Here is a 71,916-nt window from a genome sequence, read left to right on the forward strand (position 1 = left end):
TACAAAAAATCTTGAGAATTTAACAATCTAAATACATCTTAATAGGATCAGATTTAGTGCAAGTTAATCTCCTTCCACTTCTTCAACCATCTCTTTTTGTTATGTGGAAAGGCTAAATGATTTTCTGTAGCTAGCTTTTTTTAAACCTGCAGTAATTTGACAGTAGGAATAACCTCCAAGCCCTCTTGCTCTACAGAGACCGAGTTCTTACAATCCATTATCTGTCAAACAATTTCTAAGTGCTGCCAAGCAGCTACTGTCTCCTTTTGTGTAGCCAACAGTCAAAAGCAGACACCATGTGCATCTGTTCCAAGTACTGCATATGAGACAGCATCAGCTTTGCTTAACTGTTGCTATTAGGAGGTGAACCGTGTCATGTCCCAGCATTTATTCAAGCCATCACATAAAATAAAAAAAATTAAATCATAGTTCTGTCTCGATAAATCAAATCTGTTAAGTTGAAAATCCAGGAAGCAAATCAGTGGCATTGAAACTTTATGGTCCCCAAACGAAATGCTTCATTTTTCAATGCCTTTAATGGGCAAAGTAATTTCTTATTTCACGGGCTATAGTAGATGTTCCAGCTAAATTAAAAGCACACGTTGCTGGACTATGAATGACAATAAAACTACTGGCACTGAAAAACAAAGGAAAAATATATTGCCTTCTAGACAGCATCTGAACTCTTGCTCTAAACAACTTAATTGATATTCTGGATTGATTGTTCATATACAATCAATCTACGTAGGAGCATAGGTCTTGTGTGAACTTAAGAAAAAAAGTTTTGCTTTTAGAAAAATACTTTAAAGGATATCAATTTCCAAACCATTTGTCTGTGGTGATCAATAATAAGCTAATCATTCACATCCTTACCAGTGCTAGAGAAAGCCCATGCAAGCCATTAGAGCAAGCACTTACCACATGTCCAGGGTTACCTACAGGTGCACCTACAGACTGCTTAGTCAAGTTCATTCCAAAACCAAAACGAAAGACCATTACCCTATGCTCAAAATTAACAGCATAAATCAATGCTTGACTCCCAGGAATTTTGAAAGTGACACAGTGCAGGTCAGCAGGGATCCATTCTGTCCTGGAACTTTCTTGTCTTGGTGGTACAGGTTGAATTCCTATTGTTCAAATCACTTTCACGTTCTCAAAAGTGCTGCTTCATGCTCACTCATGAGGGGATTAACCTATGTTTTATGACTTCTTAGATGACTCTTCCTTCACAGATTTGGCATGATTTTAAGTGATCTGGTTTCTTTCCCTGACAACTGGCATAACAACATGCCTGCTCAGTTTTAAAAGATACATTATATTGATTAAAGAAAAAGAACTAAAACCAGGATTAAAGCCATCCACAAAATCAGTACTTGTATCAAAATATAAAGGTGATAGAATTAGAAATGCCATTGTTTTGCACACATATGCATCTATAAAAAGATTCTAAACGAAAACAATTCCATCTTAATTTTATCAATACATACATTACCAGGCCTTGAAAGTTTACATTGATAATACCTCAATATTTAGGATTACATTGCTTAATAAATTAGGTGTTTCACTCTCCCTTTGTATGACACATTTTTCAGTCTTGAATTGCAAATAATTAGAGGGATGTGAACGATCTCATTTTCCAAACTGAAGTTGAGATACAAGTGCAGCTCTGTCTTGAAGCTGTGTTCTGTAGCTCCAGCATCTTTTACAAGGAAAGGTTGAGGGAGCTGGGCCTGCAGTCTGGAAAAGACAGAGAGGACCTCATCAATATGCACAAGTATCTGAAAAGAGGATGTCAGAGGACGGATCCAGGCTCTTCCCAAGGCTGCCAAGCAATAGGAAAGAGGCAATGGACAGAAACTGATGCACTGGAAATTCCACCTGAGTACAAGGAAGAACTTTACGGTGCCAGTGACCACACACTGGAACAGACTGCCCAGAGAGGCTGTGGAGTTTCCCTGGAGATATTCGGGAACTGTCTGGACACAATCTTGTGCCCTGTGCCCAGGGATGACCCTGCTGGAGCAGGGGGTTGGACCCGATGACTGCTGTGGCCCCTCCCAGCCTGACTCTAATGGGGACAGCACAAATTGGAATCTCTCATTCTGCTGACATAAAAAAGTATATGTTCCCCAACTGTGCATTGGTCAGAATTCAGCAGCTTAGTTTTCTAACAAACCATTAAAAACAAATAGATTTTTGTTGCTATACCTCACATTTTTTTAATGCTGATGCTATCAGAAGAAAGCTATGTAAACAAATTTAAGATGGCAAGGGAAAAAGATAAGTCATCCCCTTCTCACTTCATCTGGTAATGGAATTCTTGAGTTGTTACAGTTTTTCTAGAAGTCTAGAGAACTAAAAAAAAAAAGCTAGCCTGCAATACTGTGAATAAGAAAAGCCTCAGGTGTCACATAATACTTGTGACAGAGGAAGCATGTGTGATATTCAAAATACTAGTGAGACAGTACCATTTTTAGGATTTCACTCAAGTAGCATATGGGAGACTTTAAATTTCTATTTATATTGAATGTATTCAGCCAATATAGGCAGGGAGGGAAATCCAGAGAAATAACCTTGGGAGTATGATTTGGGCCCCATTTATTACAGACCTGGTGAATTGAGTTTTTCTCTCTCCAGAAAGACTGAGTGGGTACTGGAGAAGGTACTGTAGAGGCAGGAAAAATGGATCTCTAAATCACTGTTTGTCTGGCTGCTGTTAAAACTAAAGAAGCATGTATCAATTTCATGAGGAATTTTATGATCATAATCCCTAAATAAGATGTTTGTAGGCATTTATACTACACAACCTCACATGCAAATTCCATAGGAATTTAATCAGGACCTGGAAGCTTAACTACTCATGACAGCCACAGTTTAATGCAATTTTAGGCCTAAAATGAAGAGGACCAACAAATTTAGCATTATACAGCTCCTGAGGATCATTTGATTGATAGAAAATTAATGCTTCTGTAGTGCTCTGTAATATGTTTTTGCTCCATGCCTGGATCTTCATTAGCATAAGATGAATATTGAACTAGAGGTTGATTTAGTGCAGTACATCAGCTCATGTTGTAAGATCACAAATGAATTTCATTAGGGACTAGGAGTAAAGTTGCTGGCATACACTGCCATTGCTTGGTTCTTATTTAAGCTTCTGAAAACAAAAATTTGTATTAAAAATGATGAAAAGTGAAAATTGCTAAGCCCCTAGGCACCAGAAATATCCACAGAGTAGGACTCAAGGCAGGTCAATCTTGCTGGTTTATCCCAGATTACCTTGGTATCTGCAGTGATACATCATGCTTTGGATTCTTCCCACACACAATGTTGTTGACTTTAGCAGCCAAGTATTTATGCTTTTACACAGCAATGTTGCACTCAGAATGGATTTCCCCCCAGCCAGACCTGGGGCTGGCACTGAATCACCATCAGAGGGTGGCCATTCCTGAGGATATCTCTCCGTTCAATGCATCAGTATGACTGACCCTGTATCTGGAGGTGATAACACACCAGTGCTGAATCTTCAACTGACCTCAGAAGCTTTCAATTTACTTTGTTTTATTTCTTTCTTTCAGAATACAGGGCGTTTTCCTGGTAGAAAAGTAGCAAAAATAGTGCTAAATAAAGATTTCTGGCTTCTACTTCTATTTTGATGTTATCCAGTTGCTTGTTTAATAGCTTTGGCTTATAACAAAGAGATTGGTAAATTGTCTCATCCTCTGTCATGATCACTGGATCTCACTGGACTTACAAACCAAAACTAAATCATAGAATGGTTTGGGTTAGAAGAGACCTTAGAGGTCTCATTCCAGCCCCCCTGACATGGACATGGACACCTTCCACTAGACCAGGCTGCTCAGGGACCCATGCAACCTGCCCCCAGGGATGGGGCATCCACAAATTCTCTTCCTGTTCCAGTGTCTCACCTGTTCCACCTTCTAATCTGTTCCAGTGTCTCACCACACTCATAGTAAAGATTTTCTTCCTAATATCTAATCTAAACCTACTCTCTTTCATTTTAAAACCCTTACCCCTTGTTGTATCACTACACACCCTTGTCAAAGGTCCCTGTCCACTGGCATCTCAACAGTCTTCAAGTAGCTCCCTGCCTCTGGCAGCTTGAGAAGTCTGTGCAGCACCTTGCAGCATCATGATGGAGAGACACGGCCAAATTAATAATCTGTAAATCTTCAAGTTGCCTCTGGTAGCTTGAGAAGTCTATGCTGCACCTTGCAGCATCATGATGGAGAGACCAAATTAATAATCTGTAAATAATCTGCCACTGGCCAAATACGGCCTCATCATCCAGCATGGGAGTGGATATGCAGGCGCTGCCATGAAGCAGACTGTCCTGATGACAGCTTGTACTGCCCCCTCATTCTGAATTCTGGAGCTCCTGCCCAAAGCATTGCAGACTGGCAGTTCTGGCCCAGATTTTTCTGTTCACATGAGATTAAGCAAGCTGTATGGCCATATATTCAAACCATATGGAGTTCTCACTCCAAGACATAAGTTTGCATAAAGCCATAATATTATTCATGACACTTGATTAAAAACTCTTGCCAGTGTTCCTAAAACAAGAGTTCTGAGTCTTGAGGATTACTCTCTAATCACAGCACTGTCCTGAGCACATGGGAGAAATTAAATATTTACACAGTAAAATCAAAGTGATGAAGACAGCAAAGGTGAGTTTTCCTAATGCTCAAGAGACCGAACAGACTGCAGAACACACCAGAATGGAAAACAAGCTCTGGCTGGAGAGACATGAGTCAGAGGCTGCCTGCCTCTGAGCAAGGCACACAGACGACTGCTCTGCCTTGCTTATAATGTGGAAACACATGGTCTGCACCCAGGGCAGCTGCTGGCACACACTTCATTGCTGAAAAATATGTAAGAAGAACATAAAGGCCCCAGATCAAAACAATTCTCACATAATGAACACAGGTCATTCCACTGTCTAAGGCACCCTCTGTGACACACTGCCAGCTGTTTAGTACACTACTCTTACTTTAAGTATTGGATTTTTGGATTGCTTTTAAACAGAAAGGACTCCACTTGAAGTGCAAGTTGAAGTATATACATCAGAAGGAACAAAAGTTTCATCCAGTGCAGCTTGCATTCATCCATCATTTCTAGGGCACAGAAGAGTTAATTCTTCAACTTGTTTATTTAGATATGCAAGCTGAGAGAAAGGGACTGGTAGATTTGTAGAAAAAATTGGCACATATTGCCTGCCATTTTTTTTTTTCAGTAGTCGGTAGTCTACCAATTTTATATTTTAGAACAAATTACTGACCAGCTCTCCAATATGTACAGGTAATTCACATTTTAAGTATGATTCATTTCTATTGATATAATAGAAATACTATCATTTGTTTTTTTTCTAGATATAACTTAAAATCAGTTCAACGCAGTTTTGTTAGTGAAGGACTTAACTAAATGGCAAAGGCCTCCGTCGGAAATCTCAGCTCTATGCCCTTCAGAACAACACAGTGCTCTTTGCTATATCTGTGTAGAAATAAAACATGTTCCATCTTCTCAGCACTCAGTCATGATCATCTTCATCTTCACTGTTAGTGAAGTGGAAAGACCTGGAAATGAGTTCTGCTTCCTTTTTTGATAGTGTGAAAGAGTGATTTCATCTTATCTGAATTTCACCCATTGCTTTCCCTAGCTTTGTAGCTATCCTGAGTCATTTCCTTCTATTCTGTGCTTTAACCAAAATTAGAAAAATTGAATGCTTTGAAGGATCAAACTTAAACACACTTGCACTGACACTTGCTGTTTCAAAGCTTGGGAAAACAACTTTTCTATCTATTTGGCACCCACAGAAAATTCTTTGTGTCAGGAAGTGGCACTAAATCTTCTTTCCCTTCCTTCCCCCCCTCCAGTTTTTTGTCTTTCTAATGTACACATCTTCAACAGATGGAGAGGAAGAAAAAACATTGTCGTTTTCATCACAAGGTCAAAAGCCCTATATTTCTCCTATTCTGTATAAGAGATTTGCAAGTAATTTTGTGACTGCAACTTTCTGTATTTTAATCATAACTCTCTTGCAGAAATGTTGCAAGAACCAGAATGGCTCTCACAGGAGACACGAGAGAGACGGGGAAAAGGACCTGAGTGCTGAGGCTGAACACACTGCAGATATCTCCCTCTGAGATATCCCATGCACTTTTCATTTCACACACAACTCCTTCTTAGGTGTTAAACTAAACCCCACATCCAAAGCTTGTATGTTCTACTTTCTTTTACTGTGACTTTTGAGCAGTTTCTGTCTCTATCCTGTCTTTGTTAGATGGGTTTCAGACCCACTCAGAAAACTATACCTAATGATTATTTAACAGAAAAGGTGGAACATTATTAATATTCTGAACAGGCAGTTAGCCAGAAAAATGGAAAAAGCAAGCTGTTCTCTTGTCTTACACAGAAGCAAGGAGAAAAAAGATCTATCAAGACTGAAAGACTGTGGGCTGTAATGTCTAGGGATGGGAGAACGGAGAGGAAACATCAGAGTGGTCTTCAAAAAGAAGAAAGGCATCTGCAATGACAAAAGGAATCCTTGATGCCATGACCTCTGCATAAGAAGAAAATGTAATTGTATCAAATTACACAAGCTGGAAATTTAGGTTAGACATCAGAACAGACATTACAATAGCAAGGATAATTGAGCACTGGAGGAGACTATGAAATAACCACCAGAGAAGGTTTTAAAAAACAGTTTAGACAAGAAACAGCCTGGAAAGATATGACTACAATTAAAGCTCACTAATGGACTTAATGCTGTCTTAAAGACAAGTGCTTTTTAATGACTTTCTAATTCCCTATAGACCTATGGCCTATTCATGCCATGAACTATTCCCTGGAAATAAAACTAAACACAAAGAATTGATTTATCTGTATTTTATAATATAAAAAACCCCCAGATATTGGAATTTTTCCTCCTGATCCAAAATGTGGGAAACCTTGATCCATGTTTTGCCTCTGGAGGTATCAGCAAGCACTTTTCCTCTTGCTGCTCACCTGTAGCACCTGCAGTGTTTTACATACTGCTGTGCTCTTCTGGCACAAAGACCTACCACCATGTTTTCCAGAATGTCTCATTTAGCCCAAACTGGTCCAAATTTGCTCCTAGAATGGAAATGAGGAAATTGGCAGAGACAGCAGCAGAACTGCCAACAATTTAGTCATTTTATTGGTGACTATACAAGTGTTTAATCTCATATATTATGCAACTGTACTTATGACTGCTTAACTTCAATGACATCAGAAGAGAAAGGACAGCCCAATACAATGGCAAAAGAAGAAACACAAGCTCTTCCTTTAAACATGATCAAAAGATCTTGATTTCATGCTTGGGTTGCTGTTGTCTGTGAAGGGATCCTTATCATCCTGCAAGTTATGTAAGCTAGCACTGGCAGAAGAAAACAGTGAACTAAAAAAAAAATTCTGAAAGAGAAATGTGCAGCTTTCATACACTGAGATTGTACAAAAATTTGTAGGCAGAAAAAGCATTTTAGGAGAACCAAACCCTCTATATTCACAAGAACAACATGCAAATTGCTGGAATTCTGGCCTTGTTACTCTGAAAGAGAAATGTGCAGCTTTCATGCACTGAGATTGTACAAAAATTTGTAGCCAGAAAAAGCATTTTAGGAGAACCAAACCCTCTATATTCACAAGAACAACATGCAAATGCTGGAATTCTTGCCTTGTTCTCAGGCACAGCTTTCTAACGTCTTGGTGTGCATTTTCAGGCTGGAACCAGAAAAACAGCATTCAGAGGCACATCTCCTAAGTGCCCAGTTTGCTGTGCACACATCTGTCTGCATTTTGCATTGCTGAGGGACTCTTGACCAGCATTAACACACAGCAAAGCCCACCTGGCTACTTTTGAGATCAACAACAAAGGGATTATAGCACCTCTGATAAAGGCGCTATAATTTTACCCAGCTGTAGATACGAGCATAGGATATTGTTGAGAGATTATCCCAGACCATGTGTATTACTGGGAGACAGAGAAATGTGGGCACAGCAGGTCAAGTCTTGGTGGAAATCCTGAACTGCCTTGCACAGATCACTGGATTTGATGACAACTACCCACAGCAGCCTCTGTAATTTCCTTCTTGACATTTTCTAATGAAAAAAACTTACTTTATCAATTAAAGATCTTATCTTAGAATTATTGCTGCATCTTCAACAGCCAAAAACAACAACATGAACTTGCCCATACCTTAAAGGAATCTGAGTAGGTTCCCATGAGAAATAACCCTCCAGCAACTGAGTGTCTGGAATGCTTTTGCCTTCCTACCTGCAGAGCAGCAGTGGTGCATGATTACGTGACTGTTTTCACTGGGCTGTGGCCTTCCCAGCCAGAACCACAGGTAAACACAGAAAAAAGGCCAAGGCTTGTATCAATTATCTTACATGTGATGGTCTCAAATGACTGTGACATGTTGTGTATGATATGTAACTGGGTCAAGAAGAAAGTTTTTTTCCTCATTGTCCAATATTTGGCTCCCACAGAAATTCTCAAGTTCTGGCTGTTTTCCTCTCCAACAGATGTGACAAAAAACCAACCAACCAACCAACCAACCAACCAACCAACCAACCAAAACCAAAAATAAACACTCTTTTTTATTGCCATACTTTTTTATTTTCAGAAATATCCTCCCAGGATGATGTGTACATTCTACTTTTACTGTGATAATACATAGATACTGTTGTCACTGTGATAAAAAAACCCACTCTTTTTTATTGCTATACTTTTTTATTTTCAGAAATATCCTCCCAGGATGATGTGTACATTCTACTTTTACTGTGATAATACATAGATACTGTGTCACTGTGATATAACTGTGGCAGTGTCTCTGCCATAGTAATATCACGGTGACATAGCATTTATTGAAAATGACAGTCTGACAGATGGTAGGGCAAACCCTTTAATCCTAGTTCTTGACAGTGTAGTGCATTGTACATCTGATGCCAAGGAGTGTTTTCCTCCTGTATGCAAATACATGTGCTCCCTGAAGCCTTCAAACTCCTGAAGAAATGATGGAGGTGTTTCAGTTCAGCATAAAACACCACGCACCCTCAGATGGTCAATCAATTGTCTTTGGTTTGATAGGTATTACATATTGCACCTTACTAGCTGAAGAGTTAGATAAGAAGAGGGAAACAAAGACATATTTTGAGGAGAAGTTTTCAAAAAGTTCCTTCTGTGCAAGTGTCAGGACACAGCAGCTGACTGCTGTAAGAGGCTACAGGAGATCACAGGGCACATTCAGGACAACCAGTGGATCAGGTCCAGCCAGCATGAATTCATGAAGGGCAGGTTCTGCTTGACCAACCTTATCTCCTTCTACGACAAGGTGACATGCTGAGTGGATGAGGAAAGGCTGTAGATGCTGTCTACCCAGACTTTAGTAAACCCTCTGACACCATTTCCCACAGCATTCTCCTGGAGAAACTGCTGGTGGCTTCGATGGGTGCACTGTTGTCCAGGTCAAAATTGTCTAGATGGCTGGGCCAGAGCTGGTGGTGAATGGAGTTACATCCAGCTGGAGGCCAGTCAGAGAAATGTTCCCCAGGGCTCAGCGCTGGGGGCCAGTCCTGTTCAATATATTTATTGATGATCTGGATGGGGGTCTCAAGGGCATCCTCAGTCGGTTTGCAGATGACACCAAATTGGGTGGGAGTGTTGATCTTCTGGAAAGTAGGAAAGGTCTACAGAGGTCTGGACAGGCTGGACTGATGGGCTGAAGCCAACTGTATGAGGCTCAACAAGGTGAAGTACCAGGCCCTGCATTTGGGTCACTGCAGCACTACTGACTTGGGGAACAGCGGCTGTTAGGCTGCTCAGCTTAAGCTGGAGATGCTGGTCAACAGCTGGCTTAACATGAATTTGCTGGGCTCAAGTGACCAAGAAGGCCAGTGGCACCTGGCCTGTATCAGAAATAGAGTGGCCAGCAGGATGAGGGCAGCGGTGGCCCCCTAAATCTGGTGGGGTCACATCTCAAAGCCTGTGTCCATTTCCGGGCCCCCCTCTATGAGAAGGACATTGAGGTGCTGAAGCATGTCCAGAGAAGGGCAGTGGAGCTGGGGAACATCCTGGAACATCAGTCTTACAAGGAGCAGCTGAGGGAGTGGGGGTTGCTGAGCCTGGAGAAAAGGAGGCTCAGAGGGGACCTTATCACTTTCTACAACTGTCTGAAAGGAGGTTACTCCCAGGTAAAAATGGATGAGAATACAGGCTCAAGTTTTGCCAGGGCAGGTTCAGATTAGATATCAGGAAAATTTCTTTCATTGAAAGGGTTCCCAAGCATTGAAACAGGCTTCCCAGGAAAGTGGGGAAATATCCACCCCTAAAAGTATTCAAAAAACAGATAGATGTGGTGCTTAGAGACATGGTTTGTGGTGGACTTGACAGTGTCAAGTTAATGGTTGGACTTTATGATCTTAGAGGTCTTTTCTACCATTAATGACCCTTTGTTTCTATGAGTAAAATGGTATTTCATGGAACATATTTCAGGTTATCAAGTGCCAGAATTAAGAAATTACAAAAATATGATGCACAAGCAATTTTTGTTTTCACTGAAAAAAAAAACAAAAACAAAAACAAAAACAAAACCAACCAACCAAACAAAAAAACCAAACCAAACCACCAGCAACATTTCCTTGTTTGGGGCTTTTTTTCTGTTTATTTCCATATAAACAATACAGATAAACTCAAAATGTAGGGTAGGCAATATAAATTACAAATGATTTAATGATTTGACAATCTTTCCTCTGAATCACAGTTTTACTTCACAATTACTGTCCATAGACTTACATGCTTAAATAGCACAGCATAACATATCTTTGTGATCCTATGCACAGGAGGATCATCAGAGGAATTTCCAAGCCAGAAGTTTGGTGTCTCCCAACCTAGGAAATATGCAGGAAAGGCAGTGCCTTTCAGAACAACCTCAGAACTACACAGTGAAACATGTAGCTGTTTAGGTGTTTCCTGCCCTAAATCCATTGCTTTACCAGGGTGTCAGCAGTTGGGACTCAAGTGAGGAGTTTCAGATTTGGAGTGTTTCTTGCCCCAACCCATTGCCCTTGCTGAAGTATACACCCACTGCCCTAAAAACCATGCAGAACACCTGCCCTGTGGATTGGGAGAGAGGTGGAGATACAAGGCATTTAAGCTGGGAATAGGGGAAGGAAAGGAAATCACTACCTTTTGGGCTTTGATGGGGAAACAGAAGGGTGAACTGGAAAAAGAGGAGGTTTTTCAGGTAAATTAATTTAAATGAGATGGGCTAGTTCAAGAAGCACAGTTAAACTTGTACAGTCAAAAGGCTTTGCAAATTAAACGCATGTGCATGTCTGAAAACCTGCAAAGACTAACTTAAACACTGACACAAAATTGTTTTGGACCTCTGTGCACAGAAATGAAACCCAACTCATGCAGAATGGGTTCTGTGTTTTGGAGGCAGTAAAACCATACTTTTCCTCTGTATCACCTTCTCTGTATCTCTCTAGTGGTTCTCTCCCACAAGCCCATCTTCACTTTTCTCTTAGGTTCTCTCAGATTTTCTTTGTATTTCCAGCTTCCAGTGCTTTTCCACAGCATTAACCAACAGTATGTTCTTCTCAGCTGGCTTCTTCTGTGTCAGGAATGTTCCTCATCTGCAGATAAACTCTAAGACAACCAAATTTTAATTTCCTAACTAAATTTTAACTGTATATAATCATATTAATTCTATATAATAAAATATATTATTTATTTAGATGGTATTTATAAATAAATTTTAACTTTATAATTAAATGTTTCATAAGAATACAAAAGAACATCTAGAATGGATCAAAGCAAAGATCCATCTAGCCCAGTAAATTCTACGATGGGAAGAGGAATTTAGCATAGTTTTTTAATTAGAAGCAGCTAAAAGGATGGAGGCAACTGTCCCTTAGTCAAAGAGCATTTGACATATCTCCAGATTGAACAGAGAAATTGTTCTTTAAGCAAGTGGCCATCTGTATGCAAAACCCATCCATATGATTTGTTCTCAGTACACCCCTACCACACATCAGCAAATCAGTTATGAGCTGACTCCTTCCAACTGTTTGTGGCTTCTTGTTTGTGGATTCATGCCTTGCCTAAATTGAAATCAGCAGGAGCACCTACTCCTAGACATAATCTGGCTGTGTCAGTTGCCAGCAGCAATTACAGGAACTCATGGGGAACATTGGCTGCAGGTTACTGAAACAGATGTCAGCTGTAACAACACAGGCATGAGACTGAATTTCAGAGTGCAAGCAGCCCAAGGTGCCATGTGCAAGTTCCAACAGGTCCAGCCACAAATCAGACCACCACCTAAAAATCATAATTTGCAACCATCATTCATATTCAGAGCAAGCCTTACTTTCATCTGCCTCATGGAATACAAACATATTGCAGCATTAAAATGCTTTTTTATTTCCTACTGAGTCTTTTTAACCTTACCAGAGGTATGAAAAATAGAGAGGTGGAGATGTGACAACAAGCAATTAGAAACAAAAGTTATTGCTATTGCAGGAGGACAGTCATTCCAGGAATAAGGCCAACAAAATTTAGAGATTATTTGTACTGGAAGACTTCTTTTTAATTTATTGAATTTTAAAGCAAATGAAGCCAAGAAATGTTTCTGAAAGTTTTTGCTACTATCACTTACAAATGTGCTCCCTTTGTAATTCACATCTCTGCTCTGCATAGGTGAAAAGAGGGAAACATCTTGAAAAGGCCAAATATGCTTATGCAAATAATCAATACAAGTGGCCTGTCTGCCACATGTTAAGACTTGTCCTGAGCCTGCCCCACCTTGTTTTGTAATCAATCTTATGGCCACAAGCAGAGCCCTCTGTCCTTCCAAGGTAAAAAACCCCTAAGGTGAGAGCAGGACCAACACAGCAGAGTGAGTTTTACCACTTATATTGCATCACAAGTCAGGCCCGGGTCTACAAATTCTTCAAATATTTCACAAACCCACTGGTCATCCCAGCTCCCAGAGTATATCCTGTACTCTTTCAGAGTACCCTTCTCCCTTAGGGAAAACCACAGCAGGAATTATATAGCCTGTTTTCTGCATTATCTAAATATCCTGGGGGAGTGCTAGGGCAGCCTGAAGAAAACAGCTCCCCATGTACTGGCTGTTGTCCCAGTACAGGCAGCCACCAATCTGGAACTTCTGAAAGGAGCTCAGCACAAAGTACATGTTTTCCACTAACAGAATAAACATTCATATCACTGATAACACACAAATTAACTGAAATAGGCCATTGTTATAAAGATTGCCTATAAAAAGACTAGTTTTATATGTAGCTAGGCAAATTACTCACTGAAAATTGTCATTAGCTTCTGTCTACATCGTTCAAACCAACACTAGGAGAGGCCCCATCCTTCCTGTCAGAGAAGGACATCAAGCACTGTGAAGCCTCAGCAGGGACAGACGATGAGAGGAAGGTGGAAAGAGTGTGATGTTTAAGGATGGCACACTGAGCATGGAGAGGCAAACTCATAAAGCCTTGTGTGCAAACCCTCAACCAAAGAGCAGTGACACCCCAAGTCCCTGCTGGGGTGAGTCAGATCGCCTGTGCCACCCTTACATCCCGGCCCACAGGGAGAGAGGTTACTCCTTTTGTCAAATTTTTTGTACGTGCAACTCTGAGTGTCAGGAAAGCTCAGCAAACAGTAGCCACCCTAAATATTTTCCTGTCTTTTCCAGCTTTTTCTACCTTGTGGCTATTTGATTTGTCCCCCTGTGCCCCTGGAAGATGCAGGAGATGCTGGAGTGGTGGATACTTTCTGCCTGCTCTGCCTGCCTAAGTCAGATCCTGGCACTTTTTCAAGATTGCCTAAGTGTTTGCTATAAACAATAGTTAAAACAAAAGGTAATGCTAACCAAAAATGTATTTCCTTCCACAAACTGCATTTACCTTGAGGAGAATTAAGACATGTACATTTTTAAAATTCTGTGCCGGTATTATCCCACCTGTAGAGTATGAATAGATTTTATAGGTTTTGAAGTAAATGGGTTGCATTTTGTATATTTTTAGATCTTAAAAAATGAATATGTATTTGGAAAGCCTGACTCTACACAGACCTTGTTAAAGAAATACAGCATACAATGTTAGAGAGCCAGAGACAAACCTGGCCTCAGGTCTTTCAGCTCCTCTGCTGCTGATCACCATCCTCTTGGCTTGAGATGTGGCAACAGAGATCTGACAAGTCAAATAAAATAACAAACTGTTTTACACTCACACACACACGCATATATACATATATATATATATACACATATATGTATATATATATGCCAAACCATTAGTTTGGTACAACAAAATATACCTTCTGGAGGCTTTGTCACATCCAAATAGTCTCTCATCCCACGTTTTATAACTGCTGAAGCTAAGGTAGTTTTAAGACATATAAATACATTTCTAAAGGGACTATTTAACTTTGTTACAATTTATTTCTCTCAAAGTTCAAAATTACACAAAAAAGTTTATGAGAATGATGAGTGCTCTTTCCAGTGCCAGAATCTGAGGGAAGTTTTCACTGGTTCCATGATAGGGGTAGAATGAGTGGGAACAGCAACACATCTGCATTGCTATAGGAGATCTCTAAATCCTCATATAAGCACAAAAATCACACCAAAAACCAGTCAGTTATTCACTAAGAGAGAAAAAGGGTCCATAATGGAAGTCACCAGATCAGCTGTTTTGTCTCCGAAACAGGTGCCTTACAAACCTCAAATGGTACAGTCAGCAGAGAACAGCCCACTCTCTGGTGACAGGCAGCTGTTCTTGTTCTTTGGGATTACGAAAAAAGGAATTCTCCTGGGAGAAGAATTTGTTTAAGCCTCCTCTGTTTTCTCAGTTCTTTTGTAATCCCCAGGTTGGGCAAGAAGCACTATCTTCCCTTCCGGGAACGTGACCCAGGCAGGACCCACACTTCAGCATCTGCACGGTGTGATAACCCATTTTCTAAGCCCTACTTGATAGTGGGCTGTTGCAGACAAGTGTGTGTAGACTGAAAAAGTCTCTGGTTAAAATGGTAGCACAGAAAACACGAAGTGAGTGTAGATAAACACCCAGCAGAAGTTCTCTGTACATTCTCCAAACTAGGTGTAATTATATTTCTGATCTGCTCAAGCCATGCCTCAGCCTAGACAGAGAGCAAAGGACACCAGCAGAGTTCCCAAAAATAAATTTCTATGTGCGTGAAAGAAATCAGCTGTAAAAAACCAATATATGAATCCCACTTTACTGGAGTCTTTTACACAGATATAAACACCAATCTATTTATGTTTCCAAGGAGTCTAAAGGTGATTCTGTGTGTTTGACGGCAGCTGTCGGAAGGCAGGCAAGCGGCGGCCCGAGCGAGGAGCGCCGGGAATTCCAGGGAATCTCCGGGAGCGGGCACTGCGCGGGCCGCTGCTGCCACCTGGCGGCCGCGCCGCGCCATCGCCCCGCTCCCGGAGATCCTGGAATTCCCGGTGTTCCTCGCTCTGGTGCAGCTTCAGCAATCACCCTGCCCAAACAGCGGCACTGGGGAGTAAAAAAGGATAAAAAAAAACCAAACCCAAAACGTTTACTCAATACACTGATAATAGGTCCAAATTACATTTCTTGAATATTCTTTATAACTGATCTCTCCATGCTTTTAATAAAAAAACAAAGATGCAAAAGGCAAAGTCCATTGCACAAAAAAGCAACAATCTTAAATTGGATGCAACGTTCAAGCACTTACTAAAAGAACTACTTAGTGGCACTCACTTTTCTGGTGAGCTTCCAGCATCTGTGAATACCTAGCATGGAACTTTCAATCCTGGTTTGGTTTTGCATGAACACAGTCAAATCAGAATATTTTCATGAACACTAAGGACTCACGAAGTTTCTTGATGTTATATGATAAATAACATATAGCCAGAAACATGCTGAAGCTCAGTTGATTGGCATAGAATGGCCTGGCTACAAAACAGGGAACCTACTTCCTATTGCACATCTGGAGTAGCATGGAGTATTAAACACATCCTGTGTATTTCTGTGCCCAGTCTAAACTGTGCACTCTGAAAGGAAGAGGCTTTAACAGCAGCTGAGAGCACTATCAGAAATTTCTCTCACGATCCCCGCACACATCAAAATGCTCCACACTACAGAGGCACAGCCAGCCATCGATCAGTGCACCCACACTTGTGATGCAGCTGACACATCAGTAAAAGGCAAAGATCTGACCTGGAGGGAATGTAGCAGGCACCTCTGCCTGCTTCTTCTGGCAGAGAGACTTGCAGAGAAACAGCCTGGTACTTCAGGCACACGGGAATATGGTCAGCATCAGATCTTTCTACAAGGCAAAATGAAGCAGTACCAAGTAGCAAACTCCCACACTGAGCTCTTACTCTCAGAAGAACTGAAGAGTTCACCAGCAAAAAGGTAACAGGGTGACCACACAAAAAATTGTCATCACCTCTACTGTTTATTCTGTAGTGACCAACTCTTACATTCAGAACCAGCTGGTACTGAGTGACTGTTTTGGTACAGACTCCACCAGAATCCATGTAGGAAGCATCAACACTTTGCAAGAAGAAAACCAGAAAACAAAAGCCTAGGGTACTTACCTGTTACTGCATAGAGCTTCACAAACTGACTCAAAGCCTCGCCTGTGAAAATTAAGATGGTGCTAAATACTAGCTAGGTGCTTCATGTGTGAATCTGCTGACACAGTTCTGGCACCTCATGTTTCCTATTTCACTGGAAAATGGCTCCCCTAGATTGGGAGCATAACACATAACCCAAAAGACATCACATGGCATGTGTGCCTCAGCTGATAGAAACGTGGTGAGACCTAACCAGAGAAGTTTTGAAGAAAGCTGTGACAAGTACAGCAATGTAATGCACATGTGAAACTATCTTCAGTCTTTGTGAGAACTAAGCAAAGCTGCCAAATGTATTTGGTTCCCTCAGGCTTATGTCCAGAATAGAAATGAAGTTAATGCTTCCTGCTTTGATGGCAGGAAAGCAGTAGACTATTGACCCTCTGGCATTAAATGAAGTACCAGGGGGAGCTACCACTGTCTTCACATTCTTTCAGAGCTCTAAATATTAGGGGGAAAAAATCTTCACTGCAGTTTGTCCCCTTCTCCCAGCACAGTTACCACCCTCTAAAAGGTCTCAGCTGCTATGTTATTTTGTATCCTTATGCTTGATTGCACAGGTGTTGCACAGCAGAATTGTGGTGGGTTGACCCTGGCTGGACACCAGGCACTGACTAAGCCACTCGATCTCTCCCCTTCTCAGCAGAAGAGTGTGAGAGAAAATAAGCTGGACAAAATCCTCATGGATCAAGATAAAGGCAGTTTGATAAAAAAAAAGACTGCATAAAAGCAAATGAAAACACAAGATCTATTCTCTACTTCCCATTAGCAGGTGATGTCCAGCTGTTTCTCAGGAAACAGGACTTCAATGTGTGTACCAGTTGCTTTAGAAGACAAATAATAAATTTGTTATTAACAAATACCTGTCTCTCTCCTCCCCACACCCTTCCTTCTCCAGCCTTCTTAGATGCTGTATCTGAGCACATATGTTACAGAATATCCTCTGGTCAGTGGGTCAGCTGCCCTGGCTGTGTCCCCTCCCAAGATCTTGCCCACCTCAGCCTCCTGGCCAGGGGGAATGTTGGAGAAACAGCCTTGATGATGTGGAGGGCTACTCAGCAGCAGCCAAAACACTGCAGTGTTACTGACGCCCTTCCAGCTACCAATGCAAAGCACAGCACTGTGAGAAATGCTGTGGGAAAACTATCCACCCTTCCAGATACCAATGCAAAGCACAGCACTGTGAGAAATGCTGTGGGAAAACTATCCCACCTCAGCCAGACTCAACGCAAGTGTTTAATTCAGCAAGGTAATAAGAGCAAGTCTTTTTCTTTTAAAGTGTTTTCAGCAATTACTTGTTTCTCAATCTCTACATTTAATGCCTTGGCAAGTATTTTCATTGCAACCTTTTTGTTTTGTTTTCAGAGACTTTCCTATGTGTCAACATCCACATGAGTAATTTTCCCTCATAGGTCCCAGCTTTGTGCAGGATCCTTTGTTCTTCCAACTAAATCAGAGGGAATATGAAGGAACAGAGCTATCATGTTAAAAGTCTGGATTCACCTGGAGTTGAGGTGGTCCTCCTCAGGTAAAACTCAGTGTAGTTTGGGTACTATTGAAGTGCATCCAGTTTAAATTCATAGTTACTTAAACACAGGTTTTAAAAAAAGAGATCTGATCATAGCAGATGTATATAAACCAGATCACCAGGAGCAGAGTAAAATAAAACTTAAAAGAAGGGGCCATTTAGAAAATAAAATAAAAATCACAGAAAGACTGTTTCCAAAAGCAACATGTAAGAAATACCTGCGAGACTTTGAAATCTCTAGTTATGCTACTCAGTGAAACATAATAAGGAACTAAGATTTTTGTTTTAGCAGCACCTTAATTAGTAATCATTAGCTACAACATTCAGTGCATATAGAGCATTTTTCATCTGCTACTAATTAGAAAGGAAATTCTGAAGAATGACTTGGAAAATCATCCCCTAGGTATTAGCATACAAACAATGAGAGTAAGAATTGAGTATGTTTACAAAAGACAGGGAATTTTGTCTGGCTAATAGGAGCAGTTGATAGCATTGTGAAGTTTGCTAAAAGGCAACAGACAAGCTGCTGTTCCAAATTTAGGGGCAGCAGGAAAAATGACAACCTCTACTGAGTGTGGAACAGTACATCATATATTCTCAGAGCTCCTGGAGAATATGCAACAAGGGGGAGACTATTACCTGAATTTGAAGAGTTCTTCTGTAGTGATGAAAAAAAAAAAGAGAATTTTCAAGTTGTAGAAACCAACAGAGCTTTTGAGGGAGGGGTGTGATTTCAGGCTTGTAGGTATCTAGGTGTGTAGTAATACCAAAGAAATGTGTTAACTTGTCTACTGTATGCAGAAGTAGTTTACCACTGAGTTAGTGTTACACGTGGTCCACAGAGGTAGGAAAAAAACCAGAACTTAAATCTAGAGGCAAAATTTATATTATTACATAAAATCTGAAAATCACCTCCACTGCAAGAATACTCTGAAACAATGAGAGCAGAAGAGGCTCAGAGCATCACTCAAGAAATGGTGCAAAACATTATTCTTTAGGACATGGTAAAGTTTTTGAGATAAAGACTTTATCAGAAGAACATGCATGAATTAAAACTGCTTATATTAGAAAGTTAAATTCAAATGGAAGGCCAGTTTTGAAACAAAAGGTATTTTTATTGGTTGCCTGCTAAGCCCCAGAGACCTCAGAAATATGTATTTTCCCTCACAAGCTTGCAAACACACCTTTCATGCCCTTGGCAATGTATTTCTCAATACTTTGAAAGAGAAATACTGTTTCTCTTTCTAAACCTTGCTAGACAGGCTCACAGAACGACAGAATATACTGAGTTGGAAGGGACCTGCAAGGATGGGTCTTAAATGACTGAACTATATGGGGATCAAACCCACATTAAAATCTTGGCATTATTAGCATCATGCTTTAACAAGCTGAGCTGAACTCAGTCTAGCAAAAAAAAAAAGTATCATTATGATAATGTATGTCCCCAGATTTATTTTTTTTTTAAATACACACTACCCTTTATTAGCTTCCTGTTTTACTGCTCAATCATGATTTCCTCAGACAATTACGCTCCTGCCCAGTAAACATTTATCCTGATCTTCTATTATGGTAAGGCTTCAGTGAAGCCTACAAGTATATGCATACACATATTCAGAATTATGCTGGTTGCTTACCACACTACTCCAGTTTCCCCACTCCAGTCTGAAGCACCACCCTTTCAGATTATTAGCCCTTTCCACACATCAAGATCTATCATCCCACACCTGTTTAATTACAGCTCACCTAAGACTGTGGAATTACTTGACTGCTTTTAAATCAAAAAAGCAAATCACAGAATTGTTAGGGTTGGAAGGGACCTCTGGAGATCATCTGGTCCAACCTCCCTGCTGAGGCAAGGGTCACCTGGAGGTGACACAGGAATGTGTCCAGGTGGGTTTTTGTCTCAAGACAAAGTTCATGACCTCCCTCGGTAGCCTGACCCACTGCTCTGCCACTCTCAGGGTAAACAAGTTCTTCATGTCAAGGTGGAACTTCTTGTTTTAGTTGATGGCCATTACTTCTTGTCTTGTTGCTGGGCACCACCAAAAAAGGTCCAACACCATCCTCTGACACCTTTGAGATGATGCACTGAGACCCCCTCCCAGATTTCCCTCTGCAGACTAAACAGGCCCAGCTCCTGCAGTCTCTCCTCAAGAGATGCTCCAGACCTCTCATCATCCTTGTGGCCTCCACTGAACCCTCTCCAGTAGCTTGTCTTTCTTGCCCTGAGGAGCCCAGCCCTGCACACGGCCCCAGCAGGGCCCAGTGGAGGGGCAGGATCAGCCCTCGGCCCGTCCAGGTGGGTTTTTGTCTCAAGACAAACTTCATGACCTCCCTTGGTAGCCTGACCCACTGCTCTGCCACTCTCAGGGTAAACAAGTTCTTCATGTCAAGGTGGAACTTCTTGTTTTAGTTGATGGCCATTACTTCTTGTCTTGTTGCTGGGCACCACCAAAAAAGGTCCAACACCATCCTCTGACACCTTTGAGATGATGCACTGAGACCCCCTCCCAGATTTCCCTCTGCAGACTAAACAGGCCCAGCTCCTGCAGTCTCTCCTCAAGAGATGCTCCAGACCTCTCATCATCCTTGTGGCCTCCACTGAACCCTCTCCAGTAGCTTGTCTTTCTTGCCCTGAGGAGCCCAGCCCTGCACACGGCCCCAGCAGGGCCCAGTGGAGGGGCAGGATCAGCCCTCGGCCTGCTGGCCACGCTGCTCCCGATGGCATCCCCAGGACACCACTGCCTTTCCTGCCCACAGAGCACCGCCGGCTTACGGCCAGCCTGCGATTCACCAAGACCCTGATGCTTCACCTCATTAATTTCTCTCAGTAACTACGGACGGCTTTTGTACCTACATCATGCAATCATTTAGGGTACAGGGGAGCCTTTTTCCATTAAGATCTCACTGTGCTCCGCAGCAGAGGGGCTGCCAGAGGAGCACAGCCGTGCTCCAGGCTGGAGCGCTCCGTGCCGGGCTCCCGGGCCCGGAAATGACCACGGCAAAAGGAGAAAAGGAGAAAAGGAGCGCGTTTCCCGTCCCCGCCTGGCGCTTCCGGGTCGCGCGCCGGGTTCCGCTGGAGGCGGCGGGGCGGGCGCTGCGGGGCGGGCGCCGGTTCCCGTCCTCGTCCTGCTCCTCCTCGTCCTGCTCCTCCCCGCCTTCATCTCGTCCTGGTGCCGCTCGTGGCCGCCGCGGGCTGTCCCGGGTGAGCGGGGCCGGGCAGGGCGCGCTGTCGCCGGCCGTGCGGGCGCCCACGGGCGGGGAAGGGGAGGCCGCGGGGCCCGGGGCTGCCGTGCCGGCGGCGCTCCGGCTGCAGGTCTGTTCTCTGCCAGGGCAGGTTTATCACCCCTCCCTCCCCACCATCGCCAAACAAAACAAAGAAGTGTCCTTAGCCGAAAATTCGCGGTGGTTCTGCTGGTGTCCGTGGGTCCTTGCTCTTGAGAGCATCCCCGCGTTCCCAGCGTGAAATTGCTGGGATTTTATGAGACCGGCCTAAAGGCGCGCAGTCTGTTCCTGCTGGCACGCTTTTCCTTCTCGGGGATGTGTGTTAACTCTTGGGTATGTGCGAATAGCGGTTCCTCGGCAAAGGTGAGTCTGACTTGTCACGGCTCAGCTGTCCCGGGAGATGGAGCGGCACACGGTGATGATCGCTTTCTTCCTTCTTTAGTGGGACAATCGCGGTTAAGTACTTTAATTAATATTTGTTTTGAAATCAGCCGCTCATTTGGGGTCAGCTAGAAGTAGTGTGATCTGTCACATCGGTGGCCCTAGGCTTCTGGCAGCTGTGTTGTGTTCCAGCTAATGCCGAGCACACCCAGACGTGGGAAAAGAAGAGTAACACATCCCAAACTGGGGAAAGAGCCTCACTCTTTCTGGAGTAATTACCGGACGCTGTTAAGCAGAAACTAATGGAAAAATTAGTTTCATTTAAATGCAAGAGATGCTTGTATGCTTCTAGCAACCATGCTTGTTTTCTGGATATTCATATTAAAAATTGATACAATTGCACTCAAAGCCTTTAAAATTTCTATTTAAATTTATGTGGCAAAGAAAAAAATGTGACATCGTATTTTTTCTTGTGAATTGTAAACATTTCAAATATTTCTAATGCTTTAATTTTTTTTCAGATTAATAAACATATTGAAGTAGTTAAGGAGCTAGAATGAGAGTGAAAGAAGCTTTAATTATTTAGTCCCAATTAAGTATTTTGATTATAGAAACATGGGATTACTCTGGGTCTTGTTTTTGAAGTTGTAGGTATTCAGCTGGTCATAAGAAACAGGAATTAATCTTGGTATTTAAGTATTTCCTCTTTTCTGATGGTAATGACAAAAATATTGAAGTTCAAAATGACATGTTCTCATCTTGTTTTAGCTTTTTCCTATTAATTGTTTTAAATGAGTCTGTGGATATTAATAAATATTTTGACTGTAATATATCATTTGGATTGTGTAGCTTTTCTCTTGATTGTCCAGCTTGAACTAGGACTGCAAGAGTGTGGTATGATAATGCAAGTCATTGGTATGGAAGATTTTTTTTTTTTTATCTCCTCTGTAATCTAAGAGTTTTGCAACTACTCATGTGGTGCTTATTTTTAAAACTTCAACATTTTCTCCAGGTTTAAGTTTGCTTTATCATACAAGTTCTTCACTGCCATAATGAGGCTAGTAATTCTTGAAGATTATGATCAGGCTAGTGAATGGGCAGCCAAATACATCTGTAATCGTATTATCCAGTTCAAGCCAAGTCAAGGAAGATATTTCACGCTTGGTCTACCAACAGGCAAGTTTTATTCAAAGTCTGTGTAAATAACTAAGTCTAGAACAATGTATCACTGGTAGTAGATACAGTATTTAAAAGAACATAAGTATTTTTGGTAATATTCTAACTTTAAAAAAAAAATATATGGATTTGATTTCTGTGAAAAGTTGTGATAGTTTGAGAAACTGATAAATACTAAATGAGAAACAGCAGATTGCTTGTATGCTGAAAATCACTGTAACAAAATTGACTGTGAAGACATTTAAATGAAAATGTGCAGATACACAGAACAGTAGAAAAACTTTATTCAACAGGGAGTACACCGTTGGGATGCTACAAAAAGCTGATAGAATATCACAAAAATGGAGATCTCTCTTTCAAATATGTGAAGACTTTCAACATGGATGAGTACGTAGGTAAGATGTGCTATTATTTGAGAATGTACTGGTTTTTTTAATAAAAACTATTAAATATTTTGTCAAAGTACAAAGTTAGTCTCGTATATTTGTATTCCTGTATTAGACTGTGTCCCAGCATTTTTCTCGGTTCCTTTATCCACAGAAATAAACACTGGGCTAAATCCAGTGTTTCAGAGTACTTCTGTAGAAATTATGTTGTCATGTAATAGGACTGCGTTTCTGTTCAAGACTTTCCACTCTGGGATAAGGTGTATGTGGAGGGAATATAAACCAGTTACCTTGTACGTGCCAACAGGAAACCTTTCTTCTTGATGTAGTTTCAAATCTTGCTTTATTTGATTCAGGTTTGCCTTGCATGCCTTACATCTGTTACATACAGACTAGAATTAAGGCTCTTTGGTTAAATCTTGTCATATGGTAATTTCACTGTAAATCATTTCAGGGCTTCCCAGAAATCATCCAGAGAGCTATCACTCCTATATGTGGAATAACTTCTTTAAGCATATTGACATAGATCCAAATAATGCTCATATCCTTGATGGGAATGCACCAGACTTGCAGGCGGAATGTGATGCATTTGAAAAGAAAATTGAAGAAGCAGGGGGGATTGATCTGTTTGTTGGAGGTATGAGGAAATGCTCTATGGTTAGTTACAATTCAAGCATGTACACTGATTCTTTCATCGCTATTTTCATGACTTGACGAAAACCTAGATTTTTCAATTATTGTGTAAGAAAGTTCTGTGACTAACAAAGAGTATTATAAATTCCAAAACAGAACGGTTGGTGTCCAAGTTTCTAATGACTTAAGTAAGTTTTTATTGAAAATGGGGAAGAAAAAGGAAAGGATGAGGCCTTTTTTATTCATTTACAATGTTTGAGGATATGTGTTGACTCTCAGGTCTGGAATGATTTATTTTTTTTAACTTTGAAAAGGCATTGGTCCAGATGGCCACATTGCATTCAATGAACCCGGATCAAGTTTGTCTTCAAGAACAAGATTAAAGACTTTAGCAATGGACACCATTTTGGCAAATGCTAAATACTTTGATGGAGACTTATCTAAAGTACCAACTATGGCGCTAACAGTTGGTGTGGGTACAGTGATGGATGCTAGAGAAGTAAGAACTCATTTAGTTCTAGTTGCATGTGTGTTTTCAAGATTAGTTAGTGTTGATACTGGGATTGAAAGTAAAGAGACCTTTGTTTTGCAGGTGATGATTCTTATAACAGGTGCACACAAGGCTTTTGCATTGTACAAAGCAATTGAAGAAGGAGTCAATCATATGTGGACAGTTTCTGCTTTCCAGCAACACCCTCGCACTATCTTTGTGTGTGATGAAGATGCTACTTTAGAACTAAGAGTTAAAACTGTGAAGTACTTTAAAGGTGAGCACTGAATCAGAGGTCACATGTTTATGCAAAACAGACAGCTTTGAAATTATCCTGATTTAAATCTGAGCCTTCCAACACTTTGCAGTCACTAATGCATAATGTTATATAGTCAACATATAAATATAAATATTAACTTATTTCTTGTGTTTGGAAAGTTGCCAGGAGGCATAACTTGTGCTACCTACATTCCAGACAAATCTACTTGGGAAGAGTATTTCCTTTACTTCCAGTTTGAAACAATAATTTAGTAATCTTTAACTTTAAACAGCAGAAATCTCATGTTCCAGAATACAGGTCTTAAGTATACTGGAAAGTTTAGTTTAAAAAAATCTTAATACATTTATTAATCCTGATCCATTTCCATGCTGCTTCTGCTGTGTGCTGTAATGTGATGCTTAGTGAACTGTGATATAGACTTTGAAGCCACCTCAGAACATTTTTCATGTGCAATTAGCATAATAATCTATACTGCCTTTGAAAAGATTGCAACCTTTTACTGTGTGTGTTTTTTGTATTTGTAGTAAGTATATTGGGGCAAACTTAAAGTAAGTCAGGGTATTTGATAGTAATGGAGACTTCCTAGACTGAATTCTGTTTGGCTGAGGCAGTAGAAGCTGAGGAAAGTAGTTTTCTCCTGACTGTACTAGCACAGCACATGCAATTGTGTGACTCAGTTGTTGTTCTCACTAGCATGGGTACCTGTAGTAGCTGAGGTATCAGAGATCAAGATTGTAATTCATTAAATTCTTTTTTAGAGCATTTTATCAACAGTGCTCATATATGTATTGGATTGCAATTTGGACATTTCTATGATATTTATCCTGATACCTCTTGTGGCCAGCTTGTTAATTTTGAAATTTTCAGTATGCTGTTCTCTGCTGTGTATTTGTGGGGGCAGGAGGGAGGGTTAGTCTTTCCTTGTATCACACTGCTAGATAGCACTTACTGTTGTTTTCAAAGATAAACTTCTCTAACTGCTTGGATAAGTTTTAAACATTATCCTGTATTTTATATAAGCAGAGACTTTGCTTGGGAAATACAAACCTAATGTAGAATCACTAAATATAAATGACACTAAAAATTGCTTTAAAAAACATCAAGGGCTACAATTTATGAATGTGTGCTGTGCTATTGTGTCACTGTATTTAATTACTCCGTAATACATAGCAATAGAACTTTTAAAATGATGGTATACTTTAAACTTACTTAATTTTACCTACTCTCAAATCAGTGAGATTTTTTTCCCCTTGTAAGATGGAGAGGTCAGTGTGGGTCAAATTTGGAATTATTTCTCAAGCTTGATCTTCAGGTTAGACTTCTTAGGGAAGCTAGGCAGTTCTTAATACTGCTATTATGGTAGTGATTTATGGAGATTTTTTCACTTAAAACTTTCAATATGAAACTGCAATTTTTTTTGTTTTATAACCAAGTACCACACTGGCTGGTAAATAGATTAACTTATTCCATTTTTTTCTAAATTTCTGAAAATCTGTAATAGGCTAAAATTATCAAGCGTGCTTATGGTCTTACTTGCAACTTTCTTGAAGAATGAAACAGAAAATGAATTTTGAATTTACTGATTTATCTGCAGATAAGTTAGTTCAGAATAGTTTTTTCCATACTTGCACATGCTCGTCTTAAAACTGTGTGCAGAAATCTGTTTATTCAAAGCATGCTTGAATATCCAGTGGGACTTTCCTTTGATATAATTGTTTTGGCATCTGCCAAGTGCATTCCTTAAAAAAAAATCTTTTGTTTCTCACTGTTTTTCCTGTAACACTTTGACTAACAGGATTTAAATATTCTTCATTAAGTATGACAGAAGCTATACATGTAACCATTTTTCATGCATCTAGGAAGTGTGTAACTATGTAATTTCCTCTTTTTAGAAGAGTAAAATATTGGTAGCAAATGAAATGTTTTAAAGCTCAAAACATGTTTCTAGTTTACACAGTGTATGCAGCTGTTACTCTTTCTGGACAAACGACTTTTATGTCAAATGTATAGTTAATTTTTTGTCACTGTTAAACTGAAAAAATATTACACTTGATCTAACATCTGTATTTTATATTAAATAATCACATAGTGATTAGTAATAGATGCTGCATAAGATGCCTTTTTTATGGTCACCTACAGTAATGACCTTAGATTGTACAGTTAACACAAGTTTCACGTTGCTGCAGTGACACCAAGGTTGCTACCAGCTGCATCATGTAGCAGAGGTATTTGAATATTCTTTGCCGTAGATAATAAATATGCAGTAATGTGAGATTTCTTTCATGGTTTTTAAGAAAATTACTTTTAGTGTTGCATATTTTAATTTTAGAAGTTAAATCTTTAGTTCAATATTAAAATGGACTTTTACTTTGTGGACTGTGAACACTGATCATTACTGTTATTAGTCCTCAAGGTGAAATGAGGTCAAAAACCTGCCAGTGATCCAATGTCATACACCCCTAGATGTAGGTAACATTTTTACTAAGTTAGAGCAAAGTTAAGAAGGAAGCATCTTTTTTATTAATTGCACTTCAGCATTTTCCAGTGTTAAAGTAGTTGAAGAGGAAAAAAAAAAGTCCCCTAATTGTAGTTGTGGAGGACTTGAATATGAGAAGAAATAGCCCGGCTAGAACAGAAAACAGTTGAACTGCTGAAATTGAGTCTGCACTAGGAGTCTGGATAATTTAATTTGATTTTGCCTGTCTAGGACCACAAGTACGTGATTATTACAAAGACAATATTACCACAATGCTAGAACATTGCAAAAGAACTCAAGCTGTCAAAGTCTCTCTATTGTGTGCATCTGATTTTTATGGCAAATTCTGGTGTGAGGGAATTACATTGCTGTTACACATGTTTTAATACACGAAAGATATATTCATTTGGAAGTATTCCAGATGTGTTTTTTGGGTCTGTTATCAGGGAACTGTCTGGTCCCCGCTCAGCTGATACTGTATATGTTATTAGCATGCAAGTGAAAAGGAATATATCTGCTGTCTCTGACTCTGAACTGCTTTAAATAGCCATTGTTGTTCTTTTCAATGAATTATTTAAAATGTATACTTTGAAGCAAATTCCAAATAAAAATGTGGATAGAAGAACGTGTGAACAAAATACAACTAATGTAAAGCTGGCATTGTTGCTTTCCCCCCAAGGTTTAATGCATGTGCACAATAAGCTTGTGGACCCACTGTACAGTATGAAAGAAAACTGAAAGAAGACTGAAGAGGAGCTCCATGTGGGTCAGCAGCAACAGTTTTAGGTAGCAGATGAGTTCACTGCTATGCAATATGCTGAAAACTGTTTAAAATGGGAAATCCTAGGTACTGTATTTTTACAAAGGTCCAATATCTGTACATTCACATTCCATCTGTTTGCTGTGTTCTGCATTTTGCTTTAACATTTGGAGATCCGCTGTTGGCCTGTACATCACTAAATGGAACAGAACAAACTTGGGACAGACTGCACGTTATGTAGAGAGGGGAAAAGCAGAAGAGCACTTATTCTAGCACAGCAATGTACTGCATCTGCCTCATGTTAGAGATGATGACACTTCATTTCCCAGAATTCTTAATTTTTGGCTTGGTTAGTGTAACTACATTTTGCATTTGTGTCTCTAGGCAGAATGGTTTTGGCCATTGCTAATACTATGGACTTGTAATAGTTGTACAATTTCTACTATGAAATATTCTGTTTACATATATCTAATGTACACTGAGCTTTTGCACTTGGTTGCCTTAAATTTGTCTTAAACAGTTTTTGGGCATCTCAAGTCCTGCTGTATATTTTGGGCAAATGAAGATAAAAAAACAGTGCCTAAAAATGCACCAAATTCTTCGAAGTTACAACTTGCTCCATGGATAAAAATATTAAACTTCTATAATAGCACTTTTTCCTCTCATATACTTCAAATTACTTTAGGATTTTTATATTTTTGGTAATCAAGCTTTATACATAAGGAAGAAATCTCAGCGTTCCTTCCTGGAGGTACCTGGTCAATTATATAACTGATGTTACAATTAAATGCCTGAAAAGAGCTTAATTTACAGGACTGTAATGTCTGCAAATGATCATTTAAAGCCAACTGTTAATCACTTTTTCATTGTATCATTGTAAACATTGAGCTGTTACAAGGAATGTTATTTCCTACTTTGAATATAAGTAAAACTTAAATATATAAATCTATTAGTTTCAAAATTGTTTCATTTCTAATATAAATTATTGTGAGTAAATAGTTCAGAATTTCAGGGAGTGATTAGGCACCAAAAGAGAAAGATAGGAGTTTACTGATGAAGACTTTTTTGAGAAAGTCCTTGTTGAAAATACTCACTGCAAGAAAGTACAACTAAGCTAACTTCAACAATTTAACTTTTCACCCAGTAGTCTTTATTACAAAATCACACTGTCTCCCCGCGAATGTCGTAGGCTCACCTTTGCTTTCTAGGCTCATCTAGGCTCACCTTTCTCATAAATGGTCTTACAGGATCTTTTCAAATATGGACTGTTCTCTGATTCTGTGAAATTACAAAAACATGGAAGAATCTGTCTGTAGTAGTGCAGGAAGGCAGGCTTAGTGTTGAACATCTGCACACTTAAAACAGGTTTTCAGCTGTAAGGCTCGGTTTATGCACATGTATATTTTTGAAGCATAATGCAGCATTGTGGGGGAAAAAAGTTGAAAATACTTTCAGAAGAAAGCCTTTCAGAAGAATGCTGTTACAGGTATATATGACTCAAAATGCAGTGTTAGGTTTGCTATTAGCCTTTACAGCTAAGCAAGTTTATAAACAATTCTATTACAAAAGCATGAAAGTAAAAGTAGTAATGAATTTAGGTTAGTATTAAAGGAATTGAATCAGGTTTCATCTTGATGATCATTATCCTTCACGTGCCAAAATGGCTAGTTCTATTGAAACAATATTCTTGTTCTTCATTCCAGCACACTTTTCAGTCCTGTGCCTTGTTTGGCACCCTTATTCACTAAAGCCCTCTGTGTTCTCAAGATGTGCCAGATCACAGAATTAGTATCTTTCTCCCGTTTTAACTACTCGACCTTCTGTGAAACACAGGCCAGTTTAAATATGGTACAGCAGAACCTGTCTGTCCTTGAGTGGGTCTGGGACTGTTACTGCCTCTTTTAATGCACAGTTTTTGGTTGTTTTCCAGCTTGTTTCTCTTGTTACACTTTTTTTTTTTAATTTTGAGTCCTATATTATGTAATTTTTTTAATTACCACACTGTTTCCATTATTTCATTCCTTAAGATATTTCCAATCATTTTATGAAATATCATTTGTTCAGGAGAGTACCTTCCAAACTTGTCCACTACTAAGAGCAAGTCAACCCTTCAGATTGCATAAAATTTAACCTGTTACTCTGCAGTAATGGCAAAGCAAGCATTTTCAAGTTCAGGCGGTCTTAAAAGTAAATTCTAAGTTAGCCTAGCACATTAAGGTTACCATTTTATTCTTTTTCTCATTTTAAGGTACTTCCAAAGGAAAGGGGGAAATGGAAAACTAACTAGATAGATAGAATCAGGTACATTTGTGTCAAACACCAATACTTCATGTACTTTACAGGTACTGACCAGTTCATTTAAAGTACTTGTTCTGAAAACTGATATATGTACAAGTCCTATCAGAATTAAGACTACAATTTGTATTTTTTTTTCTGCTTCAGGTGACTATAGTAAAGCTAAAACAGATTCTCAAGGCAGCTCTATCCATCTATGTAACTCATTTAATTAGGTAACAGACACTTGATGTGTATCACTCAACAAGGATATAATTCACTGTTTGAATAATCTCTAGCTCATCTTTAGCTTCTGCCTTACTCCTCAGTATAGGACCAGTGCTTGTAGGTCTAGTTCAAGGAGTGGGGAGGACCTTATTGTAGCTCCTTTGCTCCTAGCTCTCTGCAGCTGTAGTTCCTTAAATGCTAGCTTTTACAAGGGAGGAATAATAAATGTGTTAGAGAGTCTTTATCCACAGCATCCTTCCTTTCTCAGGGTCAGTAGCAGCAGCTTAGGTGCCTTGAATAAAGGTACCTTGTTCACATCCAAGTCTTTGGTTTTTCAGTGCACCTGAAACAGCTTCAAATAAAAGCCCAAAACACAACAACCACAACCAAAGAGAAGAAAGCCACAACAAACCATTAAAGTATCAGAATTCCCTCTCCCCTTTTTCTACACTCTGAAACTAATACAGGTTGAAAGGGAACATGTCCTGTTCCATTCTATCCCTCCAAAGATTTTCCCAATTCCTCCTTGTACACAGGCTGAAATAAAACTAGTTTATGATTGAACTGTAGGTACAAGCCTAAATTTAAGGGCAGGCTTTCCTGGTGACTGAGTACTTTAGTAGGTATGACTAGCAATTTATTCTTTAATAAATATATAATAACGAAATTAAGATTTGTGAAGAACAAAACTAGTCCCTGAAGATTAAAAGAATTAATGCACCTTAAAAGCTTCTGGAAGTGGGTAAAGAGTTGTAAATACAGTATATAGTAGGGTCATTAACTTATAATTGCTTTGTGAACACTTCCAAAAGTAACACTTCATGTTACGCACACTACACTGCAGCATTTAACGGGGAATGCACTGACAAACTTTTATCAACTACACCAAGATATGCTATAACCAGACCTTCATGGTAAATAATTTTTTTAAGGCCTGAATTAAGGCCTTACTAGTAGACCAGTTACAGATCCCGTGTTTTAATGTATGAAAACTTATCATTTCCCTGGAGATGAGCACAGCTAGGCTGAACTAATGGTAAATTTACACACTTTAACTCATTTAAAATAAACAGCGTGGTAAATTTAAAGTTTTGATTTTTTCATCTGTGGTTTCCCAGCATCACAATTTCCTGACAACAGCAACTTTAGAGAAAGTGAAACAGGAAACAGCTTGATACTTTTGTGTCAACAGTTCAAACCTTAAAAGAAAAAAAAACAACACAGCATTGTTTGTCTATACATACCTTTAAATGATTTCTATAACCTTTTTGCCATATGGTTCCTCTCTATATATAGACTTGCAATGTAAAAACCCAAAATTATGTACATTTTAAGTGTTAAAAGTAAGAAAACAGCGGAATAAAATGAAAAAACAATATAATGTGAACTTTTAGATGCAGTCAAGTAACTTTAATTTCGTAATAATCTACAAATATATGTACATTTTTAAGTCAATTCATCTTCCCACACATAGTAAATTCATACCATTTAAGGTCAAGTATGTTCCCTCTCACAGTGATAAATCCTGTATTAGCTCACTTTGCTACTGTCTGCAAAAAGCTGACATGATCTGGAAGATCAGATGTCACTGATCTCTATTTGTCAGTTTCTCTCTTTAGAACACGTATAAAGGCATCTCTTGGAACCTCAACATTGCCAATTTTTCTCATCAACCTCTTGCCTTCTGCTTGCCTCCTCAGAAGCTTCATTCTTCTTGTAATGTCGCCACCATACTGTGAAAAAAAATGTACTAAGTGTAAACTACAACTGCAGCTAAAGTACATTCCAACCACACAAAACTCAAGTGTTTAAAAATAGTCAGAAACGTTGGTCATATTTTGACAAAAATATTACTTTATACTCCAAATAGTTTGGCCTAAAGGCCACTAGTTAGAAAGAACAAGGAAGCAAATAAACACATTAATTTGGACAACTGAGTGTTAAACTCTGTTACCTAAATATATACATTTCTGTAAGCCTGGCTGACACTAGACAACACATTAGATCCAAATCCCCTTGGAATAGAAGCAGGGTACCAGCTCAGATTCACTGTAACATCTTGACTAGCATTAGGTGCTTACATCTAGAAAAATGACCTAAACCCTGGTACAGTATTGAACAGTCACCATCCCACAGCTGTGCTTAGCAGAATTCTATTGCACTTGTGAGAAAGGGACATTTGTTTAATATTTTCCAATATGTTCACTTCAGAGAGTTAAATCCAAGCTAAATAAGAGGTGTCACAGTTTTCCAACAGCTTTGTTGAATCTTGTCCCTAGTCAACTATTGCACATTAAAGCTTTATTACAATGTATTACTCCAAACCTAAGTAGAAGTTTAATCACAATCAAGTCTCAAAAGAAGCATTTATATTTCCTTCTAACACCTGAAAACCAATCTAGGAAACATGAAGTTACCTATTTATATGCCTGTGTACACACACACACACATTTACTGTGTGCCTACAACTGTTAGAAAACGATGAGGAGATGAAACACTCAAAGTGTGTGAATGAAAATGCCATTACTTTATCTGATCCACTCCTCAAGCTGCAACAAGAGGTTACAAGAGTTGGATTTTACAACAAAAGCTTAAAAGTATCTGTTAGAATTCCACAGACACTTAGGAGCACAAGCAGAGCATGTCTTTGCTGGGTTTCTAGGAAGAGATGGGCATATTATCTTAGCAGGACTCTTAAAGTTTACAAATGTCAGAAACATGAAGAAAAGGGAAAAAAATACCTACGCATTTTGCCACAACATTTTTTCTGTAAGGCTTCAGCCTGCAAAATAAAATAACACATACACCTTAACATATTAGAACTGTGAAGCAGTGAGCATGTGAAGCTCAGTACTTGAGTTGTTAAAATGTTACTTGTTTTTCTGCTAGTTTTGTAAGATACTTTGGCATCACAACATTTTCAGGTTTTGTATACAAAATATGAAGCTTTAAACAGAAGATGTAATTCAGTTTTCAATTCTAGAAACATCACTTAGGACATGTAATATGTACATAAAGAAATCACAATCTTGGCTTTTTATCTGGAATTTCTCCTATGACTCACAGGAAGTGTTACATCCATGTGTATATACATGTATAAACAAATTCTTACAGGACCTCTGCCTGAATTCTGACCTTTAATTATTTTACCACTATTTAAATCCTATTTAAACAGCAACAGAAAAATGTGGTGAGAAACACCACATCAAGGAAATAGTGTGCTTTGAAGAAGTGTGTGCTAGGAAAATGTTTTTGTGTTCAGCTGCAACGTATTTCCTTTGGAACAGCACAAATCAGCTATTTTTTTTGCTGACTCTCACAGCAAAGTATTCCACAACTAGCTAATTTTTTTCAGTAGTAAGAAACTTTTTCCACTGCCAAAGAGGAAGTGAACATGTGTTGGAAGTTACACTAAGTGCAATTCTGACCCCAAGCAATCTAAAATAAAAATACAATTTCTTTGTATAAATTTAATTCAAAATGTTTAGTCAATAGTCACTGCTCAAATATGGTTTTTTTCTTCAAGTAGCATGTATCAAGAAAAATACAACTTTATAGTAAAATCAAAGTCCTCTAATGTATAAAACCAGGTAAGACTTCACAAGTCTGTATTTTATATATCTCAAAATACAGACAGAAAAAAAAGAAGGGAAATAAAAAGGCTTGACTTACGTTTCTCTTGCAATGATTTTCTTGCCAATGGCAGCCTGGATGGCTATTTCAAACAACTGCCTAGGAATAGTCTCTTTTAAACGCTCACATAGGAGTTTACCAGCAGCATAGGCTTTATCACTGAAAAAAAAAAAAAGTTAGCAACACTAAAAATATATCCATAAATCAAACTGTTTGATTGAAGGATTTTAGTAGAGGTTTTCCTCTTCTTAACTCAGAAGATAAGCTGATCAGATTAAATTTTACTTCTAATCAGTGGTCTCTGTATGTCACCTGTTTCATACTAACAGGTGATAACACTGTATTAACCTCAGTATATAACATCATATAAAGTATTTATGAAAACACCCTGATTATCCATCACAAATGAAGACATTTTGAATACTGCCACAGTTTCAAGTGAAATTTTAAACTAGGTCAAGGAGAATTTTCATTGATTGTAGGCCCAAGCAGTCAAAATATATATATTGCAGAATGCTTTCAAAGTCTGGTTTTATATCACAAGAAAAAACATAAATTAACATACTCTTGTCATCTGCTAATAAAAATTATCTAGCTAATTCAGCATCTGCTTATGCTTCAGGTTTTGGAAAGAGAAAAAACCAAAAGGTGTAAAGAAGCTACTAGCAGATACTTTCAGATACTTTTAGAAAGAAATGGCTTAAAAATATATAATACTTAAAATATAAAAATACCCATATTTAGCAGACATTTTTACCAACATACATGTTTTCAGGTATTGGCAATGTGACTCCTTGCTACCTCTATAGAACAAACAGTTTAAACATGAAGTAGTTAAGTCATGTTCATTGAGCATTACACTTTTAAGAGGCACATATATTTACTTGTACAGTAAGAACAAATGATGACTATCTTAATACCAAGCTTACAGTAATCTCTTTCTCTATAAATGTAATTCAGCATAATTCTTACAGATGCAGTTTTTACAGTGGGAAGACTGAGAATACCTGCAGCAAGAGCAAAATGACTGCAAATATGAGCTGTAAAAAAAAAAACCCCAACTGAAATCTAAAACCAAAAGAAAGGTTGTCAATTTTAGTGAGTAAAACAGTTGAGGGTACAAGCTAAATTGATAAAAAAATACATGTTAAAGCAATAACTAACTTTTACAAGGGAGCCCACTCCATTCTGCATCTTTTCAGAGTAGGAGATGCAGGTAGATTGCTGAACACTGCATGCTTATGAGAAATGCATTAACTAGCAACTGTATGCAAGACATTTATTCCCCTTTAGCCCCATGATCCTTCTGAACATGGCAAGGGGTTTATTTTCTATGTCAGCCTTCTGGACTTACAGCATTCTAAGGATTTCAAGACTGCAGTTATGTAAAAAAATACACAAATATTTAGAAACTACAAGTATTTTAAGAAGGGAAACCAAAAACCCACAAAAGTAGGCATTATTGGAAAGCAATGCTGAAGTTACAGAAGGGAGCCTTGTAAAAACTTTGTGAGAAGATAGGGGACAGGCTAGAAACAGGAAAGGCATTATTTTCACCTCTAATGCCTGAAATGCTCATAGCAATGGACTCATTTTAGCAAAAAAAATCTGAGGTAATTGCACACAGTAAATATTTACATTCTCCTGGTACTCTGTCTGGAAACAAGGAAACAACAGAATTCTATGGAACAGAAATTACTGGGAGAACAAAATCATTTTTTTGTCAGTATTAAGCATCATAAATGATTCATCTGGCATCTTCCAGATGGTCTGCACTTAAAATTTTTCCAGCCCTTTAGAAGATTGGCATTTTGCATTTCTTTCTCTCTGCCTTACATTTTCCACAAAAATATGATATCTAGAACTTAAGCTGAGAAAGGGAAGTAAAAAAATTGCTCTTTATTATTTCCTAATCTTCATACTACAAAATTATTTTCTTTTTCAGTGATAATGAAGGTGGTCATATGGAAAAATCTTAAAATGCTAATCTTCAAACAGATTTGTAACACATACACCTAGATTCATTTAGAATCATATAATCACTTAGGTCAGAAAAGACTGTAAGATCATGAAGTCCTATTAATAGACGATATTTTCATTGTTATTCCTTTTGAGTAAGGAATCCAGTAAACCTACTTGTGTATGATAGTTGCCAGTTCTTCAACTGGATTTCCATTTAGAAGAATATCCATTTTGATTAGGTCCGCTGATTGGTAACCTGCATCTTCATAATCAAAACTAAAAAAAGAAAAGCAGTTTGGAAATTAGTCATGATATTGTATAAATTGTATTTTGTATTCTTTGTTTCATAGATTTTATAGACATATTTCTTAATAAAACACTTGAACTTTTCAATATAATGGGAGTAAAGTTTTTAGTAGTCTGTCTCTCAGTACATCTTCACACTAGACATGTACTGCACAAAATGTCCCCTCCAATGCAGAAAGAGGTCATCTTGACTTCGAGGATGTCTTTCCAATCTAATGAGCAATTAGAAATCTACATGCTCAATGCAGTCTTAAAGAACCCTTCGACACAGCTTTTGAACTCACTGTCCTGAACGTCACAGGAATCAAACACCAATCCAGGACTGTCTCCTTTTCATCCTCTTGTTTGACAAACGTTATATGTGATCCCTATTATCACCGTCTCTGACAATTAAGTTTTTCATTTAGTTTCCAAACCAGATTTCTTCTTTGGTAGGTGTGGACCTTGCTGTCTGTGTGGTAGTTAGCAAAAATTCTCAAAACTGAAGAGATTTAGAGGTGATGCATGCAATAGACAGATGATAGACAGACAGATAGATAGATAGGTAGATGGTGTGTAAGTATAATTGTGGAGGATGATCAATATTACTGTAATGGGGTCAAATCTGAAATAACAGAAAAAGCAGGGGGGGGGATAATCCTTTGAGATTATTTCAAAGTACTTCTATCTTTGTTGGCTTAGTAACCACAAATGTGTGAATGGATCTATATATCAGAAATATGATTACTGAGAGCACTACATACACAAGCTGTATTAAAGAGTCAATTAGGAAATAAAAACTGATAAAGAAATGAGATAATGCAACATCATTGGCAATCATCCCTGAATCAAAGGAAATCCAGCACAATTCTGCTAATGAGATAGGTTCTTGATAAACAGGTTAGGTTTTATGTAGTGGGGGAGCTAGATCCAGAGAGGAAATTCAAAATTTCCATCCCTCTGTTTCTTCTACCTTGCCTCTCCACTTTTGTTTATGCTTTTGCTGCATATAAACCTGGGCAAGACATGTCTCACTTACATTTATAAGACATAATTAAACAAAACATAAACTCAAAGCAAATTCAGTCCTTCAATAAAATGCATTTTCATGTTTATAAAATGAATACTGTAATTAGGTATACCAGTTCCTGTTGTGTAACATATCCCATTAATGACATCTCAACATACCAGGTTTGTGAGAGCAATTGAGCCTCCTGGGGCGCAAGCTCATCACCATGCAGCATTTTCAGTTCCATTAAACTCACAAAGGCTCTTCACAAACATCTGAGCACTGTACTAGACTCTGAATTCGTAGCAGACACCCATAACAGAAAATTCTGTCTCAAAATACACATTATTTTCTTTTTTCACATAATAAAGTATGTATGTAAAGTAAATACCATTTGTTTAAAATACCACATTGTTTTTACCAGCTTTAAATAATCAATGTGGTTATTTTCCTTTTTCCACCAAGAGAGAGTTCATACAGTAAGTAGTACAATTTCAGTGATTCCATTGAAAAAATTGTACAGTGTCACTTCAGACAAGGACAGACCATTTAGGTCTTACTCATATAGATGAGCCAGTGCCACTCCAAAGGGTGCACTTGAAAAATACACGCATTGCCAAAGACAGTGATTATTAGGTAGTGATATACGTTTCATGTTTTTCAGACTTATTTCCATCCATTTTCACAGTGAATCTAATCCATTCAAGGTGAGAGAGACTAGATTTGCAGCACCACCATAAAGGAATATTCTTTCTTTGTGCCCTTCCACAGCTGTTCCTCAGGCCTTTTTTTACCACACCTTCAGGGTCCAGGGTGGGAGGAGAAGAAGGGGGAACAGGGGAGGTAGTTACCTTGCATAGCCAGAAGACAGAGACTTAAGAGCATCATAAAAATCCACCACAATTTCATTCAGAGGAAAGAGGTATTTTAGCATAACCCTGTTTTCATCAATGTACAACATATCTTTCTGGACCGCCCTACGATCCTAGACAAATAAAAATTGTTTCAGTTTCCCTTGAAATTTTCTACCAAAAAATACAAAGCAAATTAAAATGAACAGCAAGCAAGCTACTTAAGCCCCAAAGTAACTTTCTTATTGGTAGCTGACTGAAGTCCCAGGACAAACTGCAACACTGTACCAAATGAAGAGATGATAACTAATGCTGAATTCCTGAAATCCTTAATAGCTTCTGCTAACTGCTGCCACAGTAGGACCTGAAGGCTCATCTTCTTTCCTCCCAGGAGGGTGTTCTTAAAAGTTATTTTAGAAATTCTTTGCAAGAGATTTTATTCTTTACTGTACTGCTTTGTATTATGCATTTTGGAATGTTAAAAGCTAAGAACAATATTGTGAAGAAATAATATAAACACAAGATGCATGGCAGTTAAAACATTTTCAATTAGAAGTATTCCAAATACAGTTAGGCAAATTTGGCCATCACTATTCTAAATTTACTTTCAGGGAAGTACTGAAAAAAGCACATGGACACATATTCAGAAGTGTTGGCAGAAGTTGTATTCCCATGAATATACTTCTAAAAATACCAATACATCTTATTCCCCTGCTGCAGACTCCATTCTTTCAGGAGAAAAGAACTAGCTATGAATTAGTCTAGTACAGACCAGGCACTTTGTTGTCACTGAACTTCATCATTAACTTTTCAATTTATGGATTTTGTACTTCAGAATTATACAAATAAAATGTTAAAAATTATTTTATCTTTCAAAAGTATTCAATAATTACTTCGAAGATACTGTTTACGTAGTAATATCTATCATACTATCTTGTATCTTCACTTTAAGTATGAGGTGAAGAGCTTAAAAATGCAAAAGACAAAATTAAAACTATACACCAACCTGACACAAGGTAATTATTTTCCCAATATATTCAGGAGGCGTTACAATAGTACCAAGAACAGTTGGCTCCAAATACTCTGATACTGAAAGTTTATCAGGAAACTGAGCAGGGTTGATAATAGTAATCTGGTCATTTCCATACTCCTGAAAACAAACAAATAAACCAGATATTGTCATTTTAGAAGTAGGTAAAATTAACAGCAAAGGAGACAAATTTAGCATTGAAAAAATGCTAAAAAATGTTTATATTGCCTGAAAACATTGGTGCATTATGCAACCCAAGTTTAAACCAAGGATGATTTTAGAAGAGATTTTTATAAAACATATAGAAGTCTGTTATCAGCATATCCCTAAATATCATTATGCAGTAATTAGCTTTTGGCTTGGAAAATTATAGAAATACAAAAAACCTTTCAATCCATCTTTCTGGGTCTCTCTCTCCCCTGTAAACTGAGGACCTTCCTTCTTACTTCATCCTGATCCTCTAAGTTATTATTACACAGCTTCAACAGAAGACCTGCTCTAAATATTTTAGAGTTCAGTGGTGGGGACTTTCTTCCCTAAGTAGAACTTTGGGTTCAGGCTCCCTTACGTGCTGAAGTGGATTTAGAAATTAAGTTTTTGATTTCTATGTAAGTGCTTTCATTACCTACTTTTTCCAGTCCAACATCCCAGTAAGGGCTGGAGTTACCCTTCCCAGGTAAAAGGAAGGTTATGCTGATTTTGTGTAAATGCAACTTCTCTCTCCTCCAAATCAAGTGATTACATAATTTCCACTGACAGGGACCCAACTTCCAGCATTGTTTGAAAAGAATCCCACATCAACAGCTCAGAATCACAGACCAAAAGTGTCAACTACTTCATTCAGCTGCGATACTGCCTCAGTAAGAAAAAAATAAAATCCAGAGAGATAAAAAGGTCTATGCCTCACACCTTGCAAGTACAGAAACCTTTCTTATACAAGTAATTAGGAATTTACACAACAGTCAGCCAGTCAATTTGCAGCCTCCTCTGTCAGCAGGTGCTCGAAGTCTACCTCTTTATCTCTCTAAAACTCAAACACATTCTATAATTCTATTTGCACTCAGTTTAATGAAGTTAGCACATACCCATTTAACTGTGACCAAAAAATCTCACTTTCTTTCACCAGCCCCAGCCAATGTAGAGTATCATCACAAGCTATTCCTAGAAATGTTCATGTTTTCTGATGGATATAACCTGGAAGATTATTTCACCTGCTTTTAATGCAGTCCAGTCAGTAAATACTTAAAAGAATACAGCAAGATATGTGTCCTATACATCCATTTTCAAGGGAAAGTATAAGACATAAAAAGAGAGTGCTTGAAATGAAAGGGGAAAGAGCAGTTAATATCCTTAAGAAAATTAAAAACTATTTAAGTAATACTTAAATTAGTGTTTCTAATGCTTACTATAAAATACAGTACTAGCCTAGATTTAAAAAGAGACTCTAGATGTTTATTATATTTCCATAATTTTTAATGAATTTAGCATACCTTTATCAACTTTGCTGAGGAAAGAACAGCTTTATATGGAACTGTAGGTGCAGTCAAAATAACAGACATGTTATACTCTTGCTCCAAACGCTGATTGAAGACTTCCATATGTAGAAGACCAAGGAAACCCAATCTGGAAAATAAATACCCTGTTGGTAAAAGCATTTGTGTATCCCCTGGAATCTCACAGTGGTCTTTTTCACCCTCCAGCATGCTTACAGTGCTAGTATGGCAATATTAGCAGAGTATACAACCTTCAAGGGTCCAAATAATCCTAAAGTTGAATAAGGCTTGGAGAAGAAAAACTATTAATCACAAGAATTTTCATTCTCTGTGCAAACAGAGAATATAAGAAAATAAAATGAAATAATTTATCTTTATCATTAATTTGAATTACAGTTTCTAATTTTGAATTAAGTTTAATTCTACCTTCAGTTCACTTAAATATGCATTCTCAACTTATGAGTGGTTTCAGATATGAAAGCAGCACAAAAACCTTACCTCCATCCAGCTCCTAAAGCAAGGCTACTGTCACGATGAACAGTTACACTGGAGTCATTCAACGTCAGCCTTTCCAAAGCACTTTTGAGATTATTATATTCTGTTTGATCTATTGGATACATTCCTGTCAAAATATATTAAACAGAAGTGATGTGACAGAGAGCTTTAGCTATTGTGTACCTGGCTTTCAAATATGCCACTTACAGTTAACAGAGTAATAAAATCAGGAATAGTTACTTTCTGCTCCATCAGTTTTTAAATGTGAAAAACAACATGAGGATTCTTTATTCCTCAAAAAAATATTAGTCAAAACATAAAAATGTTTTAGATTACCTCAGAATTAACATCTAAACCATAATGGTAGGGTCACTGTACTCATCTAATCCTTCACATTTGTGGAAGATTCACAGTTGAGTATAACCACTGTTTTGCAGTGTAAATGTATAGACTCCACTGAGATGTTCCCTCAAAGCTAAGAGTGAGTGAAAAATAAAAAGCATCATTTCAAAGTTCCAAATATTTCTCTATTCTTTCATAATTAATAAAAACAGTTGTCTGAAATAGATTCTACTGGATCACTTCTCACATCCTTGTATGCTCAGAAAATGTCATCTACATCAAAAAGCAACACACATGCACACAAAAACATTACTTACAAGATTAGACTTTTCAACAGTCACTGAGAGACTGCCTAGTCTCCATGAGACAGTTCAAGTGAGTTTTACACATTGCTTCACAACAGGTCTAGAAAATTATTTACAGGATTTTTTCTAAAGCCACCTTCTGTAGCATTTGTAGTAGTTACTGAGGCTAGTTGCAGCAGCTCAATGGAACTATTCAAGCTCAAAAAGTCAAATATTTTACAGGATCATTGCATATTAGCTCTGGCAGTTTACCATGTTTAACAAAAATGAAGCAGGTGCTAAATTTTAAAAGAAGAAAAACCAACACAATAATTACAGAAATCTGATTATCACGATGAATAATTCCCTCTTTTTTTTAAAAATTCAAGCCTTCTTTTCCAGCTATTAAGAGTTTACTGGCATTAGAAACAATAATCATGTTTGTGTTTATTCATGCAAAACCAGTCAGCATTTATTACTAATCCTGTTAAGTCACAGGGAAAACACACAAATCCACGTAAGTGGTGCACCTCGGCTAAAATTCTAATCCTCCCAACTCTTAATATACATATCTTCTTTTAAAAGCTCTAACAGCTCTTACTGTCAATGGAAAAAAGTAACTCCACTTTATATTGATTTACTCCTCACCTGCAAAAACCATTGGCTTCGCTGACTTAAAGCCAGGCAAAGGCTCCACTGGCTGTTTATACAAAAACAGTGTGTCTCCTATTTGGGCTTCCGTTACTTCTTTCATTCCAGCAATCAGGTAACCCACCTGTCCTGCATAGCTAAATAAAATTGTTATTATATGGATATGATTGTTGGCATTAGCAGCATTTCTACTATTTTTCCTGCTTGATTTAGCCCAGCCAGAAATTTAAATAAATCACCCCCTTAAAAGCCCATATCCAAAGTCCAGAAGGGAGATCTAAGTTGTTTCACCTCTGAGTTGTGAACAGTCTCAACTAGTTTTTTTTCTGTTACAGATGAACAGTACATTTATGGATTTTGAATACTGTCTTGCTCTCAGTTTAAAAGCTGGAGCTAGACCCTTGAAAAGCTCCTAAGACAAAGAACCCAGAACAGTTCCTAGCTGCCAGCAGAGGAAGTTTCATAAACCAGTGAGATGAAACTAAACACTTTCCATCAGCACATTATGCTAATAGGAGGGGAATACGTGGTAAATACTGAGTAAAACACAGTGTACTGGTTTTGGCTAGGATAGAGTAACTTTCTTCAAAGCAGCCTAGTATGGAGCTGTGTTTGGAATTGTGACTGGAACAAGTGTTGATAACACACCAATGTTTAGGTATTGCTGAACAGGCTCTCTGGGTTTCTCTCTGTGTCCCTACAAGCAAACAGACTGGGGGTGTGCTAGAGACTGGGAGGTGACACAGCCAGGACAACAGACCCAAACTGGCCAAAAGGGCATTCCATACCACAGAACATCATTGCTTAGCAATACAAAATAAGTGTCATCTTTCCAAGGCTTTTATTTGAAGACTAGCAGGATATCAGTCTGCTTTTGGAAGGTGGTGAATAATGGACTGTCTTTGTATCACTTGTTTTTATTTTTTTTCCCCCTTCATTTCTTAAACTGTCTTTATCTCAATCCCCAAGTACCTCCTTAGTTCTCATCCTGCAAGGGCTGGGGAGTGAGCAGGGGGCTGGCTGGGTTGCTGGCTGGGTTCAACCACCAGACACAGTAATGTAACCTGAGAATGCCCCCAGTAAAGTTAGTAACATGTATTTGGTTGCAAACTGGTAAAACTTCTCCACTAATGCTAAGTACCTGATTTTCTTCCCACTGCTGCCATTGAGAAGCCAGTTTCTGGAAGCTGTTGCATTCATGGATTTTAAGTTTTCCACCCTCAAAATATGCTGCAGCAATAACTAAGATGAAGCCCCATTCCCTTCCACTTTCAAACAAGGCAGTTCCTAGAAATAAATTGGACAGCTGAATAAGAATATTGAACACTAGCCTTTAAACACCTAGCTGTCCAGATGTTCCATGTACTACAGAAGATAATGGATTCCTCCCACAGCAATGCCCATAAAGCACTCCCTAAAACCTTCTGCCTCAGCGTGCCCAAAATAAAAAAATGATAGAGTGCATTAAATTGCAATCAGTAATTATTAAAAAACCCACCACCACAGAATAAGAACAAAAAACCTAGACATCTCTGAGTTTTTACCTCTCAAAGCAAAAATCAGAAATGCAGGACATTATAGCTTACCCCAATAGATGACCTGCTCCACTCTAAGAAGTTTTTACTTACAGCTTATGTGTTGGCTGTTCATTTGGAGTCATAATTCCAACTTCATTTACTTCATATCTTTTCTTACTGTGTGCAGACACAATTTTCTGTCCTTTTGCAATCTCCCCACCAAAGAGCGCAATGTTAGCTATGACACCTCGGTAGTGGTCAAAGGTAGAGTCAAATACTAAGGCTTTCAATGGATCAGCAGTATTACATTGGGGTCTGTCACCAAAAGAATGAGAACAATATATTATGCAGTGTGTTTTCATTCAATATTGAACGAGTAAGCATGCCCACCCCAAACACTTTCGAAGAATCCTACCAGGTTGGAAGGGATTTCCAGTATCACCTGATCCAACTTTTCCTGACAAAAACATGGGCTTAACAAGATGGCCCAGCACCCTGCCCAAACAAACCAGAGTGTCCAAGGGTGGGGAATCCACCACTTTCCTGGAGAGATTACTCCAATAGCTCTTTGTAGCTACTGTTTAAATACCAGAACACAGCAAAAGGTCTTCCTTAAGCCTTCTTTTCTCATGGCTGAACAAGTCCATTTTTCTCAGCCTGTCCTCAAAGGGCAGGCTGCCCAGTCTTTCCATCATCTCTGTGACCCTTCTGTGGCCCCTCTTCAGCCTGTCCACATTTTCTGCACAGAAGGACCAGAACCGAACACAGTATTCCAGGTGTGGACTGACCACCACTGAGCAGAGTGGATGAAGGACTTCACCTCTGCTGTTGACATCCCTGTCCTTGATGTCCTGAGGTAACCCAGCATGCTGTTGTCTTTCTTTGCTGCAGCAGCACACTGTTCACTAATTTTGACTTTGCTGTCCCCAAAGACCTCCGGGTCCACTTCCACAGAGCTGCTCCCCAGCTAGGTAGATTCCAGCCTGTGCTGTGCTCCTGAATTATGTACTCCCAGGTGCACGACTTTTGCCTCTATTGAATTTCATAAGATTCTTTTTAGCCCAGTTTTCTAGCCTATCTAGGTCTTCCTGCAAAGTTGCTCCCCTTTCTGAAGTGTCTACTTCCCCTCTCAGTTTGGTATCACTGGCAAACTTCACTAGGGTACACATCCCAACTTCCAGATCACTTACAATGCTGAGAAACAGCACTGAACCCAACGTGAACCCTGGCAGATCCTGTGTGTGGCCAGTCTGAAAAGGAGATATCTACCAGCACCATCTGGGTGCAGCCTGTCAGTTCCCATGACACTCCAGACTGTAACACAGTGGTTTCTCCAGGAGTCTGTGAGAAACCTTATCAAAAATCTTAAAGATCCAAGTAGAGAGAAACCCAGGCTGCCAGTGTCACTCACACTACACAGCAGGTTACTGTGCTGTAGAAGGTGATCAGGATTGCCAAGCACAATACGCCCTAGGCAAATCCCTGCTCAATTTTCCCACTCACTTCCTTCATCTGACTTGTCACAGCCCCCAGGAGGATTTGTCCCATACCATTTCCAGGGACTGCAGTAAGACTGATGGGCCTCTAAATTCCTGGATCCTCCTTTAAGCTCTTCTTGAAAATTGGACATTAGCATTGTACCAGTCTTCTGGGATGTCCCCTGATCTCCACGACTTCTCAAAGATTAGAAAGAGCAGCTTTGCACAGACACAGCCAACTCTCCTACAATCCTCAGGTGGATTCTGTCAGGGCCAATGGATGCACAGGGGTCAGGCCCCTATAATAGTTCACATACCAACTCCTTCTTTGCTGACAGTGGGTCTGTGCATCAACCTGCATTTTTGCTCCACAGGCCTAAAGCCCAACAGTGCTGGTAAAGACAGAGCTGAAGAAAATGTCCCTTAGCTTTTCAGCCTCACTGGTGATTAATTCACCTCTCCTGTTTAAGCACAAGACACTATTTTCCTTCTGGTTCTTCTACATCTCTCTATAAAATATTTTCTTTAAATGAGATGCATATTCAGTGTAAAACTACTGCCAATACCATATAAATGCAACTCATGATTTTCTAATTACTTTATATGGTTAATTAGATACATAATTAAATACACTTACGGTGGGATCTTCTCAATGACCTTTTGAAGAACTTTTTCAACATTCGTTCCTTGTTTAGCAGAAATCTAAAACAAATCCAACAACAACTTTATAAGACATATCTTACACTTATTAGTTAAATAGTGTCATGTTTACTTAGTTACACAGTGTGGGTGGCACCCATAAAAGCACTAAAAAGGATACTTTAGAATGCTCTTAATAAAAAATACTGTTTTTTCTTTTGTGAATAGCAATTATTTTTATGACAGAAATGAAAACCATTTATGGATTGACAGTGAGAAATAATTTAAAATCCTGGATTCCATTACTCAAAAAATACTAGAATTTTTAGCTGACAGTTATTTTCTTCACTCTTATAGGAAACAAAATTTAAAGAAATTCTTATTTCTTTCTCTGTCTTTCTCAGACAAGAAGAGGCAGACAGCACTCCCTTAATTTACAACATGCACAAAGTGTACAACATGTTACAAATTTATATTATCAGCCATGTTATAAAACTTAGAAATCTTACCCTTATACATTCATCTGTAGGGATATCAAACAATTTCTCAATTTGTTTTTCAACTCTTTCAGGGTCTGCATTTTTCAAGTCAATCTGTAAAACAACAAACTGCTAAATATACAAGAAATCACACCTCCCACATCATCCAGTACTGTAGCTTTCAAAAGTACAGCAAAGAACCTTTATGTATTTATGAGTAAATATTGTCAATCTTTAGGAAAAGATCAATATTCATTTTACAAAGTCTTCCTTGATTTTGGGGAGGATCCTGTCCACAACCAGTCTAGTTTTGGCTTGTTTCATTAGGGAAAACACCTTTCTCCAAGAGCTGGTAAAAATCTTTAGTTTACAAAATAATTTGATATCATTAAGTGCTACCTACACTGTTTATAGGATCACATATTAAACTAAGTACAACATAAATCTACAAAAAGCATTTAACATAAGCTGAGCAGTAATTAATCTTGTGATTCCAATAACACAGCCCTCTGTATAGAAAATAACTGTATAGAAAATAACACTTGGAATTTCATTTAAAATTAAGACTCCATTTTTTAAATATTGAGCTCCTAGTCATGTAATTTCTTCAATATCAATGAACTTTTAACATCACCAATTCCAACCACAAACCCAGTACTGCAAAGTCCACCAATAAGCATGTCTTTAAGTGCTACATTTTTAAAATATCTAAATGTATTTTATTCACTTAAAAATTTCACAGCAGTTACTGTAAAATTTTACACAAACGGCAAATACAGAAAATTCCTAGTGATGTTATATCTAAATCCTGCAAACGTTTTGATAAATAACTTTGTTATGTACTTCTCTTCGAGGTTGCATTTCTGATCAGCACTATACACAGTTAAACAACCCAAGTATTTAATAGAAAATGCTAAAAACGTTACCTTATTTATGACAGGAATTATTGAAAGCTGTGCTTCAAAGGCGAGATAGAAGTTTGCCACTGTCTGAGCCTGAATACCCTAGAAAATAACACTGTAAAGTTTAACACAGAAACCTTCTCAGTTTTCGTGTGACTTTGGGGAGTATTTTTAGGCATACTATACAATTTAGGATTAGTTTGCTATTCTCTCAACTCCTTCATTTAGGAGATGGATAAATAAAAGGTGACTGATTATATGCAACTGCTCTAAAATCCCATTACTCTTTTTCTGCAGTGTAATCCTTTCATGGACATAGACTGGGGCAAAAACACTGCCAGAAAAAACTAAAAACACCCACAACTTAGTTTCCCTCTAGCTTAAGGAAATCCTAAAATACTAAATAGAAAACAAGAATTAAGTACTACACCTCATTTGCATCCACTACAAGTATGACACCTTGACAGGCAGATAGTGACCGTGATACTTCATAGCTGAAATCTACGTGGCCCTATGGAGAAAACAAATGTTTACAATTTCAGGTATTTCTGCAAAGATTTCTGTACTATGTTGTTTTCATTTGTATATAAGTTCACATTCTTATAAAAGAGGAATTGAATAAACACAGAAAGCCAGAAATCTCCTACTTTTAACTATAAAGACATTTAGATTTGTGTGATTTCAACACTGTTTATATTTAACTTACTGGCGTGTCAATAAGATTTAAGAGGTAGTTTATTCCTTCATGATTGTAAAAGAGAGATGCAGATTGGGCTTTAACTGTAATTCCTCTTTCACGTTCCACTTGAAGTTTATCCAGCACTTGTTTATTACGGTCAGTTTTAGAAATTGCTCCTAAAAAGAAGAAAGAAAAAAAAAAAAGCTTTATTACCTAACTTACTACATAAATCTTGAAAATGCCATTAACCAAAAGTTAACCAAGAGCAAATGAAGTTTTCCCATACAATTAAGCTAAACAAAGATTTTCAATCAAAAACAAAACAGTGCATCAACTCTTTACATTTGTTAAATGAAGTTTATACAATAAAGTTACATAAAATACTATCCTGAATAAGCAGGATAAAATGCTTCACCTAAGAGATTACGAAGAAGCAAAAATTCCCTTGAATTGTAAATAATTTTGATACTTAAGGAAACTTCCCCTCCTATCACTGAAGAGGAGTGGCCCACAGCTCTAAGATCAATCTCAAGTCCCAGATGAGCATTAGCCTAGAGTGAAAGACCTGAATTAAAAATCCCATTCTACCACAGGCATCAGGCAAAAAAGCTCATAGTGATACATGGGAGGTAATCACAAAAAATAACTTTGATCAGAAGTTTCTCTCCCTCGTTTTGTTTCATTCCTCCTTGAATAAGAGTCCAGAACTCCCAGGTCTTGACAGTCCCACCCCTTCTGTCCCACCTCAACCACCAGCAGCAAACATCACAAATTTAACATGTACTGTTCTAATGGATGACTGGTTATAATGACAGGAGTGACATACTGAACATGGAAGATGTTGAAACAAGGAACATCTTGAAAATCCTTTTCAGTGTCTTTCAAATATATGGACTTCTTTAAATGAATTACACACTTTCTTATGCCTACGTATAGGCAGATGTCAACAACAAAGTCCATATATCTGCAACACTACACAACTGAGAGCTTAAAAGCACAAGCAACACTAAGAGCAAAAATATTAGCAATACTTTTGTAAAAATATTAGAAATTTTAGTAATAATCAATGGTACAGAAACTTAAGATGCTACCTTCCATGTCAAGAAAAGGTAATATAAAATGAGAATGCTTACCTGTAATTTCCAGCAATCTGTCTGCTAGTGTACTTTTGCCATGATCTACATGAGCTATAATACTGAAGTTTCTAATGCTTTCAACAGGATACGTTGACATATCTATTTTTTCCTGAAAAACAGGAATTTCTTTTCATAAATCAAGGTTACAGTCTCTATATAGCATATGACTTGGCCTTTAAAAAAACAAATTAATTTTTTAAATAATTTTTCTCTAGAAGCACAGGTTGAACAGAGATACAAAAGCTTGAATTGTCATCATTGTTTAAAATGTCAGCATTTCACTTTAGTCATATAGACACATGTATTCTTTTATCATTAAACAACCATGAACTATGCTGGAATGTGTGCAAAAGGTACTAACTTCTCATGTACATAGGGAGCTGGAAAACTCTGTTTTACAGTTTCACGTTGGTGAAACTACTAAAGGATTAAGAAAACTGGATTCAGGGGGCCATTAAAGATATCATTCTTCACAAGCACTGTATGAATACAGAGCCATTACCTAGAGACTCAGCCAGTCCTGACCTTATCATAAGGAGCAAGCAGACAGTGAAAAAGGATGCTGCAGTGTGGAAGAAGCCAATCCACACACAAAAGCCAAAGTATTTTATTTATTTACAGTTCTGTGCAGAAAGGGGCACTTGGAAAATCCACAAAGCCAGCAAACAACTATCAAAACTTTATACTACTTATAGATTTTAGAAAACAAAGGCATTAATATCCACTGCCTAAAAGTTACATAGTTGTCTTTTAATTCATGTTCTATTGGTTAAATGATTCCCTCATTTGTTATACTCATTAGCCAGCATGGTCTCTTTCTCTTGAGTCAGGGAGTTTCTTGGGTCTGTGGTCTCTCCCAGCCAGAAGTGCTTTTTTACCCAGCCAGAGCCGATTTCTGCACACCTCTGAGTTGGATTTGTTAGTTCTTTCCTTTTCCTGGCAGCTCTGTCCTTCTGGCCCGTGAATTCTGCATTCTTTGTGCCCACTACTAAGCATATCCTTCTCTCCAAGCTCTGTTAACCTGTGCCTGGAACTGAGATCACTGAAACGTGTCAAGCCCTACACCTTAGCAAGGCAGGGCTTGACACGTTTCAGTGATCTGAGGAGAAACGCATCCTTCTCACTCCTGTAACCCAGCGTGGCTGCCAGGCAATGCCGCATGCCCCAGGGCAGCAGCAGGCGGCTGGGCCAGGCGCAGGGGCTGCCCGCGGACTCACCTTGCCGCGGGAGCTGTAGGGCCGCCCGCACGCCGCGGGCAGCCAGGCCGCTCGGCAGAGCGGGGCGGCGGCGCCGGGGCTCGGCAGCCGTGCCCCCCAGCGCAGCGCCGCCCTGCCGGCCAGGGCCATGGCGCTGGCAGCAGCTCAGCCCAGCTCCGCTCAGCTCCGCTCAGCTCCGCTCAGCCCAGCCCGCCATGGGCCGCGGCGGCCCGGAAGGGACGGGACGGGAGGCGGCGGCGGCGGCTGTGACGATGAGGAAGCGCTGCCGGGGCGGCGGTGTGAGGGAGGGAGGGAGGCACGGTGCTGCCGGGGATTGCTGCTCTGCTGGGACTACCGACGGGTTTATTGCCTCTGCTGGCATATGGCTGTTGTGCTGTGTTAAATTCTGGAAGCAGAAGAATGCTGTATTCTCAGACGCGTTTTCCGTGTGTTACTCTTCATCACAGTCTTTGCGGGTCTTCCAGATATTTTTCTAGCTTGTGTCTTTCCTATTTCGGCGTTTGTTTCGCTATTTTTTCTAGAAATGTTTGCATTAACCAAAGGGTGTTTCGCACCCCTTGGAAAACGTGCAGGCAATGGTCAGTGTTCTGTTTACATATATTGGCTCCTCCTTTCTCTTTTGTTCAATCTAATTAAGATTTCAGCTGTAGCTGTGTAAAATATTTCAGAAGTGCCAGCAGAGCACTTAGCTAAGAAAACTGCAAATGTTCAATCAGATTCACGTTCTAGACATGTGCCAAATAAAGCAAGACAGTAAATTTTTAGGGCAAAATCATTTAAAGGAGGTTTAATTTCAGGATATCAGTATAAAATTCGTACTCCTTTTTAGGTTAGAAGGATTTGGTTTCAAAAGGCTGCATAAAAGTGATAGGTAGTGCAGACAGCAGGAGTTCCGTGTAAAATGACTTAGGATTGTGCAGTAATGAATTTGCTAATGTAGTTCACTGCTGGATTGATCCCATGGAATTTGGGTAGTAATGGACCAAGAGAGTCCTTTGGTAAATTCATGAAAATGTATAGAGAAGGAGAAGTGTGTCATTGAATGGTGAATGAATGCAACAGGAACCAAGAATCCAAAGGCATGATCCAGAGCAGGCATATGAGTATAGGAGCTGTATTTGGAGAAAAACATTATCCTTACTACACACAGATTAATTTGGATGCACTGTAGGTATTGGCTTACCTGTGTGCAATAGCAGAGAACACCAAAACATAGCAGTCCTGTCATTCCTAAAGGGATGAGTGTCTTCACTGTCCTAAGGTACATGAATATCAAAAAATCTAGGGAAGTGCTCTGTTAGCAGGAATTAAACTAATATGCTTTAAATACTGTATTAAAGAGAGAGCACTCTCTTGCACTGAGCAATTTATATGGATGGCAGATTTCAGCAATTCTAGAAGAACAGCAGCAGGGGGCTGTTCACACTAAACCACATGTTCATACTGCCAGGATGTGTAGGGACGTGCAAAATCATGCAGTCTCAAAAATAACTAAAAAAAAAAAAATCCAAACATAATTCAAACCAAACAGGTTGCACTTGCACTCCATATCTACACCTTAGAGAACAAAGGCTTCTGTTTGTGCCACATGCACTCTCAGCTGGCTGGATGGATTCAAGGAGCTGTGCTGGAGTAACTGAATGAGCTCATGTGCTGCATCTTCATCCTGGAACTTATCCTATTGTCATCAAGTGAACAGCTGTGGAGTGACTGCTGGTCCATGCTGCGAGACAGCAGCCCTTAATGTAAAACTATTTGCAGGTATTTTAGAGTTCTGAGATACATGAAGGAAAACTGGGATAGAACTGCATTTCAAGCATGACTCCTAATCATATGAACAAAATACATTAACTTCAATTTCAGATTGGAAGTCCATCATAAGCTAGGATAGAGCACAGAAAAATTACAGTCATCTGTCCTTATTTTCACTTTTCAGCTCAGATAAATACACGAATCAAATACTAAGATTTTTGATCAATTTGAGCTCTATATGCAGTGGAACACATTCACTCACTGGAAGTAGAGAACAATGTACACTTCATCAGAATAATAAATATTAAAATATTTATGTGACAGCAAGCCAGAAGCGAGAAATATTAATTTTCAAGTGATCATTTATATGTCAAAATGTGATAGATGGATGCACACATTTCCTGAACATCAAAAGCCATTTGTTGTAATGAGGATAAATTAAATGCACCTGTCACTAGCTGCCTTTACTAATACTGGAGCCAACCATATAAATGGTAAATTCAGATACTTACAGATTCCTGACTGAAAAGGTGAAAACAAAATACAAGCATGTCTGATTCCCAAGTATCTTGTTTCAGCTACACTTGACTACAAGTGTTGAATGTCCTATCAATAGCCATTTAAGTTGAAGACATAATTGCCATAAAAGCAAACCAGTTAGTGTTATGTATTATTTCCTGGCAGTTGTGTTCAATAGAAACAAATATGCTCCCTAAATGACATAGTTTCATAGCCTGAGTTTTAACAGGAATTGTGTTTTCCCATAAAGTGAAAATATTGCAAAAATTAAACATTTACCCAGTCAGGGATCAGAGTTATCTGCTAAAATTCTGAGACAGTCACACAGGGTGAAATAGCTGACCCTAATACATGAGTAATACAAAAGGTAAAGAAGCATTTCCTTGGTAGTGAAGTATGAGCTGATAAAATGCAACTAAGATTTCATAGTGTAAGTTACGTATGCATGAAGAGGCCAAACAGATCCATAATCAGTGGTATCTGTGAAACACAGCAGAGACTGCACCACCTGCTACTCAGTCATCAGTGCACCCCATTTGGAAGCAATCTTTGGTAGCATTGTGAGATTGTGGAAATGCAAAAACAAGAACAAAGCAACACTGAATAGCTGTAAGTAAAAAAAAAAAAATTACTTCATTAGTGAGGATTTCTGTAACAGAACAGATTTCTATTTTCCACAAGTATTTGCAAATGCAATAGCTGTGACAAAAGCCTTTTTTGTCACTGGAAGCACTGCTATCAGCAGATGCTAAAAGGGAATTACTACCTAAAAGATAATGTTGGCAGAATTTCACTACCTGTAAAATACATTCTCTTAAATTCAAAGACTTTATATTGCACAGTAATAACCTGAATTTAAAGGACAAAGTTTACACTGAAAAAAACCTGAAGTCTCAAACTAAACACATTACAGGACAGGTCACTAACATTCATCTTCCAAATAAATGTCTTTGTGGCAGAGAGAGGTGCCTGAACAGACACCTCAATTAACTAACCTGGTCTGCCAGTTCTTTAACTGGAGTAGCCACCCAGTTTTCCTCAGGGTATTTGAGTCTGACAGGCCCTTGTTCTTTGGAGGACAAAATCTAGCAAATCCTTTATCTTTCTTCCCTTATTTTCTTCTTTTCTTCCTTTTTTTTTGTTGTCATCAACAAGTGTCCTGTGCAATATCCATACTTGCATTGTATCTGCTCTACTCCTTTCTTAACCAAAGCAATGATGGACAAAGGGGATGCAGTGACTGGAGTTAATATTTTGCCTCTTAGGAAAAATTTCCATTTTGGAGCTGTTCCTTGACACTGACTTGTCAGATTGCTGCAATATATCAAGTTCTTCTCCAGTTGTGCTTGAAAATCCAGTTTAATCTTTTATTTCTTGGCACTTCGTGATGCTGATGGCCAAATATTTCTGTTATAGACAAGCTGACAAAAGCAGACACATACATACTTCTTGCCTTAAAAATAAAGCAGAAAAAGTAGTTAGTATCTTCCTGTCTAATCTTCAGAAGTCACAGCAGAAACTGAGGAAAATGGCAGTATTTTAGTCAGTGAAGAAAATTATCTGAGATTATTGATGTCTGTCTAATAAAAAGAAAACAATGCATTTTTTCTTGTTCCTATAAATAATGACAAACTGCATGTTTCTAGGCCATAGCCTACAGAGGAAGAGGAGTATATAGTGAAATACATAACTGAAAAAATGCTATTTTTTCTTCATATTGGAAACTTCTTTCATTTAAGACATGTATTTTCTATATTCTACTTACCAGAAAGATAATATTTTAGAATTATATTCTGTTAACTTCCTTGGGCTTGTAATTTGAATGTATTTTTAATAAGCAGTGATTAAGAAAGTTTCTTCCCCTTCTTATCCCCTTTACTATATTATTGGTATACAGAGCTTTGCATGCGTTTGCCAGTCCAATAGAAAATTGCCTATTTTAAGATCTTTTTGGAAGGCTTAATGAATACTAGATGGGTTCATATTAGCTTGATTTGTGTTTACAAAACAGTTTGAACATATTTAATGGGTTTACCCCTGTTGATAAAAGATTGGGGATGAACAGTTTGAGAGCAGCCCTGCTGAGAAGGACTCGGTGATGCTGGTGGGTGAGAGGCTGGACATGACCCAGCCATGGGCACTCTTGCTGAGGACTCGGTGATGAGGTGGGTGAGAGGCTGGACAGGACCCAGCCATGGGTACTCACAGCCCAGAGAGCCAGACATGTCCTGGGCTACATCCAGAGCCCCGTGGGCAGCAGGGGAGGGAGGGGATTCTGTCCCTGTGCTCTGCTCTGCTGAGACCCACCTGCAGGGCTGCAGCAGCTGTGGGGTCCCAGCACAGCAAGGACACAGACCTCTTGGAACTGGTCCAGAGAAAGGCCATGATGATCATCAGAGGGCTGGAGCATCTTTCCTGTGAGGAAAGGCTGAGAGAGCTGGGGTGTTCAGCCTGGAGAAAAGAAGGCTGACCTTTCAGTACTTGAACAGTCTCTTGTAAGATCCGATTTAAGCTAAATCTCTAAATCTCTGTGTATAAATTGGAAGGAACTTAGAAGGTTCAAAATATACCCAAAAACAAGATTAAAACCAAACGAGGTTAGATGTTGGTGCCAAAAAATATGCATTTTATTTAATAGTAAAAGAAGCAAAGAGAAAGAAAGCAAAAAAAAAAAAAAAAAGAAAAAAAAAAAAAAAAAAAGAAAAAAAAAAAAAAAAAAAGAAAAAAAAAAAAAAAAAAGGAAAAAGGAAAAAGAGGTATGCAGGGGGGATGTGGGGAGAGTAATAGGGATTAGGTGGAAGCATATCACCATCTGAGGGTCCCAAAGACATCTTGTAGCTCCCCTCCATCTGGTCTTCTTGGTGCTGAGGGTCCCCCGCTGCAGCTGCACCACACCACACCACGCTGCCCCATGCCGAAGAGTACAGAATTCCATGGATCAGTGTACACTTTAGGCCAGGTGGGAATGCCCAGGTGTCCCCCTTGCAGGGGGCCAGTTTGACACTGTCCCTTGCAACACTGAGGGTCTGTTGCCTCATCTTTGGTGCTCTGGTGCAGGGTGCAGGGACCCTTTGATTCTGAATTATTCAGCATCCTGTTGCCAGGACTGAAAAGACCATCTGGAAAGATTTTTTCTATAAGTTCTTACCTGATTAGTAGCTCCCCCTTAAGGAGGTATTTGGTAAGGTAGACTAAGTTCCCTAAGGTTTTGATTGAAGGAATAACATTTTTTTTTATTGTGTTCCTTCATTTTCTAGTTAATCGATTTTCCTATCACATTTGCACTGTTCTCTATTAATGATTTTTAATGAGAAAAGGCTAGTAGCATAGCTTTCCCTTCCTCATTACTGAACTATTTATGTGTTAAAGGATAATTGTATTGCCACAAAGTTTCTGAAGCTGATGCTGCTGCCTTTGGAGCAGAAGCCACTTTCTTTGTACCTAGATGGGTAACGACATTTGGCCCCATCACAAATACCAGGTCTGATAATGCCCACCCTACAGTACAATTCAGATTGCTTTGTATCAGTGATTTATGCTTCTCATTTTCTAAATAGTCCTCAATCTTTGTGTTATTTTAAATTGCATTAGAAATTACTTTCTTAGAAATAATAAACAGAGTTGTTAAAATATTTATAAGCAAGAAAATCTCTCCTAGACTTCCACTAGACATACAAGTACATGATGATCATTTCCTCAAACCAAATATTTGAGAGCTAGGAAGTACACCGATCCATTTGATGTTCAGTTTAAAAGTTTTGTTGCAATTTTATAATAAAAATGAGCATGTTATTAAAGTTACATACCAAATGGAAATCTACATATTTTGTATTCAGGGTGTTATTTATTACCACTGTCAACTTAAATTGTAACCTTTTTTTAAACAAGAAATCAAATTATTTTGATGCAGTATATTTTTTACAAATCCAAGTTGACTGGCATTAATTATGTTATCCTTCTTTAATTCTTGATTATAGTCCTGTAGCATCCATTCCATTATTTTGCATATGATTGGCATCTAGCTGACAGGCCTATAATTGCCCTCTTTAAAAAGTTAAACACATTTCCTCTCTGTCACTGTTCTTGAACTGACAGCATTTCAAGAATTGCTGGAAAGCCATGTTAATGGTTCACAGAGCTTGTCAGGCAGTATTAAAAGTTTTGTATGCAAATTATCTGGGTACAGCTATTTGAAAATCCAACCACACAATGTTTTCTAGTATTGCTATTAGAATAACAAATTTAACCCTCCTCATTGTGTGACATACATATATAAAGGTTGCTGGATAGGATTTTGACAAAAAATAGGTGTTCTCTATTAATAATATAAATATTATTTTTTCTTCTAAAAGGTGAATCACCTAAGTTATAAATATGATTGGAGATTTTTTCTCCTGAGGAATGGATTTTATTCCCTGAAAATATTGGTGTCAGCAATGAATCATCTTTAAATTTCCTAAAGAACTCTCTTACCAAGAATCTGTAGTTCTCATCTCCTTCTCTACAGTAATTTTTCCACCTTACACCTTCTTTAATTTCTTGTTTATTTTTTTTTATACCTCTTCTTCCCTTCTGAGATTAATGGTTTGTTGAACCAGTGTGACCTCTGTCTTTGCTGAGTGCCCCGAGGCTCCTTGGGCACTGCTATTGCCCAAATCCAGTGTTCTGGACTGCAGCTGGATCTCTGTCTCCTAGGCCCACACTTTTGTCCTTTGGTTTTTAAGAGGAGCTAAAGTCATTGCACCCTACAAGCTGCTTTGTTTCAAACTGTTAGCAGTTGTCTTTTTCTCTCAAAAACAAATCAAATTTTTGTAGTGGCCATGTCAAAGCAGCCAAGCCTAGCCATTCTTCAAGGAATCGCAGTTGTAGAACACTACTCTGCATTTGTTCATTTCCCCATGCTTTCCAAAAAGGTATGAAAATACTTTTTGTTTCCTCAAAAGCCATTTCCTTTTTCCTCCTGAAAAACGTAAGTGGTATGGATAGAATTAATGAACCCAGATTTGCCATGTGGGCCACTTATAATTGATTCATGGTGAAGAGGATACAATTTGATTAACCTTGTAGTTCTGTCTTCTGTTAGTCTAAGTTGATGAAGGTCAGCAAAGTACTTTTCAATAACATCTTAAAATGCCTCATGAAAACATTGTCTTTACTACAGCTTGTATTTTTAAAAAGCCATTAATAGTTGTAATGCCATGAGTTACATAACCTGCAGGTATAGTGAAAGAAAACTAGTTGAAAATCCTAGCAGGCACATGAGTAATTGTGAGATTGTTATGCTTTAGGAGGTCTTGACTAGGTAAATGACAAAAGAATTAATTGAAGATTATATTTACCTTGCATTTTCCTCCTTCTATATGATACTGACCAAAGTTTTATAGCTTATTTAGTATTGAACCATTTCTGCTCTTTGCCTTTGTTAAATATGTTCTGTTTCAGTTAATGTTGTGCTCTTCTATAGTACAGCCATTATTTATGAGTTACTATTTAATAGGAATACTGCAAGAGACATTCTGTAATTAGGCATGAATAAACAGAGCTAGGAAAGGCAAAAGATTGACTTGTAACTATAAAAGATTGATTTTCTGTGCATGGATAACTGGTTTGTCGAACATAAAAATATGCCTTGGTCTATCACAAGTGGTTTTCTAACAATTTAATAAATATGCTGCTTAAACTTCTAAAAAATAATAACATTTTTAAGAATGGTGTTCATAAACATTAAAAAATTCTCTTTATCTTTTTGCAGTTCACATATTTTACTTATCATCTACCAAGGTGGAGGAAGTGTATTACTTATTTAGACTACTTACAATGGACCTGAATTTCCCCAGATTAGTGGCCCTAATTCTGCTTTTTTTAACAAACTTAAGGGGATATGGAGACATGGGGACTTTCAACAAACTTAAGTCAGTGAGAGCTAACCTGAACAAAATTCAGTTCTTTTTATAAAACCTATTTTATATTTATATCATCACAATAGATGCCTGGAAATCAAGTGATTCAATGATAATTAGAAAGCAGGAAAAAAAAAATGTTTAGGCAAACAAACAAAACAATGATCTACGTATGAAAATAAAGACTTTTGTTGAAAAATACAGCTTCAATCAGACAGAGAGGGTAAGTCAGCGAAGCAGCAATATCTTTCAACTACCGGCAGTACATGAGAATGAGAACCTACTAGTTATAGATGTTTTGAGCAGTACAGCACCTGCAGCATCAAAGTGATAATTATTTCCACATTTTTATCTTATTTCATACTAAATCTGGAGCAGGGAGGGGTGTGGGGTATGTGTGTCCCAAGTTTGCCTTTGATAGAAAATTGCAAGTGCCTCTGTACATGTGGTGATTTTAATTACCTCTGCTTCAATGAGAATAAAGATTGCTGCTAAACTGTAATATGCTGTATGCCTTGTCTATTATACACAAGGCCTGGAGACACATTTTTAGGATGCCAGAGGTCTGCTCAGTGATGTGTTGATCAATCCATTTTACCTATTCCTAAAGCTCCTTTCCCATGGCACTAAAAGAATAAGGTTATAAAGGGTGAGAGTCTACGGAGAAAATAGCTCATTTGCATTATTACTTGTCCTTGAGATGTCATGGAAGACCGGCAGTTCTCCTTAGAGAAGGACAGACCTAACAGGAAGAACAGGAAAACTTAGTAATCACTCACTTTGATAGTCAGAAAAAGATCAGTTCTAACTATTTAATTTGGAATGCCCATTAAAAAAAAAAAAAATTATAAAAGGGGGAACTTACTCCCCCTGTTTCCATGAGCTTGTGTATTTAGAGTTTATATTGACAGCAATCCTGTGAAGTGGCCCTGGTCCAGCTCCACCTTCAAAAGAGAATTTCTGAAGGACTTCAGCCTGTTGAGCATTTGACATCCTTTCGTTTTCTTTGAGACCTAGGCCTTTTGGCCTGATTTGTTTGAAGTCTGAGCAAATCCTGCTTCTAAGCTCTTCAAGGAAATAGGTATTTGCTTTGTTGTTGCTGTAAATAAGTCAGTCTCTGTCTGCTGCAGTATCTTGTCCATTTGGCTTCCTTCCAAGGCAGATGTCTGCTATCTGTCCTCATTTTATGAGTTCCCTGACTTTGTGCTGTAGCAAAATGTCTTGGGTGTTGCATGAAGCGTGGCATGCTATGGCATAATGCATGTCCACCTTTTTCCCCCACCCTCAGCTCTTTTCTGTGGTTGGATCCATTCCATTCTCCTGCCCATCTTCTGCCTGAGGTTAACCCTTTCTCTGCATTTAGTAGTTATAAAACAATTGCATTAACTGGGAATATTTGTGGGAATACAATACTGCAATCGTTCTGCTTCCCTAGTATGGGTGTCTCAGGGACTCAGTACTTCCCCATAACAGCCTAGCAAAGAAATAATAATTGTTTTAAAACTAGTGTTTGGTTTGGTGCAGCCATCTTCAAGAAGTTTCTGATTAAATGTAGGAACTCCAGAGTATAGGAACAAGAAAATGAAGATATTTAGAAAATAAATTTTCTGAAATGATAAAAAACATTTACAAAATAGACAAAACACATTAGAAAAATTTAATTTTTATGGTTTCCTAGAAGGTCCTGTAATTGCATGGCCTCTCTGCTTAGCAATGTAGTTGACCATGCAGAACCCATATCTAATGGGCTTGCCTAGGGCAAAAGCCATGTTTCTTCATCAACCTCCCACCATCCCAGTTGCCCTCACAGCCATGTCATACTTCTCAGCACTTTAGTGGACTGGAAAGTGCTAGTTTTTTCTCTCAAGCATTGGTCACCTCTGGAAGCCCAATGCATACTTTGCAATACATTATACAGGGGTAACAGGAGTATGGAGATTGATTGGAATACCAGACTTCCTTAAAATAAAAAAAAAAGAAAATCAAAGACAGTATATACAGCTCAATATGGCTAATTTCATTATCCAGAAAAAATGGCCTCACTTTAATTTCTACATATGTATAATAGAAAAAGACCTTACAAAACTCATCAGATCTGATTCGCTTCCATGTTTCTGTTGATTAAATGTATATTTTAGGATAACTTACAACTGTAGCTCAAAACACTAAGAAAATTAGAAATGCCTTTCTGGGTGAGATGAATGTTTTGCCCAGAACAGTATTTTTCCTTCAGCAGCCGAAGTAGGAGGTGCTACTTACTGGGAACACACAGGCCTGGCCAAGGCCTCCAGTGCATTTCACTTGCTCTCAAACATGTCTCTCCTTTCCTTTTTTCCAGCAGAATTCCAGCCTCCATAATTTTCATCTTTTTTTTTGACATTCGTTATATCCACTTTAATTCCATTGGCATGCCATCTCTTCTTAAGAGCTTAGTTTTGGAAACAGAAAAGATAATTTAGCACTTCATTGTTTAAAAATGAGGTCCCAATGACCAGGACACTCCTGAGGATGACAACAGAATTAATTTAGCCACATGAACCATGTCTGGAGGAACACAATCCACGTACCTTGCTGTGATTCAGTTCCCTCCAGACATAGATCAGGCCAAGGTCATTAATCCCAATTTTAATTGCTTTTCTCTCTCATTAAGTTGGCTGTGTTAGAAAGCTAGATCCATCCAGCTGTAGAGAAGAGACAATTAAAATCTTTTTGATGATTATTGCCTGAAAAGAGTTGCAAGTAAAGAAAATATTTTTGAGCAGAAGAGAAAGGATGTTCATATTGGAGGTGTGTATTGAAGGTATTCCAAAAGGCCAGCTTTGAGGATTTGATTTTCAAAACACACTATCTTGTGGATGATAATTGTATTCTTGCTTTTATTTTCAATGACGATAGAAGAATACATACCTTCTGAATCATGTACTTAACTTTTTGGTCTATATAAGTTTCTTGTGAGCTAGCAGTATCTATGTTCTATGACTTGTCCAGCCCAATGAATTAATGTCTCTGTTTGAAACACATTATATATTTCTGACTATTTCTTCATTCTGTATCGATAAATAAGAATTGCTTAATAGCACAATATATGAGTGTATTTTCCTTTTTATATTTCAGAAAGGAGATTTAAAAGGAGTAAAGTGGAATGCAGCAAACACTTTTGTAAATCTTATCAACTTTTACATTTTTTCCTTTCTTAGTTATCTCAGCAGAACTCTTTGTTATTTTTTTCTCTTTGTTTATTTATCTTCATGTTAAAATAAAGATAAAAGTAGAGAGTCATCATTTTAATAAGCATTTTTGAAAACAATTCTCCATTTTGAATTTTGACTCTCATGTTTCTACACCTATAATTGTAGTATTTGCTTTACTTTATTTATTCCAATGACAATCTTTTCTATGTTGAGAAGAAAAAAATTACCTTGGCTCCCTATTGGTGGAATGTCTGCTGTTGGCTTTTAGCCAGTAAATTTCTCCTTGTTTCTGTATCTGTGTCTTACAATGGCTACTGTGATATAGAGTAACAGCACATAAGACGTGGGCTAATGAAATGAAGTCTGAAAACATTAGGATGATATCCTACATACAAATATAATTTTAATTATACTGATCATTCATTTTCATTCTTGATCAAATACTTTTAATTTTATAACCATATTTTTATTTTATTTCTAAAATTATTCTCGGAAAACATTGAGCATTTTTTCATTGAATTCAGTTCACCTTGAAAATAAAACATATGGGGAGTCTCATCTCAGATACTTAAGACTTTGCAAGTTTATAAGCAGCAAGGTCTTTATATAAGGTCTTTAATCACAGTGTGGACTGTGGCACTAATCCCTTGCTTGGATTACAACTGAGTATACACTCTGTGTCATAACAAGCCTGCACCCTGGATGACCTTGGCTGGGATGAATCCTGGGCTCAGAGATCCCTGCCTCTGCATTTTGGCATCCAGCATTCCAAGAGCATGTGGAATTTGCTTCTAAACAAATGTGGCTCACATATCTTTTTCCTATTCAAATTGGGCTGGGCCCAGGAAGGTCTCACCTGCAACGACAGATTTGGCCACTCAAGGGAATACACCCTGTGCATCGAGCCCCTTCCTTCCTTCCTTCCTATTAGCCTGTGGTTTCTGTGTGGCATCTGGCTGATGTCTGGGCAAGGTCAGAATATATTCAGCCAAATAGAAATTCATCAGGATGCCCAGCTTAATTAACAGTAAATGTTTTTCTGGTGATTTAGGTTTATTTCCAAGATTTGGATTTATTTCCTCTTCCCTTTCCTCTCCTTCTGTCAGAGCAAAATAGAAACAGACAACAAAGGTTTTTAATCTATGGGTTTCTCTTGGTTTAACATTTCTGTCCTATGAGACCACTACATAGGTAAAATCATACAAAACAGCAAATATATTGATAGGTCTACTGCAAATTTTACAAATCACTAACAACTTTTTTCTGCTCTTCATCTGGTTCCAAGCCTGGCTGTATTGCTACGTACATAATTACTCTGGGCACAGACAAGAAGCTGAAATTTTGCCTGAGAAGCTCTTTAAGGATGCCAAATTCATTTATATGTTTTTCCAAAAAAATAAAACTCACTTTATGGATTCAACATTCCCTTTAGGCAATTTGTGATCCATAGATTATTGACACAAAGTGCTGTAACTGCACTTTTGAAACCTTTATAGCTTACACAGTCTGTATCTGCTTGTTCTAAAGAAATAATTACAGTTGCCCTTAGGAGCTTCATGACCTCCACAGAGAGGAAACTTTTTTCCTTAAATATTGCCATATTTCCTGTTCCTAGTTCCTTTTTGGAATAATAACTATGTCTATGCAGGATGCAGTATTGCAGTTTTGTTACTGCAAGAGGCCCATGAAAAGCAGATGTCAACACATTTCTGAAATGCTGAATATCTTTATTGTGCTTGTTTAAATAAATAGTTAATAAGGTTGCCCAAACTCCATTTTCAGTATGTCAGTGATCATACATCCTTCCTGCATAAGACCCTTCACAATCTATTGAGCAAAAGCCCTACCACAACAACAATAAAAAATTTTAAAAATTGCATTTTCTGTACATTGACTATTGGTTCAGTATTCCTGAAAAGTTATTTAATGCAAGGATAAGCCAATATAATTAGATACTTGCACTTCAAACAAGTTTACCTCAAGAAACAAGTTTTCTATTCTATATCCTTAATTTTAATTTTTTTTCAAATTGAGTTCTCGTGCAGTATAAATACATATTGTACTTTATATGCCACTGTATATTGATTGTCCACAAGAAAAGGAAGATTTGAAAGAAACTGCACTAGGGTGACACAACAGAAAGGATACAAGAAAACAAAAAAGAAAAATAAATTAATTTAAATTTATTTATTGCTATCTTTTGTATTACATACAAACTAAATAAATTAAGATTTATTTATTTATTTATTGCTATCTTTTCAAATACATAGAAACCTTTATTTGTTAAGGACAAAGTATTGCTGCACCATGCTCCTTATGTACCTGTTTTGGCATTCTCCACAACAATTTAGAATTTGTTGGATAGTTTTGAATATGTTGAACAGAGAGGGAGAGCATTTAATGCTAATAAGGTTTCTACAAATGTCATGAAAAGAGGCAACTACTAGGAGGTAAGAAATTGTGTTGGTATCTATACTAAGCAAAACATAAAACCATCCTATGCTTATTAGACACCAAAGAATCAAGCTGGGAACCAGCTCTTATGTGTTATTTAGACATCAAAAAAATCTTCACGTGAAGGGGGTTTTGTTGGGTTTTTTTGTGGTTTTGTTCATTGGTTTGTTGGTTTGGTTTGGTTTTGGTTCTGGTTTTTTGGTCCTTCTGATAGGAAAGAAAGTCTGGATGGAGAAGATACATATGATGAATCTGAAACTGGAAGTCAGCTAACTCACAACAGAGGTGGGAGAACAAGGACTCCAACCAGAAATAAAAGCTGAGTGGAAGGGAATGTATCACAGAAGTCATACAAAGCAATGTTTTGGTAATTGTTGGAAGTCAGCAAATTCAGCCCATGGAGAATTAAGGGATATTATGGTCTTATGCAGTGAGTTTCTTCCCCATTCTTAGATTTGAATCTGTAATCTTATGTGCTGCTTTCCTCCTTCACAAACATAAAGGATTTGAATGGTCATATAAGTAAAAACAGAAACTCCCTGTTTAACAATGACAATGATTAAATACACAAAGATGATCATGAATTCTTTCCATGAATATTTTTCTAGTCTTCTCCTAATTCTTGTTTATTGGCTTCTTGAGCTGCTTAGTGTTTCTATGCATTCAGTAATTCTTCGTTGTTTTAACTTTCATGGACTTGTTCCAGATCCATATAGATATTAAACATGCATCACTTCCTTTGACATGGATTTCCACCAGTCTGTCACCCATGAACCTTTGTTCTTCCTACTTTTGAACACCTTGTGAATTTTGTTTGTCTTACAGAAGAAAGTGGCCCCAGCTTGTCCCTACCCACCAGTCGCTGTCACACAGTTTCATAAACCCCAATTAATGATTGCTTCTCCAGCCCGAGGACCTGACCTGGTTGCTTTTAGATGGAGCCTGTTCCACACACAACTCCCCTGCTCTTCTCTCAGCATGTCACCATCCTCCCAAATACTTTCTGAGGGAGCACAGCTAGAACTGCTTACAATATTTGACTTGTCAGTGAATCACAGATACATGCAGTGATGTAATGATGCCCTGTGTTTCACTCTCTTTTCCTAATAATGCCTACCAGGACAATTGTGTGTTTGATTTGCAGTGGGTGTTGATAGGTACAATTATTCATGCAGGAACCTGTAACTTCTCATTTGTTTGTTCAAGTCTAGCAAACTTGTTAAGCATAAAAAAGAAAACATTAATGGCTTTGGATTTCACTTTTTTTAAATTTGCATCTTATCCACCCTCCGAAGACCAGTTACAGGAAAGAATTCATCTCTTGCAAAAGATATGTCTGAGACATAAAATTCACTAAGTAACCACTTTATATAATGTAGGTAATTAATTTGGTAAAAAACCCTATTTCATAGTAAATGGTATATTTCTTTGCAATTAAATTTTCATCTCTTCTTTAGAAGCACATTTTAATAATGTCCACTTGCAAAATTATTAATGGGGCCTGTAAATGTAAGTAATTAAGTTAAAGGCTTGCTGAATTAATCCTTAATAAGATCAATTTTTACATTTCAAAAAGCTATAAAATAATTGACTAATTATTATAATGGATTTGCCATACTCATCAGTCTACTTTAAGTAATAAATGTGGGGTTACGCAGCTGATTCTAAAGCCAGAGTTGTATAGTCTTTTCTATCTTTTCCCATTTAATCTCATTTAATTCTATTCTTTTTTTTTTCAGAAAAAATGCTTCCCCAAAAGTTAAAAAAAGTTGAAGTATGATCCCATTTCATAAAAAAACCCCATGAAAATGAAAATGTAAATTTATGAAAACTGATGACATTTCATTTTTTGCCATATCTATTTCCCTTTTCAGGAAAGATGGAAGAAAGTAGGCAAATGAAAACCCAGGAGTTAACTTTAAGGAAAATGTTTTAATTTCTTCTAGAAGTTCTCATGTTTTTATTTAATTTTATTCATCTTTTTTGTATTCCCCAGCTTCAATTCTCATTTTTGAGGATTAAATCTCATCCAAACTCTCTTCCCCATAGATTATTAGCATCTTCTGAACCAGCCATTCAAAGAAAGTAAAGTTATATTCAAACTTTGTTCTAAAGCCTTTAAGTGCAATAATTTATTTTTCCTTTATGTTAATGCATCTGTGACAGCCTGGTCCGGTGTGGTCTCTCAGTGATGGACTGAACATCAGGTACCTGTGACACACCTGAGTGTCTACTAGGTGATCTTTGCAAAGCTTCTGTCCTGTTTGGCTTCAGTGGAAATCCTCCTCTCTTTCCCAATTACATTTGAGACACATCAGATAGCACTAATTTAATCAGTATAATGGGTGTCACACTGAGCAGTGATGGTTACATATCTATTGAACCAAAATAAAGTAAAAGGCTTTGTATAAATATGGGTCATCAGTGGTTACCTTTCCTAACTGCAAATCTTGTTAGGAAATAAATTACTTTGAAATGAGCTCGTTTCCAAAAGCCCATGTTGATTGGATTCATCAACACAGTTACTTATTATTTGAGCCCATAATTTGCTAGGATCAATCTCATGGGAACAGGCCAATAATTACTCAAGGCATCTTATTTGGCCTTTTATAAGATAGCACGTTTACTTATTTTTTGCCTTCATAAACTTTCCTGTTGTTTTATTACTCAACAAAATAGAAAGTTTTTAGCCATTTCTTCTAAAACTTTTTGATGCAGAATTTTAAAATGGTGATTTTAGCATTTCTAATAAATGCATCTGTCTTTTTCTTTTATTGATACTTTTATTTTTACATCTGATAGGAGCATGGCAGTAGCAATACAATTTTGTCTGCTTTTAATAAACTTGGGCAGTCCTTATCTCTATCAGTCACTTTTCTATCAACTACTTAAACTTACCTTCTTTTTACTTTTTGATCACCTACTTCTCATTTCTAACTAATATTATTTTCTGTTTGTGTATTTGTGGATATGTATGTATCCACAGGGATATTGATGTAATATATGTGTGTAATTTATGTATAATATGTATTATAAGTTATATAATAAGTTTATATTAGGAGAGAAATATATATGGCTCAATTTTAAGTTCCATTTTTTTGCTTTTTCTTTTTCTTTTTTTAATTTACAGATAGCTTACTTGTCTAACTGTGGCTATTAAATGGCTGTTGAAGTATTATTTGACCATGTTCCACTACTCTTCATTGTATTTTTTCTATTTAAATTCTTTCTCTGAAGTTTTTTGTCTGATAATTATTCCCAGTTTTTGTACAGATGTATATATACATTTGTATTTCTAACAGAAAGTAGCAAAAGTAATCAAAGCACTCTTATAGTTTAAATAAACAGGCAACACCCAGGCAAATCAGGACTTTTCTGTTCCTAAAAAGAAATTTTTTAATTACCTTCCTGAGGGACAGAAGTTAATCCTGTATCATTGCCCCCACAGATTCAGTATAAACAAGATGAAGCCATATTATCTAAACTGAGATGATTAGACATTATAGAGATTAGCAGTTTGCTAAGAGCGGAAAATGAAACTTCACCTTGGAGGACATGGTGACCTGGTAGCAGCATGAACTGTTACTCTAGAAACAGCAGAACATGAGGGAGACTGAACAATAGCTCTGATAAATACTGTAGCTAGATTACCCTTAATTTTCAGAATCAAATGCTACATTTTTCTCCTTCTCACCATTCTTTACTTCTGAACTCTTTCTTGGGCATACTTACTGAGCAAAAACTTGGTAAACTTCATTTTAAATTATTTTACAATGCACTTATGTTATAACTTTTCTGTAGCATTGTAAGTCATGTGCTAACAGTTCATCATTGTTCCACTAATGAAATGGAATTATCTGTCTTTCAGCATCACAGGATTGAATATATACCTGAGGCATAGATTTATTACCTGATAATACATATAATTTAATGTTGCATTCCTTAAATTTAACAACCCAAGTGCTTATTGGGAAACTACCCAATAAATAAAGAAGTGAAAAAAGCAGACTTTGTTGTGGCTAGTCAAGTTTGTCAAACAAAAGCAGGTGTAAATTGAAAAGTCATCTTTGAAGTTTAAAATCTGTTCAAAAATCCAGCCTGTGCTGCTGTTTCCTAGTAGCCAGGACTATGGAACAGAGGTTCCTTGCGCTGATCCTGGCATGGTGGGTACTGCACTTCAAGAGACAGCTTAACAGAGAGAGCCCCTGGGGAAGCAACGGGGCAGGGGGATGTGCCTGGATAACTGGGTCTGGCACTGGGCCAGCAGAGGGACTTGGACCAGCAGGGCATTCAGCCTCCCTCCCTGCTTCCCTCTGCTGTGGGGTTCCCAGGGAGCATCCCACAGGGACCATCCCACAGGGAGCATCCCACAGCCCTTCTAGGGCTCTGGCTGCTGGAAACACACCCTAAGTATATTCACCCCTCTACTTTAACAGGTAGTATGACACATTTTCTTGTCCAACAGCTCAGCTAATGAGGGCTCCACCAAGATCTTCATAAATACTTACTTAAGAAGGAACCTAGATTATTGCATTGAAATATATAGAACATATTTGTTCATTTTGTTCATTTTCCCCTGAAGGTTCCTACCCTTCTCTGCCCATTGTTGCTAGCTCTTGTTAAATGCTGGCCCTGATATTGACAGGTTGTGAGGTTTTTTTCCTTCATGTGCATCTGTTCAAATATCAAATTTAGAATCTTATAAATAGCACTAGGCTCATCCCTGTTGAAGCAAGAGGATATTTTAGGTCTTCGTCAACATGTAAATTCAACAGACTGGAGTTTTCACCAAATATCTTAAAACGTAAGTAACCTCAATTCCAAATTCTTTTGGAAAATAAATTTCTCTTTTCTGAACTCTGTTATACAGAGTTAACCATATCTGGTTAAGCAATTATTTCATTCTGTATAGTGACAGCAAAGGACGTTAAATACTTACTGGAATCGAACTATTGAGGTAGAGCTACAAACTAAATGTTCTTAAAACATGCCCTGTGTGAAATCTTCATTGAAAGAATTCCTAAGTGGTGTGCAATTCCAAATAAAGTCACAGTAAATAGCTTGGTACAATTAATTTCTATTAATTCATATTTAAAATGTAAAAATTATTTGGAAAACCTGCACAAAATTGATCAACAGTTCAGAAAATAATGAGTAATTACTACTTTGAACTCTAGGCAAAATAAGGAAATAGGTCCCCAGAGATTAGACTGATAATGGGGAAAAAATTCAGAAATTCTAATATGCAGCATTTTAATGTCCCTGATGAAATAGTAATCTTTATCACTTTTATCTTACAAAGAGATTTGCAAAGATCTTTACCAAAAGCAGGGTGTGCTTGATAAATATTGAGATAATTCTAAGAATAACTGTGAGGTCCAAAGCATATTTTGCCAATGGCATTTGGAAAGTTGGAAATGAGGACAAAAGTGAAAAAAAGGGGGAAATGTTAGGAGAAATGAATATCTCACATGAAAATCTAAGTAAGTTGGATACGGCTATGGTTTTCAGTCAGGTTATGTAACTTCTCTGTGGGTTTTAAGAGTTTAACTACCTAAGTGGTGAAACACATGCAGTAGGAAGGAATGATATGCTTTAGCATATATTTCACCAAGGAATCTTCCACTCACCAATCCAACTCAATCATCCAGTATGCTGTCTTTTACCAGTCATGTTGCTGGCCAGTGAGAATGTTTCTCTGCTACCACTGATGTGCCAGATGTGTCCTTGAACAGAAAATCTGTGATTTTTGTGAACAAATATGGGGATTTTTTCTATTGTTTTATGAGAGTCATATATAATATTGCAAAACACAAATAGCTGTAAATGGTAATTGGTTTTTAAATCCAAAGTACTTCCTAAAACCTTTATTTTTAAACATTGAGATATGGTCACATTTTTTTATTGAAAGTAGGAAAATGAACTGTTTAAAAAAATATTTTGTAGATATATATCTTCCCTCAGAATTGCATTATTTCTGGTAACAGTATCAAGAAAGGAAGTCTGGTATACTACTTTTAAATTAATATACTGTAATTTCCAGTAAAAGCAGGTTAATTCCTCTTGTTACAGCTAAAGGAAGTAAATGGTCTTTGTTATGCTTGTTTTGTTTTTTTTTTTTTGGGTCACTTCCAAATTATCATGAGCTTCATATCTAAGATTCTCTTGAGTTTGGGGCTTTACAGTTTGCTATTTTAATTTAAGTTTAGGGCAGTTCAAAACATAGATTTTGGCTTGTTGTAAAGGCTATTTATGATATTTTCAATCATTTTTCCAACCAGAATGTCGAGTTTTGAGCAGTTTCACATCGACTTTTACCAGTCTAATTATACCATAGAGGACCAGGAAGAAGGTTGCAACAGCTATGGCTCAGACAAAAACCTCTGTGAAAGCAGAAAGTAAGTGTAGGTGTTGCTTCAGCTTCCCTCTTCAACAGATGGTGGTTCTGGGGCTGGCTTTGGGGCTTGCAGGAGCAGGAAAGAAGTTCAAAACATCATCTAGACTTTCAGAAAGGCAGAATGTTTGCAAGTGAGTTTTTCTTTTAAAAGAATTTGATTTTGTGCTACTTTATTAGTTGAGGTGTTACAGGTTGTTTACCTGACAGGAGTAACTGAGCTTCATGCTATTAATGTGAAATTTGGGGTGCACTTTGCAGGAAATTCTTTAGGATCCTTCTGAGATTCAAGGAAAAAAAAAAAAAGAATGTGTGGCTCTTTCATTAGCGGTATGGACGTATCTGAGGAGTGTCGCCAGGCTGCTGGGCAAAAAAAGGCAGAAGTGCCTGGCTGCGGAGTGAAAGTGAGAGTGGAAGTGGGACTGGGAGTGGAGGTAGAAGTGGAAGTGGGAGTGGAGGTAGGAGTGGAAGTGGGAGTGTGCGGTGGGCGGCAGGGCCCCGGCAGGCTGGCAGGGCGCTCTGCCCGCTTGCAGAGGGAGCTGTGAAGGCACAGTCAGCAGTTTAGCGCTCATTAACCACAGTGAGGATTGGACCCAGAAGAATCCCAGGTTCCCCACTCTGAAAATAGGTGAAAAATAGATGGAAGGTGGTGAGTAGCTCTAAGACATTTCTCACTGTAGTTATGAGTTTGGCTGTGCTTTGTTTATCCTAGGAGCCTGGCAGAAAAGCAGGGTTTTGTGCCCTCAGACATGCTGCCGTCCCCCCCGAGATACTCGGGGCAGATTTTGCAGCCAGCGTACAGTCCCGACACTCCTCCTCAGCTTGGTTATGTTGACGGACTTGACGAGGAACCACCTTTGCTGGAAGGTAAAACTGTGAAAGACACGTTCACTCTCTTGTGAAAAGTTAAAAAGTTTAATGAAGGACAAGAGGAGGCAAGGATTACATAGCAAAGTTTATTAGGGCCGGGTGCATTTGGCACTGGGCCAAGAGCACACTGTTATGTTCAGGGACACCCTTCAAACACCTTTTCCCTTACATCAGCCTCTTGCATATTCATGCCCTCCCATGCATGGTAAACTCTTCCTTCAAACTAGTTTACATGTTC

At 38.1% G+C, this 71,916-nt stretch overlaps 3 protein-coding genes across 9 annotated transcripts in view; 2 read left to right on the plus strand and 1 right to left on the minus strand.

Moving 5' to 3' along the window:
- The first annotated feature begins 21,263 nt into the window (after window positions 1-21,263).
- On the plus strand, window positions 21,264-28,955 carry GNPDA2 (glucosamine-6-phosphate deaminase 2). Of its 3 annotated transcripts, XM_039698992.1 has the most exons (7): window positions 21,264-21,412; window positions 22,826-22,989; window positions 23,283-23,384; window positions 23,830-24,012; window positions 24,323-24,507; window positions 24,601-24,775; window positions 27,934-28,955. In XM_039698992.1, the coding sequence occupies exons 2-7, from the start codon at window positions 22,866-22,868 to the stop codon at window positions 27,990-27,992; spliced, it is 828 nt and encodes a 275-aa protein (XP_039554926.1). In that variant the 5' UTR covers window positions 21,264-21,412; window positions 22,826-22,865; the 3' UTR covers window positions 27,993-28,955. The 3 variants fall into 3 exon arrangements, with proteins under 3 accessions (XP_039554926.1, XP_039554925.1, XP_039554924.1); XM_039698991.1 differs by having other exon boundaries at window positions 21,264-21,795; window positions 24,323-24,775; XM_039698990.1 differs by having other exon boundaries at window positions 24,323-24,775.
- A 2,946-nt stretch (window positions 28,956-31,901) lies between these two features.
- On the minus strand, window positions 31,902-50,816 carry GUF1 (GTP binding elongation factor GUF1). Of its 3 annotated transcripts, none has more exons than XM_039699005.1 (17): window positions 50,599-50,816; window positions 49,379-49,490; window positions 48,273-48,421; window positions 47,997-48,077; window positions 47,591-47,668; window positions 46,695-46,778; window positions 46,184-46,248; window positions 44,180-44,383; window positions 42,549-42,688; window positions 41,278-41,401; window positions 40,777-40,909; window positions 39,263-39,406; window positions 38,257-38,390; window positions 36,286-36,387; window positions 34,189-34,308; window positions 33,258-33,298; window positions 31,902-32,249 (listed from the first exon to the last, which is right to left on the minus strand). In XM_039699005.1, the coding sequence occupies exons 1-17, from the start codon at window positions 50,725-50,727 to the stop codon at window positions 32,164-32,166; spliced, it is 1,926 nt and encodes a 641-aa protein (XP_039554939.1). In that variant the 5' UTR covers window positions 50,728-50,816; the 3' UTR covers window positions 31,902-32,163. The 3 variants fall into 3 exon arrangements, with proteins under 3 accessions (XP_039554939.1, XP_039554938.1, XP_039554940.1); XM_039699004.1 differs by having other exon boundaries at window positions 33,262-33,298; window positions 50,599-50,815; XM_039699006.1 differs by lacking the exons at window positions 46,184-46,248; window positions 46,695-46,778; window positions 47,591-47,668; ... (2 more) ...; window positions 49,379-49,490; window positions 50,599-50,816 and adding an exon at window positions 43,693-43,838 and having other exon boundaries at window positions 33,262-33,298; window positions 44,180-44,321.
- An 18,308-nt stretch (window positions 50,817-69,124) lies between these two features.
- YIPF7 (Yip1 domain family member 7) overlaps window positions 69,125-71,916 on the plus strand; it is a 15,225-nt gene continuing 12,433 nt past the window's right edge. For 2 of the 3 annotated variants that reach the window (XM_039699013.1, XM_039699014.1), the window contains exons 1-3: window positions 69,125-69,218; window positions 70,696-70,812; window positions 71,521-71,675. In XM_039699013.1, coding sequence (XP_039554947.1) covers window positions 70,697-70,812; window positions 71,521-71,675 — 271 coding nt within the window. In that variant the 5' untranslated portion in view covers window positions 69,125-69,218; window position 70,696. Of the gene's footprint in view, window positions 69,219-70,695; window positions 70,813-71,297; window positions 71,437-71,520; window positions 71,676-71,916 lie in introns of those variants that run through there. The other variant, XM_039699015.1, reaches the window with a different exon arrangement.

The sequence above is a fragment of the Passer montanus genome, unplaced genomic scaffold, assembly GCF_014805655.1.
Source record: "Passer montanus isolate IOZ18808 unplaced genomic scaffold, ASM1480565v1 scaffold13, whole genome shotgun sequence".
Taxonomy (NCBI): domain Eukaryota; kingdom Metazoa; phylum Chordata; class Aves; order Passeriformes; family Passeridae; genus Passer; species Passer montanus.

What these genes read in the sequence shown, in the direction of transcription:
- GNPDA2 (XM_039698991.1), top strand. Translation starts at nt 22,866, where the DNA reads ATGAGGCTAGTAATTCTTGAAGATTATGATCAGGCTAGTGAATGGGCA. An exon ending in CAACATGGATGAGTACGTAG is followed by an intron (nt 23,385 to 23,829) that starts GTAAGATGTGCT and finishes AAATCATTTCAG; the next exon opens with GGCTTCCCAGAAATCATCCA. An exon ending in AACTGTGAAGTACTTTAAAG is followed by an intron (nt 24,776 to 27,933) that starts GTGAGCACTGAA and finishes TTTCCCCCCAAG; the next exon opens with GTTTAATGCATGTGCACAAT.
- GUF1 (XM_039699004.1), bottom strand. Translation starts at nt 50,727, where the DNA reads ATGGCCCTGGCCGGCAGGGCGGCGCTGCGCTGGGGGGCACGGCTGCCG. An exon ending in CTACAGATGAATGTATAAGG is followed by an intron (nt 46,249 to 46,694) that starts GTAAGATTTCTA and finishes GATTTGTTTTAG; the next exon opens with ATTTCTGCTAAACAAGGAAC. An exon ending in GCTTTAGGAGCTGGATGGAG is followed by an intron (nt 40,910 to 41,277) that starts GTAAGGTTTTTG and finishes TTTATTTTCCAG; the next exon opens with ATTGGGTTTCCTTGGTCTTC.